The following is a 72,089-nucleotide window of genomic DNA, read 5'->3' as shown; positions in this document are numbered from 1 at the left end:
GTTGACACTTCGGCTGCCCATAGTCCGGAATATCCGTCTCCCAAGGAGAGCACCAAGAGGAGTCTGGGATTGTCCGGCACACCGCCGGACACACTGATGGGTCTTCTGGAGCGAGCGGCCGTCTCAGAGACACATTGTGCCTTAATGGGTACGGTGGCTGAGAGGGTTTCATCCGCCAAGAGCGGTTTGAATGAAGCTTTTACGAGTTTGCTGAGAGGCTTTGAGGTACGCAAAAAATAATATATGTATTTTTGACGGTACCGCACATGCTAGATGTGCTCTGTATAGATAGTAGCCCCTGAGACTCTGTTTGCTATCCAAAGGTGGCGAACCGATCATAATCTCTGGTAATAATCGCGCTGCTTTATGTGCAGGCAGCTGAGGGTCCGGTGGCTGACCGGACTACTGATTTTGCCAAACTGAAGCGGCAGCTTGATGTGACCGATGCCGACATCGCGCTTGTTAACAAGCGGCTTGACGAGGCCCAGGGTATGTATGTTTTAACTTCTCAGCAAATATTTAAGAGGAGCATGATGCTAATATCTATAATATGTTGTGACTGCAGATGGAGCTGTTGCCGTAGAGTCCCTTCGGGCGGAGCTTGCCCGAGCCAAGGAGCAAGCCCGAGTAAGTGATGCAGCCGCTCTAAAGGCGGTCGAAGAGTTAAGAGCCGAACAGGTAGCGAAGAAAAGATAGCCCAGATGGCTGCCGAGCTGAAGGATGCCGCCGACCGCCATGAGCTCCTTGAAAAGGAAAACCAAGTGAAAGCAGCTGACCTAAAGAAGGCCCTGGAGGCAGCCAAGGAAACCCGCTCTGAAATGAGAGGGATAAGGGAGGAGCTTCGTGATGCCAGAGATATCACAGCTGGGAAGCCCTATTTGTTGCGGATGAAGTTCGAAGATCCGGAGTATGCCCCTCTAGATCAGTTGTGGAGCGCTGCGGACGCGTATGCGGACCTGGCAAAGAGTGCTGCTGATGCGACCGAATTTTACAAAGATCGAAAAGACCATAAGGTGGAAAGGTTATTCTGGTCGCAGTTCTATTGAATGAAAGGATGGCCGCATGGGCCGAGCTCCATAGGTTGTCCGGGCTTGCTATGAGGTCTGTCGTGGATCATCTTTGGCCACGGGGACCAAGGCCGGACAATTATTTTGGATTAGTGCAACAATTCCTTGGTGTTGTGTCGCATATCGATGCTGTGAAGAGGTCGGCATGCATAGAGGGTGTATGGATGGCTCTTGCCTGTGTTAAAACATACTGGGCAGGGATGGGAACCACCGCTATTGCAACCCGGGGTCCGACGGGAGGCCAGGACCCAGCCGAGCACTATTTTGAAGAAGTCCTAGAAGGCCCCTGTTTAATAGAGGCTCAGTGCTCAAAGAGTGCCATGTTCGAGTGACATGTATCTCCATTGTAAAAACAATGCTATTTTGATTATAAAGGTTGTGTTTATACTTTTTCCCGAAAGTATTATAGTGCCTCATGTGCGGCCGTTTATGTATGTATATAACCTGAAAGTTTGCAGCCGTCAGCTTCAGCCCCCACACACATAATGCGGGGGTGTTCGAGGAATCGCGTAGTCAAACTTAATCCAACATCTTGGTCCGTTAAGGAGGTGATAGCGCAGCGAACCAGGCAATCGGACTATATAGCTTTAACACTTTCACTTAGCCATAGGAGTTTGATGATGGGGCTACTATATAGCCCCTGGTACTTCCGCGTTCATCTGAATATGGTGCGCGTATGTACGTGACCGGGAAACCGGACCTTCGTTAATGCGGAGGAATCGGAAGATTCCGCTGAGTCATCGAGTGGTTGACCAATCTCACACTATATCATGATAGTCAGTTTTCAGCTTTCTCTACTGAGGTGCCCATCCAGATGAACTAGGGCACAATCGCAGTAGTTCTCCCGGTGCCACCTTAGCCAATAGAACGGAACGTAAGGTAGCAAAACACGGGAGCCGGGCAAACCCAACATTTGACCAAAGACATGATTCGGAGCTGATGCATATAAGGCCAAACTCGCGACGCCGAACACTCCCTAAGGTATTCGGACTTTACAACATATACTGGGTTGAATAACGCCCTCGATAATGAGCCATGTGTTTCTAGGTACATGCATTAGTCTGGCGTGACGAAGTCTCTAGAACGCCAGTATCCCTCCTAGTTGTGTTAAGTGTCCGGAGGGGAAGAAGCAACAAGAGACATTAAAAAAGGTTTACGTAGGGTCTTAATCTAAAGAGAAACCTTTGAGCGGGGCCCTGATGCACGTTTGTGCCTTTATCTCCGTTGTGCCTATTCTGGAAGGGTGTAGCACGATGATCGTCTGTAAAAAAGGGGAAAACCCGGGTGAAAGACTTCATGTGAATAGTTGGTTAATCTGAATGAACCATGAAAATTCAATATGCTATTGTATTAATAGGGTCGAGCCAAACTAAGGGCTTCTTTTTTTGCGAGCAGCCCCTAGCACCACTTATGGGGGTATCCCCAGCTCAGGTTTATCTAGGCTGTTATATCTGGTGGGGTGCAGGACTCGTCTAACCATGTTCGTGGTCTTGACGACCGTTTATTCTTGTAGTAGGGGCCGCTCAGTGTTCGGCTGCTAGAGCCGCCACCTATTCTTCCGCGCGTAAGGAACGCTCTGTATTTCCACTAACTGTGATGACACAACATGGACCGGGCATCTTAAGTTTAAGGTAGGCGTAGTGTCGTACTTCATTAAAACGAGCAAAGGTCGTTCTTCCGAGTAGTGCGTGATAGCCGCTTCGGAATGGAGCGATGTCGAAGGTTAGTTCCTTGCTTTTGAAGTTGTCGGGAGAACCGAATACAACCTGTAGTACTAGAGAGCCCGTACAGTGGGCCTCGACGCCTAGTATCACTCCTTTAAAGGTAGTGTTGCTTAGGCTGATTCTTGACGGGTCTATCTCCATTTTGCGTACAGTGTCCTGATATATCAGGTTTAGACTATTGTCGCCGTCCATAAGGACTCGGGTGAGATGGTATCCATCGATTATTGGGTCGAGCACCAAGGCAGCCGATCCTCCATGCCGGATACTAGTCGGATGGTCCCTGCGATCAAAGGTGATCGGGCAGGCCGACCAGGGATTGAATTTGGGGGCGACGGGCTCCACAGCGTATACGTCTCGAAGTGCGAGTTTGCGCCTACTCTCTGGAATGTGAGTTGCGTAAATCATATTCATTGTTTTGACTTCTGGTGGGAATTTTTTCTGTCCTCCAGTGTTCGGCTGGCGAGGCTCATCCTCGTCTTCACTTGGCGTCTCCCTCCCCTTGTGTTTGGCATTTAGCTTGCCAACCTGCTTGAAAACCCAACACTCTCTGTGGGTGTGATTTGCAGGTTTTTCGGGGGTGCCGTGAATTTGACATAATTTGTCTAGAATCTTGTTTAGGCTGGACGGTCCATCTCTGCTGCCTTTAAATGGCTTCTTCTGTTGACCAGGTCGAGAGCCCCTGAATCCGGCGTTGACTGTCGTGTTCGCTGGGCTGTCATCATTGTTTCGGCACTTGTTTTTGTTGCATCGCGGCTTCCCGTTGCCAGCCCTGACTTCGGATGTGCCTGGGTCACTGGTGCCGCTACGGGCCAGCCAACTGTCCTCTCCCGCGCAAAATCAGGTCATAAGGCTTGTTAAGGCTGCCATTGTCCTCGGCTTTTCCTGGCCGAGGTGTCTGGCAAGCCATTTGTCCTGGATACTGTGTTTGAAGGCCGCTAAGGCTTCGGCATCCGGGCAATCAACGATTTGATTCTTCTTAGTAAGAAATCTGTTCCAGAGTTTTTGGGCTGACTCTCTGGGCTGTTGAACTATGTGACTTAGGTCGTCTGCGTCCGGAGGTCGGACATAGGTCCCTTGAAAATTGGCCCTAAAAGCATCCTCAAGTTCTTCCCAACTTCCAATTGAGTTTTCAGGAAGGATTTTCAACCAGTGCCGAGTTGGTCCTTTCAATTTGAGGGGTAGGTATTTAATGGCGTGGAGATCATCTCTGCAAGCCATGTGGATATGAAGGATAAAGTCCTCAATCCAGACCCTAGAGTCTGTCGTTCCGTCGTATGCCTCTATATTCACGGGTTTAAATCCTTCCAGAAATTCATGGTCCAGCACCTCATCGGTGAAGCACAGGGGGTGTGCGGCACACTTGCATTTGGATGTGTCATGGCATACTGTCGACGGTTGTTGTGTTCGGTGCTGGTTCCTAGCTGGTATTCGATCAATGTGATCGTTTTGATAGCTCTAATCCTGTCCTGAAGCGCGCTTCCTAGATCCACAGATGGACCTGGCCATACCGGACTTTTTGTCCAGGAGCTCACGTAAATCGTGTGCTGACTTGTGTGCGGCATCATTAGCCGTCTTGTCACGGCCATGGGGTGGTCGGTCTGGCTGATCGGTAGTTTTTGGCTGAATGGGCTCTATGGCCTCGTCATCGAATTCGGGCAGCAGCTTGTGCTTTGGATAGCTCTTTGTGTGACGATCGCCGCTGTATTTTTCTTCTGTGTCGAGCACTTTATTCCACCTGCGGTTGAGAGTATCCTGTGTGGCCTTAAGCCTTTGCTTCTGCTTCTTTAGGCTCCTGGCGATGGCAATAAGCCTTCTGTGGAGGTTCTCTTGTTCCAAGAGTTTTTCTGGGATAATGAGTGCATCATCGTCCGGACTGTTCTCCTCTCCGGAGGCGGGTTGGTGAATTTTACCCACGAGATCGACGTCATCTGACGTCGGCTCCGGACTGTGTTCATCGTCCCCTGGCTCATCCTGCTCCATCGCTGGGTCCATGTGTTGGGGAACGTAGTAATTTCAAAAAAAATCCTACGCACATGCAAGATCATGGTGATGCATAGCAACGAGAGGGGAGAGTGTGTCCACGTACCCTCGTAGACTGAAAGTGTAAGCGTTAGCACAACACGGTTGACGTAGTCGTACGTCTTCATGATCCAACCGATCAAGTACCGAATGCACGACACCTCCGACTTCTGCACACGTTCAACTCGATGACATCCCTCAAACTCCGATCCAGCCGAGCTTTGAGGGAGAGTTCCCTCAGCACGACGGCGTGGTGACGATGATGATGTTTTACCGATGCAAGGCTTCACCTAAGCACCGCTACGATATTATCGAGGTGGATTATCATGGAGGGGGACACCGCACATGGCTAAGAGATCCAAGGGATCAATTGTTGTGTCTATGGGGTGCCCCCTGACCCCGTATATAAAGGAGCAAGGGAGGAGGAGGCCGGCCCGAGGAGGGGCGCGCCAAGGGAGTAGGATTCCTACTCCTAGTAGGAGTAGGTTTCCTCCTTTCCTAGTCCAACTGGGAGAAGGGGGGAAGGAGGGGAAGGGAGAAGGAAGGGAGAGGGGGGCGCACCCCAAACCCCTTGTCCAATTCGGACTGGGCTTGGGAGGGGCGCGCGCCACCTCCTCGCTGCTGCTTCTCCTTCCCACTAAGGCCCATTAAGGCCCAATACTCTTCCCCGTATTCCCGTAACTCCCCGGTACTCCGAAAAATACCCGAATCACTCGGAACCTTTCCGAAGTACGAATATAGTCGTCCAATATATCGATCTTTACGTCTCGACCATTTCGAGACTCCTCGTCATGTCCCCGATCTCATCCGAGACTCCGAAGTACCATCGGTACATAAAAACACATAAACTCATAATATAACCGATCGAACTTTAAGCGTGCGGACCCTACGGGTTCGAGAACTATGTAGACATGACCGAGACACGTCTCCGGTCAATAACCAATAGCGGGACCTAGATGATCATATTGGCTCCCACATATTCTACGAAGATCTTTATCGGTCAAACAGCATAACAATATACGTTGTTCCCTTTGTCATCGGTATGTTACTTGCCCGAGATTCGATCGTCGTTATCTCAATACCTAGTTCAATCTCGTTATCGGCAAGTCTCTTTACTCGTTACGTAATGCATCATCCCGTAACTAACTCATTAGTTACATTGCTTGCAAGGCTTATAGTGATGTGCATTACCGAGAGGGCCCAGAGATACCTCTCCGACAATCTGAGTGACAAATCCTAATCTCGAAATATGTCAACTCAACAAGTACCTTCGGAGACACCTGTAGAGCACCTTTATAATCACCCAGTTACGTTGTGACGTTTGGTAGCACATAAAGTGTTCCTCCGGTAAGCGGGAGTTACATAATCTCATAGTCGTAGGAACATGTATAAGTCATGAAGAAAGCAATAGCAACATACTAAACGATCAAGTGCTAAGCTAACGAAATGGGTCAAGTCAATCACATCATCCTTCCAATGATGTGATCCCACTGATCAAATGATAACTCATATCCATGGTTAGGAAACTCAACTATCTTTGATCAATGAGCTAGTCAAGTAGAGGCATACTAGTGATACCATGTTTGTCTATGTATTCACACATGTATTATGTTTCCGGTTAATACAATTCTAGCATGAATAATAAACATTTATCATGAAATAAGGAAATAATTAATAACTTTATTATTGCCTCTAGGGCATGTTTCCTTCAGTCTCCCACTTGCACTAGAGTCAATAATCTAGTTCACATCACTATGTGATTTAACACCAATATTCACATATGTATGTGATTAACACCCATAGTTCACATCGCCATGTGATTAACACCCGAAGGGTTTACTAGAGTCAATAATCTAGTTCACATCGCTATGTGATTAACAACCAAGAGTACTAAGGTGTGATCATATTTTGCTTGTGAGAGAATTTTAGTCAACGGGTCTGTCACATTCAGAACCGTATGTATTTTGCAAATATTCTATGTCTACGATGCTCTGCACGGAGCTACTCTAGCTAATTGCTCTCACTTTCAATATGTATCCAGATTGAGACTTAGAGTCATCTGGATCGATGTAAAAGCTTGCATCATTGTAACTCTTTACGACGAGCTCTTTTATCACTTCCATTATCGAGAAATATTTCCTTAGTCCTCACTAAGGATATTCTTGACCGTTGTCCAGTGTTCTACTCCTAGATCAAAATTGTACTCCCTTGCCAAACTCGGAGCAAGGTATACAATAGGTCTGGTACACAGCATAGCATATTTTATAGAACCTATGGCTGAGGCATAGGGAATGATTTTTCATTCTCTTTCTTTTTTTCTGCCATGTTCGGGTTGTGAGTCTTACTCAACTTCACACCTTGCAACACAGGCAAGAACTCCTTCTTTCACTATTCCATTTTGAACTACTTCAAAATCTTATCAAGGTATGAATTCATTGAAAAATCTTATCAAGCGTCATGATCTATCTCTAGAGATCTTTATGCTCAATATGTAAGCAGCTTCACCGAGGTCTTTCTTTGAAAAACTCCTTTCAAAATACTCCTTTATGCTTTCCAGAAAATTCTACATTATTTCCGATCAACAATATGTCATTCACATATACTTTATTAGAAAGGATGTAGTACTCCCACTCACTTTCCTGTAAATATAGGCTTCACCACAAGTCTATATAGAACTATATGCTTTGATAAACTCATCAAAGCGTATATTCCAACTCCGAGATGCTTGCACCAGTCCATGGATGGATCACTAGAGCTTGCACACTTTGTTAGCACCTTTAGGATTGACAAAAACCTTCTGGTTGCATCGTATATAACTCTTCTTTAATAAATACATTAAGGAATGCAGTTTTGACATCATTTGCCAAATTTCATAAAATGTGGCAATTACTAACATGATTCAGACAGACTTAAGCATCGATACGAGTGAGAAAATCTCATCATATTCAACATCTTGAACTTGTTGAAAACATTTTTTGCGACAAGTCGAGCTTTGTAGATAGTAACACTACTATCAGCGTCTGTCTTCCTCTTGACGATCCATTTATACAATATGGCTTGCCGATCATCGGGCAACTCCACCAAAGTCCACACTTTGTTCTCATACATGGATCCCATCTTAGATTTCATGGCCTCAATCCATTTCGCGGAATCTGGGCTCATCATCGCTTCCTCATAGTTCGTAGGTTTCATCATGGTCTAGTAACATGACTTCCAGAACAGGATTACCGTACCACTCTGGTGCGAACTGTACTTTGGAAGACCTACGAGGTTCTGTAGTAACTTAATCTGAAGTTTCATGATCATCATCATTAGCTTCCTCACTAATTGGTGTGGGAATCACTAGAACTGATTTCTATGATGAATTACTTTCCAATTCGGGAGAAGGTACAATTACCTTATCAAGCTCTACTTTCCTCCCACTCACTTCTTTCGAGAGAAACTCCTTCTCTAGAAAGGATCCATCTTAGCAACGAATATCTTGCCTTCGGATCTGTGATAGAAGGTGTACCCAACAGTTTCCTTTGGGTATTCTCTGAAGACGCATTTCTCCGATTTGGGTTCGAGCTTATCAGGTTGAAACTTTTTCACATAAGCATCACAACTCCAAACTTTAAGAAACGACAGCTTAGGTTTATTGCTAAACCATAGTTCATACGGTGTCATCTCAACGGATTTTTGATGGTGCCCTATTTAAAGTGAATGCAGTTGTCTCTAATGCATAATCCCAAAACGATTGTGGTAAATCGTTAAGATACATCATAGATCGCACCATATCCAATAAAATGCGGTTATGATGTTCGGACACACCGTTACACTATGGTGTTCCAGGTGGCATGAGTTTGTGAAACTATTCCAGATTATTTTAACTGAAGGCCAAATTCGTAACTCAAATATTCAACTCCACAATCAGATCGCAGAAACTTTATTTTCTTGTTACGATGATTTTCCACTTCACTCTGAAATTCTTTGAACCTTTCAACTATTTTAGACTTAGGTTTCATCAAGTAGATATACCCATATCTGCTCAAATCATCTCTGAAGGTCAGAAAATAACGATACCCACCACGAGCCTTAATACTCATTGTTCTGCATACATCAGTATGTATTTTTTCAACAAGTCAGTAGCTCGTTCCATTGTTCTGTAGAACGGAGTTTTAGTCATCTTGCCCAAAAGGCACGGTTCGCAAGCATCAAATGATTCATAACCAAGTGATTCCGAAAATCCATCTTTACGGAGTTTCCTCATGCGCTTTACACCGATATGACCCAAATGGCACTGCCACAAATAAGTTGCACTATCATTATTAACTTTGCATCTTTTGGCATCAATATTATTAATATGTGTATCACTATGATCAAGATCCAACAAACTATTTTCATTGGGAGTATGACCATTGAAGGTTTTATTCATGTAAACAGAACAACAATTATTCTCTGACTTTAAATGAATAACCATATTGCAATAAACAGGATCAAATCATATTCATGCTCAACGCAAACGCCAAATAACATTTATTTAGGTTTAACACTAATCCCGAAAGTATAGGGAGTGTGTGAGGATGATCATATCAATCTTGGAACTACTTCCAACACTCATCGTCACTTCCCCTCAACTAGTCTCTGTTTATTATGTAACTCCTGTTTCGAGTTACTAATCTTAGCTAGCGAACAAGTATCAAATACTCAGGGGCTACTATAAACACTAGCAAGGCACACATCAATAACATGTATATCAAATATACCCTTGTTCACTTTGCCATCCTTCTGATCCACCAAATATTCAGGGTATTTCCGCTTCCAGTGACCATTTCCTTGGCAGTGTAAGCACTCAGTTTTAGGCTTTGGTCCAGCTTTGGGCATCTTCGCGGGAGTGACAACTTGCTTGTCATTCTACTTGAAGTTCCCTTTCTTTCCCTTTGCCCATTTCTTGAAACTAGTGGTCTCGTCAATCATCAACACTTGATGCTCTTTCTTGATTTCTACCTTCGTTGATTTCAACATCGCGAAGAGCTCGGGAATCGTTTTCATCATCCTTTGCATACTATAGTTCATCACGAAGTTCTACTAACTTGGTGATGGTGACTAGAGAATTCTGTCAATCACTATCTTATCTGGAAGATTAACTCCCACTTGATTCAAGCGATTGTAGTACCCAGACAATCTGAGCACATGCTCACTAGTTGAGCAATTCTCCTCCATCTTTTAGCTATAGAACTTGTTGGAGACTTCATATCTCTCAACTCGGGTATTTGCTTGAAATATTAACTTCAACTCCTGGAACATCTCATATGGCCCATGACGTTCAAAACGTCTTTGAAGTCCCGATTCTAAGCCGTTAAGCATGGTGCACTAAACTATCAAGTAGTCATCATACTGAGCTAGCCAAACATTCGTAATGTCTGCATCTACTCCTGCAATAGGTCCGTCACTTAGCGGTGCATCAAGGACATAATTCTTCTATGCAGCAATGAGGACAATCCTCAGATCACGGATCCAATCCGCATCATTGCTACTAACATCTTTCAACACAGTTTTCTCTAGGAACATATCAAAATAAACATATGAAAGCAACAACATGAGCTATTGATCTACAACATAATTTGCAAAATACTACCAGGACTAAGTTCATAATAAATTTAAGTTCAATTCATCATATTACTTAAGAACTCCCACTTAGATAGACATCTCTCTAATCATCTAAGTGATCGCGTGATCCAAATCAACTAAACCATAACCGATCATCACGTGAAATGGAGTAGTTTTCAATGGTGAACATCACTATGTTGATCATATCTACTATATGATTCACGCTCGACCTTTCAGTCTCAGTGTTCCGAGGCCATATCTGCATATGCTAGGCTCGTCAAGTTTAACCTGAGTATCATGCGTGTGCAAAACTGGCTTGCACCCGTTGTAGATGGACGTAGATCTTATCACACCCGATCATCATGTGGTGTCTGGGCACGACGAACTTTGGCAACGATGCATACTTAGGGAGAACACTTTTATCTTGAAATTTAGTGAGTGATCATCTTATAATGCTACCGTCAATCAAAGCAAGATAAGATGCATAAAAGATAAACATCACATGCAATCAATATAAGTGATATGATATGGCCATCATCATCTTGTGCTTGTGATCTCCATCTCCGAAGCACCATCATGATCACCATCGCCACCGGCGCGACACCTTGATCTCCATCGTAGCATCGTTGTCGTCTTGCCGACTATTGCTTCTACGAATATCGCTACCGCTTAGTGATAAAGTAAAGCAATTACAGGGCGATTGCATTGCATACAATAAAGCGACAACCATATGGCTCCTGCCAGTTGCCGATAACTCGGTTACAGTACATGATCATCTCATACAATAAAATATAGCATCATGCCTTGACCATATCACATCACAACATGCCCTGCAAAAACAAGTTAGATGTCCTCTACTTTGTTGTTGCAAGTTTTACGTGGCTGCTACGGGCTGAGCAAGAACCGTTCTTACCTATGCATCAAAACCACAACGATAGTTCGTCAAGTTAGTGTTGTTTTAACCTTCTCAAGGACCGGGCGTAGCCACACTCGGTTCAACTAAAGTTGGAGAAACTGACACCCGCCAGCCACTTGTGTGCAAAGCACGTTGGTAGAACCAGTCTCGCGTAAGCGTACGCGTAATGTCGGTCCGGACCACTTCATCCAACAATACCGTCAAACCAAAGTATGACATGCTGGTAAGCAGTATGACTTGTATCGCCCATAAATCACTTGTGTTCTACTCATGCATATAACATCTACGCATAAAACCTAGCTCTGATACCACTGTTGGGAACGTAGTAATTTCAAAAAAAAAATCATACGCACACGCAAGATCATGGTGATGCATAGCAACAAGAGGGGAGAGTGTGTCCACGTACCCTCGTAGACCGAAAGCACAACGCGGTTGATGTAGTCGTACGTCTTCACCATCCAACCAAGCAAGTACCGAATGCACGGCACCTCTAAGTTATGCACACGTTCAACTTGATGACGTCCCTCGAACTTCGATCCAACCGAGCTTTGAGGGAGAGTTCCATCAGCACGACGGCGTGGTGACGATGATGATGTTCTACCAACGCAGTGCTACGGCTAAGCACCGCTATGATATTATCGAGGTGGATTGTCGTGGAGGGGGGCACCACACACGGCTAAGAGATCCAAGGGATCAATTGTTGTGTCTATGGGGTGCCCGTTGCCCCCTTATATAAAGGAGCAAGGGAGGAGGAGGCCGGCCCTAGGAGGGGCGCTCCAAGGGAGTAGGATTCCTACTCCTAGTAGGAGTAGGTTTCCTCCTTTCCTAGTCCAACTAGGAGAAGGAGGGAAAGGAGGGGAAGGGAGAAGGAAGGGAGAGGGGGGCCGCGCCCCAAACCCCTTGTCCAATTCGGACTGGGCTTGGGAGGGGCGCGCGCCACATGCTGCCTGCTGCCTCTCCTTCCCACTAAGGCCCATTAAGGCCCAATACTCTTCCGCGTATTCCCGTAACTCCCCGGTACTCCGAAAATACCCGAATCACTCGGAACCTTTCCAAAGTACGAATATAGTCATCCAATATATCGATCTTTACGTCTCGACCATTTAGAGACTCCTCGTCATGTCCCCGATCTCATATGTGACTCCAAACTACCTTCGGTACATCAAAACACATAAACTCATAATATAACTGTCATCGAACTTTAAGCATGCGGACCCTACGGGTTCGAGAACTATGTAGACATGACCGAGACACGTCTCCGGTCAATAACCAATAGCGGAACCTGGATGCTCATATTGGCTCCCACATATTCTACGAAGATCTTTATCGGTTAAACCGCATAACAACATACATTGTTCCCTTTGTCATCGGTATGTTACTTGCCCGAGATTCGGTCGACGGTATCCCAATACCTAGTTCAATCTCATTACCGACAATTCTCTTTACTAGTTACATAATGCATCATCATGTAACTAACTCATTAGTTACATTGCTTGCAAGGCTTATAGTGATGTGCATTACCGAGAGGGCCCAGAGGTACCTCTCCGACAATCGAAGTGACAAATCCTAATCTCGAAATACGTCAACTCAACAAGTACCTTCGGAGACACCTGTAGAGCACCTTTATAATCACCTAGTTACGTTGTGACGTTTGGTAGCACACAAAGTGTTCCTCCGGTAAGCAGGAGTTACATAATCTCATAGTCATAGGAACATGTATAAGTCATGAAGAAAGCAATAGCAACATACTAAACGATCAAGTGCTAAGCTAACGAAATGGGTCAAGTCAATCACATCATTCTTCTAATGACGTGATCCCACTGATCAAATGATAACTCATATCCATGGTTAGGAAACTCAACCATCTTTGATCAATGAGCTAGTCAAGTAGAGGCATACTAGTGACACCATGTTTGTCTATGTATTCACACATGTATTATGTTTCCGGTTAATACAATTCTACCATGAATAATAAACATTTATCATGAAATAAGGAAATAAATAATAACTTTATTATTGCCTCTAGGGAATATTTCCTTCACCATGGGGTCATCGTTTCCTTTGGAGTCAACCGGGGTATTATTATTTCTTGCGTTGTTGTGGGTGTTTTTATTGTGGCGGGATTTAGAGCGGCACCTACGGCGCCCCTTTGGTGGCTTATTGAGGGGATTATCCTTTGTTGCATTGTAATCATCACCTTGTTTTGGTGTGTCCACCATATATATATCATATGATGAGGTGGCAGTCCAGCGCCCAGTGGCGGTGGTTCCTGTTCTTCTCCTGCATCGTCGTAAATACCGTCAACATCTTCGGAGTCGAAATCGAGCATGTCGGTTAGGTCATCGACAGTGGCTATTAAGTGGGTGGTAGATGGGGGACGAATTTCTTCATCGTCCGCTTCCCACTCAAGCCGGACATAGTTCGGCCAAGAGTCTCCCGACAAGGAAAGACACCTTAATGAATTTAGCACATTACCCAAGGGCGAGTGCTGAAAAATATCTGTGGAGGTGAACTCCATGACTAGTGCCCAATCAGATTCGATACGCACGGTCGTACGCGGTTCGGATCCTGTAGCCGGAGACGAGTCCGAGGGTCCGAGGATACCATCCTCACAGGAGGTGGCTTCAGTGTTCGGCTCCAACGCCGATGAGTGTTCGGCCTCCGTGGCCGGGTCTATCCACCCGTCCTCGGAGGAAGCGATCCGCTCCGGATTGATTCCCGGGGCCGCCACAGGTACGATCTCCCGAACACTGTCTGATGGCAGATCTAAGTCATGCTCGTCATGACTATTCGGCGTACCTGACATGGGCTCGAATCCCTTGAAGATCAAGTCTCCGCGGATATCAGCAATATAGTTCAAGCATCCAAACCTGACCTGATAGCCAGGGCCGTAGCTATCGATCTGCTCCAGGTGGCCAAGCGAGTTGGCCCGTAGTACGAAGCCGCCGAATACGAAGATCTGTCCGGGAAGGAAAACCTTCCCCTGGACTGCGTCGTTGAAGATGATTGAAGGAGCCATCAAGCCTTATCGCGATGACACAGTGGAACTCTCAATGAAAGCACCAATGTCGGTGTCAAAACCGGCGGATCTCGGGTAGGGGGTCCCGAACTGTGCGTCTAAGGCTAATGGTAACAGGAGGCAGGGGACACGATGTTTTACCTAGGTTCGGGCCCTCTCGATGGAGGTAATACCCTACTTCCTGCTTGATTGATCTTGATGATATGAGTATTACAAGAGTTGATCTACCACAAGATCGTAGAGGCTAAACCCTAGAAGCTAGCCTATGATTATGATTGTTGTTCTACGAACTAAACCCTCCGGTTTATATAGACACCGGAGGGGGCTAGGGTTACACAGAGTCAGTTACAGAGAAGGAGATCTACATATCTGAATTTCCAAGCTTGCCTTTCACGCAAAGGAGAGTCCCATCCGGACACGGGACGAATTCTTCAATCTTGTATCTTCATAGTCCAACAGTCCGACCAAAGTATATAGTCCGGCTGTCCGAGGACCCCTTAATCCAGGACTCCCACACCCCCCCCCCTCATGTCGAAGTTATCGGGAAGGGGGTATATCGACCCCCTCCCCTCTTGTTGAATTCCCGAGAGAGTTAGGAACCGGAGGGGGACTCCTCCCCCCTCGTGTCTAAATAGTTTTTACTCCCTCTCTCCCATGAAACATTCATCGAACAAACTTAATATGAGTTTTAACAGAAAACATTCATCGAACAAAATTACAACAGAAAAAAATTACCAAGTTTTCATATACTACAAAAAAAATTCTGTTGACATATTCTTTGCATATTCGACAATAATATCATACACTTAAAAATCATCATCATCTACTACAAAAAAAGTTGACATATTCTTTGCATATTCGACAATAATATCACTAAAAAAATTCTATGGAGTTAACATTAAAAATTCTAACTTTTGCATATTCCTAGAACCCTCGAACTCTCGACCCTCGACCCTCGAACCCTCGACCATAGAACCCTCGACCCTTGAACCCTCGAACCCTGGAAACCCTCGAACCCTCGACAACCCCCTCCCCCTCCTTATGTCGAAGTTATCGTGGAGGGGGTATATCGACCCCCCTCCTCATGTCGAAGTTATCGGGGAGGTGGTATATCGACAATGACATACCCGATAAAAAGTAAGAAGAGGAAGAAGAAGAAAAAAAGAGGAGAAGAAGAAAGGAATAGAGAGAGGAGAAGATCAAAGAAAAAAAAGAAGAAAAAAAGAGGAGAAGAAGAAAGGAATAGAGGTGAAGAAGAAAAAAATAGAAATTACTCTATTTTTTCTTCTTCTCTTCTATTCCTTTCTTCTTCTCCTCTTTTTTTTCTTTTTTTCTCTTCTTATTTATTTTTCCTCTTCTTCTCCTTTCTTCCTCTCCTTCTTCCTCTTCTTATTTTCCTTTTTTCCTCTTATTCTTTTTCTTCTAAATATGAATTGACAAAAAAATACATATATATGACAAAAAATACATATACATACACACACATACACACATTTATACACATACACACATATATATACACATATACATATAAATTGACAAAAAATACATATATATGACAAAAAAATAAAAAAATTGCAAGCCAAGGGCGGCGGCGCAGGGAAGGGGCGACGCGCGGCGGCCGCGCAGGGCAGGGGCGGCGCGCGGCGGCAGCATAGGGCAGGGGCGCGGCGGCAGTGCGCGGCGGTGACGGCGGCCAGTACAGGGAGGAGGAGGAGGGGATCAGGGCGGCGCTCACAGCGGGCCCGGATGCGGTGACAGCGACGAGGAGCAGGGCATCGGCGCCGGGGCGAAGGGCGTGGTGTCGGGGTGCAGGGCGACGACGATGAGGTGCGGGCGGTGACGGCGACCGCAGGGCGGCGATGGCGAGCATGGGAAGCCTGGCGGCGTCGATGAGCTCGGCATCGTCGGGGTCAAATGCGTGATGAAACAGAAAATTTTCACAAGTGTTGCTTATATACACTGAGCATTGGTCCCGGTTCGTGGCACCAACCGGGACCAATGCCCCCTTCAGTCCCAGTTGGTGCCACCAACCGGGACCAAAGGCCTCTTTCGGGACCAAAGGCCTCTTTTCAGCAGCCCAAAGGGCGGGAAGCAGAGGGCTTTGGTCCCGGTTGGTGGCACCAACCGGGACTAAAGGGGGGCATTGGTACCGGTTCGTAGCACCAACCGGGACCAATGCACCCCTTCAGTCCCGGTTGGTTCCACCAACCGGGACCAATGGGCCTTGCACAACGGCGTGGTGGTGGGAGTTTAGTCCCACCTTGCTAGCTGAGAGAGAGTCGCACATGTTTATAAGGTGCGGTGCACCAACCCTCTTGAGCTCCTCTCTAAAGCAGGCTTTCGGGCCTAATCTGTCTCTATGTAACTGTGGGCCTACTCGGCCTACTACTAGCCTGAATCATGTCCCATTGTTGGGTTTCTAGTCGTATTCAGGCCGTGGTGGCCCTTTAGGTGGCACTTTTTTTATTTTTTTTGTTTTATTTTTTGCTTTGTTTATTTTATTTTGTTTCTACTTACAACAAAATACTTGCTATTATTCAGTGATTCTTTTTGCTTTTAGGTAATAAAAATTATAAACTTTATGTTAGTGCCATTTGTTTTCTAATTTGAATAGTTTAAATTTGAATTTTTGGATATTTGTGTGAATCACTAGTTTTTGAATAGCTTTACTATAAAAATAGATTTTTTTAGTGATTTTTTCTGCTATTTAATATTACTGTGTCTTATCATTATATTCAAAAAATATTTTGTTATTTTACTTTCTAACAAAAAATTCTTTATGATAATTCTTTTTGCTATTAAAGTTTCTAACAAAAAATTTCTTTATGAAAATTCTTTTTTCTTTTAATGTTTTGAACAAAAAATACTTTGATAATTTTAGTTGCATAAATTTTATATAATTTTAGTTTCAATAATACTAGAGGTTTTATAAAAGTTAATTTTGTTTTTTACTTATTTATTAAAGTTTATTCTGTTTCTACTTATTTATTTTCTTTTCTTTTTTCTTCTTTTATTTATTTTATGAAAATTCTTTCTTTTTTGCTTTATTTATTTTATTTTGTTTCTACTTACTATTGCTATTTTAATTTATCTTTATTATAGTTCATTTATTTTACTTTATTAAAGTTTATTTTGTTCTACTTATTTATTAAAGTTTTTTCTATTTGTACTTATTTATTTTATTTTGTTTCTACTTATTTATTTTCTTTTCTGTTTTGGCTTTTTTATTTATTTTATGAAAATTCTTCTTGCTTTTAATTTTTTACACACAAAAGCCCTCTCCCCTGGCTGGTTCATTGGTCCCGGTTCGTGGCTTGATCGGTCCTAGAGACCTTCCTTTGGTCCCAGTTTAGGCCACCAACCAAGACCAATGGTGGTGGGCCAGGAGCGAGGCCCATTGGTCCCGGTTTGTGCCACCAACCGGGACCAAAGGGGTCAGACGAACCGGGACCAATGGCCCCATGAGGCCCAACAGGCCCCCTGGCCTCACAAACCGGGACCAATGGGCCCATGGGTACCGGTTCGTGACCGAACCGGGACTAATGGGCTTATCTGGCCCGAACGTATGCCCCGTTTTCTACTAGTGTAAATATGATTTGTGAGTAGTTACTTTTGACATGGGAGAAGTCTTGTTATAACTAATCATGTGAATTTGGTATTCCTTCGGTATTTTAATGATATGTATGTTGTTGCTTCCTTTAATGGTGTCATGTGAACATCGACTACATGACACTGAAGGAAATATGCCCTAGAGGCAATAATAAAGTTGTTATTTATATTTCCTTATATCATGATAAATGTTTATTATTCATGCTAGAATTGTATTAACCGGAAACTTAGTACATGTGTGAATACATAGACAAAACAAAGTGTCCCTAGTATGCCTCTACTTGACTAGCTCGTTAATCAAAGATGGTTATGTTTCCTGACCATAGACATGTGTTGTCATTTGATGAACGGGATCACGTCATTAGAGAATGATGTGATGGACAAGACCCATCGATTAGCTTAGCATAATGATCGATAAGTTTTATTGATATTGCTTTCTTCATGACTTATACATGTTCCTCTGACTATGAGATTATGCAACTCCCAAATACCGGAGGAACACCTTATGTGCTATCAAACTTCACAACGTAACTGGGTGATTATAAAGATGCTCTACAGGTGTCTCTGAATGTGTTTGTTGGGTTGGCATAGATCGAGATTAGGATTTGTCACTCCTTGTATCGGAGAGGTATCTCTGGGCCCTCTCGGTAATGCTCATCGCCTTGCAAGCAATGTGACTAATGAGTTAGTTGCGGGATGAAGCATTACGGAATGAGTAAAGCGACTTGCCGGTAACGATATTGAACTTGGTATGAAGATACCGACAATCGAATCTCGGGCAAGTAACATACCGATGACAAAGGGAACAACATATGTTGTTGTGCGGTTTGACCGATAAAGATCTTCATAGAATATGTAGGAGCCAATATGAGCATCCGGGTTCCGCTATTGGTTATTGATTGGAGATGTGTCTCGATCATGTCTACATAGTTCTCAAACCCGTAGGGTCCGCACGCTTAACGTTCGATGAGGATTTGTATTATGAGTTATGTGTTTTGGTGACTGAAGTTTGTTCGGAGTCCCGGATGAGATCACGGACATGATGAGGAGTCTCGAAATGGTCGAGAGGTAAAGATTGATATATTGGAAGGTGGTATTCGGACACCGGAAGGGTTTCGGGGTGTATCGGATACAAAACGGAGTACCGGAAGGGTTACCGGAACCCCCTGGTGGAAGATATGGGCCATATGGGCCATGGGAGGGAGGTTAACTAGCCCACAAGGGGTTGGTGCGCCCCCCACAAGGGAGGAGGCCGAATTGGACTAGGGAAAGGGGGCGCCACCCCCTTCCTTCTCCTACTCCCTCTCCTTCCCCCTTTCCACCTCCGTAAGAAGGGAAAAGGGGGGGCGAATGCTACTAGGAGTGGGGTCCTAGTAGGACTCCCCCCTCCCTTGGCGCGCCCCTGGTGGCCGGCCTCCTCCTCCCTCCTTTGTATACGAGGGCAGGGGGCACCCCAAAGGCACAACATTGTCTTAGCCATGTGCGGTGCCCCCCTCCACCGTTTACTCCTTCGATAGTATCATCGTAGTGCTTAGGCAAAGCCCTGTGCGGATCACATCATCAACACCGTCACCATGCTGTCGTGCTGACAAAACTCTCCCTCGACCCTCTGCTGGATCAAGAGTTCGATGGACGTCATCGAGACTAAACATGTGCTGAACTTGGAGGTGCCGTATGTTCGGTACTTGGATCGGTTGGATCGTGAAGACGTTCGACTACATCAACCGCGTTAACTAACGCTTCCGCTTTCGGTCTACGAGGGTACGTGGACACACTCTCCCCCTCTTGTTTCTATGCATCTCCTAGATAGATCTTGCATGATCGTAGGAATTTTTTTAAAATTGCATGCTATGTTCCCCAACAGTGGTATCAGAGCCAAGTCTTTGCGTAGATGATATGCACGAGTAGAACACAAAGAGTTGTGGGCGGTGATCGTCATACTACTTACCACAAATGTCTTATTTTGATCCGGCGGTATTGTTGGATGAAGTAGCCCGGACCAACCTTACATGACCACGTTCATGAGACCGGTTCCACCGACAGACATGCAACTAGTTTTGCATAAAGGTGGCTGGTGGGTGTCTATTTCTCCAACTTTAGTTGAATCGAATTTGACCGTGGCTGGTCCTTGTTGAAGGTTAAAACAGCAAACTTGATAAATCACCATTGTGGTTTTGTGCCATAGGTAAGAACGGTTCTTGCTAGAAGCCCGTAGCAGCCACGTAAATCTTGCAACAACAAAGTAGATGACGTCGAACTTGTTTTTGCAGGGCATGTTGTGATTTGATATGGTCAAGACATGATGTGATATACGTTGTTGTATGAGATGATCATGTTTTGTAAAAGTTATCGACAACTAGCAGGAGCCTTATGGTTGTCGCTTTATTGTATGAAATGCTAACGCCATGTAATTGCTTTACTTTATCACTAAGTGTTAGCAATAGTTGTAGATACAATAGTTGGCGAGATGACCACGATGTTATGATGGAGATCAAGGTGTCGAGCCGGTGATGATGGAGATCATGATGATGCTTTGGAGATGGAGATCAAAAGCACAAGCTGATGATGGCCATATCATGTCACATATTTTGATTGCATGTGATGTTTTTCTTTATGCATCTTATTTTGCTTAGTACAGCGGTAGCGTTATGAGATGATCCCTTAACTCAATTTCAAGGTATAAGTGTTCTCCCCGAGTATGCACCGTTGCGACAGTTATTCGTGCGGAGACACCACGTGATGATCGGGTGTGATAGGCTCTACGTTCACATACAATGGATGCAAGACAGTTTTGCACATGCGAAATACTCAGGTTGAACTTGACGAGCCTAGCATGTACAAACATGGCCTCGGAACACTAGAGACCAAAAGGTCGAACGTGAATCATATAGTAGATATGATCAACATAGAGATGTTCACCATTAATGACTACTCCATCTCATGTGATAATCGTACATGGTTTAGTTGATTTGGATCACTTATCATTTAGATGACTTGAGGAATGTCTATCTAAGTGGGAGTTCTTTAGTAATATGATTAATTGAACTTTAATTTATCTTGAACTTAGTCCTGATAGTATTTTGCAAATTATGTCGTAGATCAAAAGCTCGCGTTGTAGCTTCCCTATGTTTTTTATATGTTCCTAGAGAAAACTAAGTTGAAAGATGATAGTAGCAATGATGCGGACTGGATCCGTGATCTGAGGTTTATCCTCATTGCTGCACAAAAGAATTATGTCCTTGATGCACCGCTAGGTGACAGGCCTATTGCAGGAGTAGATGCAGACGTTATGAACGTTTGGTTAGCTCAATATGATGACTACTTGATAGTTTAGTGCACCACGCTTTACGGCTTAGAACCGAGACTTCAAAAACGTTTTGAACACCACAGAGCATATGAGATGTTCCAAAGAGTTGAAATTGGTATTTCGGACTCATGCCCATGTTGAGAGGTATGAGACCTCAGACAAGTACTTCGCCTAAAAGATGGAGGAGAATTGCTCAGTTAGCGAGCTTGTGCTTGGAATGCCTGGGTACTACAATCGCTAGAATCAAGTGGGAGTTAATCTTCCAGATAAGATAAGTGATTGACAAAGTTCTCTAGTCACCATCACCAAGTTAATGGAACTTCGTGATGAACTATAGTATGCAAGGGATGACGAAAATGATGCATGAGCTCTTCGTGATGCTGAAATCAACGAAGGTAGAAATCAAGAAAGAGCATCAAGTGTTGATGATTAACAAGACCACTAGTTTCAAGAAAAGGGCAAAGGAAAAGAAATAGAACTTCAAGTAGAATGGCAAGCAAGTTGTTACTCCCGGGAAGAAGCCCAAAACTGGACTCAAGCCTGAAACTGAGTGCTTCTACTGCAAAGTAAATGGTCACTAGAAGTGGAACAACCCCAAATATTTGGTGGATAAGAAGGATCGCAAAGTGAACAAAGGTATATTTGATATACATGTTATTGATGTGTACCTTACTAGTGCACGTAGTAACCCCTGGGTATTTGATACTTGTTCAGTTGCTAAGATTAGTAACTCGAAACAGGAGTTGCAGAATAAATAGAGACTAGTTGAGGGTGAAGTGACGATGTATGTTGGAAGTGGATCCAAGATTGATATGATCATCATCGCACACCCCCTATACTTTCGGGATTAGAGTTGAACCTAAATAAATGTTATTTGGTGTTTTCGTTAAAGCATGAATATGATTAGACCATGTTCATTGCAATACGGTTATTCATTTAAGACAGAGAATAATTGGTATTCTATTTGCATGAATAAAACCTTCTATGGTCATACACCCAATGTTGATGGTTTATTGAATCTCGATCGTAGTGATACACATATTCATAATATTGATGCCAAAAGATACAAAGTTGATAATCATAGTGCAACATACATGTGGCACTGCCATTTAGGTCATATTGGTGTAAAGCGCATGAAGAAACTCCATGCTGATGGGCTTTTGAAATCACTTGATTATGAATCATTTGATACTTGCGAACCATGCCTTATGGGCAACATAAATAAAACTCCGTTCTCCGGAACAACGGGACGAGCTAATGACTTATTGGAAATAATACATACCGATGTATGCGGTCCGATGAGTGTTGAGGCTCGTGGTAGGTATCATTATTTTCTGACCTTCACAGATGATTTGAGCAGATATGGGTATATCTACTTAATGAAACACAAGTCTGAAACATTTGAAAAGTTCAAAGAATTTTAGAGTGAAGTGGAGAATCATTGTAACAAGAAAATAAAGTTTCTACTATCTGATCGTGGAGGTGAATATTTGAGTTACGAGTTTGGCCTTCAATTAAAAACAATGTGGAATAGTTTTACAGCTCACGCCACCTGGAACACCACAGCGTAATGGTGTGTCCGAACGTCGTAACCGTACTTTATTAGATATGGTGTGATATATGATGTCTCTGACAGATTTACCACTATCGTTTTGGGATTATGCATTAGAGACAGCTGCATTCACGTTAAACGGGGCACCATCAAAATCCGTTGAGACGACACCGTATGAACTACGGTTTGGCAACAAACCTAAGCCGTCGTTTCTTAAAGTTTGGGGCTGCGATGCTTATGTGAAAAAAGCTTCAACCTGATAAGCTCGAGCCCAAATTAGAGAAATGTGTCTTCATAGGATACCCAAAAGAAACTGTTGGGTACACCTTCTATCATAGATCCGAAGGCAAGATATTCGTTGCTAAGAATGGATCCTTTCTAGAGAAGGAGTTTCTCTCGAAAGAAGTGAGTGGGAGGAAAGTAGAACTTGATGAGGTAATTGTACCTTCTCCGAATTGAAAAGTAGTTCATCACAGAAAGCAGTTCCAGTGATTCCTACACCAATTAGTGAAGAAGCTAATGATGATGATCATGAAACTTTAGATCAAGTTACTACCGAACCTCGTAGGTCAACCAGAGTATGGTCCGCACCAGAGTGGTACGGTAATCCTATTCTGGAAGTCATGTTACTAGACCATGATGAACCTACGAACTATGAGGAAGCGAGGATGAGCCCAGATTCCGCGAAATGGCTTGGGGCCATGAAATCTGAGATGGGATCCATGTATGAGAATAAAGTGTGGACTTTGGTGGACTTGCCCGATGATGGGCAAGCCATAGAAAATAAATGGATCTTCAAGAGGAAGACGGACACTGATAGTGGTGTTACTATCTACAAAGCTTGACTTGTCGCAAAAGGTTTTTGACAAGTTCAAGGTGTTGAATACAATGAGATTTTCTCAACTGTAGCGATGCTTAAATCCATCTGAATCATGTTAGCAGTTGCCATATTTTATGAAATCTAGAAAATGGATGTCAAAACTGCATTCCTTAAATGGTTATTTCTTAAAGAAGAGTTGTATATGATGCAACCAAAAGGTTTTGTCGATCCTAAAGGTACTAACAAGGTGTGCAAGCTCCAGCGATCCATCTATGGACTGGTGCAAGCCTCTCGGAGTTAGAATATACGCTTTGATGAGTTGATCAAAGCATATAGTTTTATATAGACTTGCGGTGAAGCCTGTATTTACAAGAAAGTGAGTGGGAGGCCTACAACCTTTCTGATAATTATATGTGAATGACATATTGTTCATCAGAAATGATGTAGAATTTTCTAGAAAGCATAAAGGAGAGTTTGAAAGGAGATTTTCAAAGAAAGACCTCGGTGAAGCTGCTTACATATTGGGCATCAAGATCTATAGAGATAGATCAAGACGCTTGGTAAGAATTTTTCAATGAGTACATACCTTGACAAGTTTTTGAAAGTGTTCAAAATGGATCAGTCAAAGAAGGAGTTCTTGCCTATATTACAAGGTGTAAAGTTGAGTAAGACTCAAAGCCCGACCACAGCAGAAGATAGAAAGAGAATGAAAGTCTGTGTGCCTTGCTATGAGTTTGGCAAGGGGGTACGATAGTGATCCAGGAGTGGATCACTGTATAGCGGTCAAAGTTATCCTTAGTTACCTGAGAGGACTAAGGAAGTATTTCTCGGTTATGGAGGTGATAAAGAGTTCGTCGTAAAGAGTTACGTCGATGTAAGCTTTACACCAATCCAGATGACTCTGAGTCTCAATCTGGATACATATTGAGAGTGGGAGCAATTAGCTAGAGTAGCTCCATGCAGAGCATTGTAGACATAGAAAATTTGCAAAATACATATGGCTCTGAATTTAGCAGACCCATTGACTAAACTTCTCTCGCAAGCAAAACAAGATCACACCTTAGTACTGGGTGTTAATCACATAGCGATGTGAACTAGATTATTGACTCTAGTAAACCCTTTGGTTGTTGGTCACATGGCAATGTGAACTATGGGTGTTAATCACATACAGATGTGAACTATTGGTGGTAAATCACATGGTGACGTGAACTAGATTATTGACTCTAGTGCAAGTGGGAGACTGAAGGAAATATGCCCTATAGGCAATAATAAAGTTGTTATTTATATTTCCTTATATCATGATAAATATTTATTATTCATGCTAGAATTGTATTAACCGGAAACTTAGTACATGTGTGAATACATAGACAAAACAAACTGTCCCTAGTATGCCTCTACTTGACTAGCTCGTTAATCAAAGATGGTTATGTTTCCTGACCATAGACATGTGTTTTCATTTGATGAACGGGGTCACATCATTAGAGAATGATGTGATGGACAAGACCCATCCGTTAGCTTAGCATAATGATCGATAAGTTTTATTGATGTTGCTTTCTTCATGACTTATACATGTTCCTCTGACTATGAGATTATGCAACTCCCAAATACCGGAGAAACACCTTGTGTGCTATAAAATGTCACAACGTAACTGGGTGATTATAAAGATGATCTACAGGTGTCTCCGAATGTGTTTGTTGGGTTGGCATAGATCGAGATTAGGATTTGTCACTCCATGTATCGGAGAGGTATCTCTGGGCCCTCTCGGTAATGCTCATCACTATATGCCTTGCAAGCAATGTGACTAATGAGTTAGTTGCGGGATGAAGCATTACAGAACGAGTAAAGATACTTGCTGGTAATGATATTGAACTAGGTATGAAGATACCGACGATCGAATCTCGGGCAAGTAACATACCGATGACAAAGGGAACAACATATGTTGTTGTGAGGTTTGACCGATAAAGATCTTTGTAGAATATGTAGGAGCCAATATGAGCATCCCTGTTTCGCTATTGGTTATTGATCGGAGATGTGTCTCAATCATGTCTACATAGTTCTCAAACCCGTAGGGTCCGCACGTTTAACATTCGATGACGATTTGTATTATGAGTTATGTGTTTTGGTGACCGAAGTTTGTTCGGAGTTCCGGATGAGATCACGGACATGACGAGGAGTCTCGAAATGGTCGAGAGGTAAAGATTGATATATTGGAAGGTGGTATTCGGACATCGGAAGGGTTTCAGAGTGTATCGTGTACAAATCGGAGTACCGGAAAGGTTAACGGGACCCCTCGGTGGAATATATGGGCCATATGGGCCATGGGAGGGAGGCTAACCAGCCCACAAGGGGCTGGTGCGCCCCCCACAAGGGAGGAGGCCAAATTGGACTAGGGAAAGGGGGCGCCACCCCCCTTTCCTTCTCCTACTCCCTCTCCTTCCCCCTTTCCACCTCCCTAAGAAGGAAAAAAAGAGGGGGAGGGGGCGAAGCCTACTAGGAGTGGAGTCCTAGTAGGACTCCCCCCTCCCTTGGCGCGCCCTTGGTGGCTGGCCTCCTCCTCCCTCCTTTATATACGAGGGCAGGGGGCACCCCAAAGGCACAACATTGTCTTAGCCGTATGCGGTGCCCCCCTCCACCGTTTACTCCTCTGATAGTATCATCGTAGTGCTTAGGCGAAGCCCTACGCGGATCACATCATCAACACCATCACCACGCCGTTGTGCTGACGAAACTCTCCCTCGACCCTCTGCTGGATCAAGAGTTCGAGGGACGTCATCGAAACTGAACGTGTGTTGAACTCGGAGGTGTCGTACGTTCGGTACTTGGATCGGTTGGATCGTGAAGACGTTCGACTACATCAACCGCGTTAACTAACGCTTCCGCTTTCGGTCTATGAGGGTACGTGGACACACTCTCCCCCTCTTGTTGCTATGCATCTCCTAGATAAATCTTGTGTGATCGTAGGAACTTTTTTGAAATTGCATGCTACGTTCCCCAACAGACACTTCATCATATTTGGGCCTAAGGGAAGGCATTGTGAAGTAATAAGTAGATGATGGGTTGCTAAAATGACAACAGCTTAAACCCTAGTTTATGCGTTATTTCGTAAGGGGCTGATTTGGATCCATATGTTTCATGTTATGGTTAGATTTATCTTAATACTTCTTTTGTAGTTGCGGATGCTTGTGAGAGGGGGTAATCATAAGTGGGAGGCTTGTTTAAGTAAGAGCGGCACGCAAGCACAGATCTACCCACATATCAAATTATCAAAGTAGCGAACGCGAATAAATAAACATGATGAAAGTAACTAGATGATAATTCTCATGTGTCCTCGAGAATGCTTTGCTTATTATAAGAGGCCTTCCAGCTTGTCTTTTGCTATAAAAAGGATTGGGCCACTTTGTTGCACCTCTATTACCGTTGCTACTTGTTGCTCGTTACAAATTACCTTGCTATCAAACTATCTGTTACCGATATTTCAGTGCTTGCAGAGAATACCTTGATGAAAATCGCTTGTCATTTCCTTCTGCTTCTTGTTGGGTTCGACACTCTTACTTATCGAAAGGACTACGATTGATCCCCTATACTTGTGGGTCATCAACCCGACACCAACCCTGGGTGACTTATGCAAAACATAACTGAGCAGAGGAGAGCATGACCAGACATTCATTCCCGTGGTGAAAAAAGTGCATGCATTTGAAATTAATGATGTTTCCTCATACTAGCAACTTGTTTAATACTTGCAGCATGTAGTCGCAATGACACTGTAGTACTTCCTTCACATTCCTTCCTTGCATGCATGTGGACGTATTAATGACCCCGGTTAATAAAAAAAGTTGGTTTGCGAAGCAGTCATTAAATTTTACCTTGGTGCCTGTAATTTAAGTTTGTGGCCTTGTATAAGGGAATGGAGGGAGTATCATATTTGAATTTAATATGTGTGCAGATATGTAGTTGAAATGTAGTATTTAAACTAATACTAAAAAGATTTGGCAAAAGTTATTAGGGAGTTAAGTTTAAAGGATCAGTTAGAAGCCGCATTTTTAGAGGAGCAAATATACTACTATGAAGGATACTCAAACGTTTGCCCCTCTAAATTATATGGGGTCGTCTAAATTAGGGATCGGTTAGGGATGCTCTTATGTGCTCAACACCGTTGCACATTTACAATCCGCACTAGCATTGATGTGTTACAACGCGGTTTGGGAATCGATGATACAGATCCTGCAATAGATCAATTTTTCATTGGGTTTATCTTAAATTAAACACAGGTTTCTTTATTACTTAGGCAACTGACAAATAACTATAGCTAAGTTGAATATAAAAACCATCTGAATTTGGCATTGGGATTTTCACAAGTTTTAAGTGACAGGTAAAAATTACTGTATGTATCTGAATACAGACTGAAGAATTCAAGTCTGCCGAAGATAGTCACTTATGCAGAGCGTAAGTTTGAATGAAAATAAAAGTTTGATGAGATGTGAAATCCTGCATTGCCACCATTGTGATGCAGTGAACAGATAGCTGAAAGCCTGTATTGCACATGATTTGCATATAAATCGCCACATCGCTGCCCATTCATTCGTCCTCCTGCCGCATTAGCCTTAAGAGACAGGTCATGACCGGTACGAAATGCAGGTTTCAGCAGTGAACCTCTTGGCAGCGCGCAGGCTTGTGTATTCATAGCGACTCACTTACAGTCTTCCACTGTACCGAGCCATATGCAAAAACATAACCAACGCAACAAAGCAAGCAAATGGCTTAAACAGATACAAATGCAACCACAGACCGACAAAGATAACAGTTAAGTGAAAAGCAGTCAAGCGTACGATGATCGCATCTCAACAAAAATGCCTGCTGCTCTTGACATTTATCACATGTCACAGGCTCTATATCAGTTTTACTCAGCCTCACTGTTACAGCTCAAGGAATGCACTATCACAACATTAGGCGATGGGGGGCAAAAAAAATTAAGGGAGAGAAAACGGGAAAATAGCTCGCTCTCTGTGTAAGGCTTTACAGGTATCAACTCTCAACGAATGATCGTATGCACTTTCTTTCTCCATCGACCTTGCGGTCTCCAAACAACTGAAAGTTCCCGCTGATGACAAGAATGCGGGTGCTGTTAGCTCCTTTATCCAATTGAAGGACTCACTCAACTCCGGCCTTGGCCCCTATCCTGTAAAACAATTTCAGATTCAGTAACTTGCATGTGTGACATGATGCACAGGCAATTAAATTGTACTCCCTCCGTTCCTAAACATTTGTCTTTTCTAGAGATTTCAACAAGTGACTACATACGGAGCAAAATGGGTGAATTTACACTCTAAAATATGTCTATATACATCTGTATGTGGTAGTCCATTTGAAATCTCTAAAAAGACAAATATTTAGGAACGGAGGGAGTAACAGCATGCCTGGCTGAGTAGATACTTAGCAAGGCAAATGCTTAATCATGGATTTGACTGCTTATTTTGAGTAACTTAGGTTGTTTTCAAAATTGCATGAAAGAAGCTTACAAGCATAAATGATCCGGCTGGTTTTGTAGGCTCCCAAAATCTTGAATTGGCTGCAAGATCCAAGGGAAATGCAGCCTCTTCCAGACACAAATCCATTTACTAATACAGATGCCGAGAAGGACTATGGACAATTCAAAACAAATCGAGGAGAGAAAGAATACTGCATGGCGATCTTTCACATGAGTAATGACTCTAACCAGTCCGAGATGTATTCGTAGGCCACAAATGTCACTGCACCAGCAGGAGCCGATTTCACCACCGATGGGAAAAGCCCTTTATAGAGGCCTCCAAACCCCTCCTTAACAACTATCTCTGTTAGGGCATGGTACATGCCCTTGTATGTGCTGCTCTCAATCCGCGCCCCATACCTAGGATGACGTTTTAATCCTTCAATCTGCAAAATGTTGGAAGAAATATTAGCTCCAAAATATACAAAGGGCTCGGCATTGTCTCACAATCATACCCAAGTGATTCATAGGCACATCTAAATAGGCTAGTACTGAACTGGAACAGAGTGTCCACCACAAAATAGACATGCACATTACCTGGAATCTCTTCTTAACAACATCAAGTGGGTGACATGCAGCTTTTGAAAATGTTCCAGCTGCGAATCCACAAAGAAATAGCTGGAAGCTTGATGCCGAGTCATCCTCCTCAATTCCATATCTGTATCTATTCCATGACTATATGGGAAAAAATGGCGGTCAGGGAAGCATGGCGTAACCAAAATTCAGAGACACATACTAATCAAAGTTGAGAACAAAAATCAAGTGTAATTTTCTTATGAAGAAACAAGCTTGTCTTGAATAAATTGTTACAACACCAGTAGTTTCTTGTTACCTATATGAGCATGCTATATACTTTATGTTTCATAAAAAATGCATTTCTTGGTACCTCAATATCCCATATTCTAGAAGGATAACAAACTAAGGAAAGAGTACAACATCTAATACGATCATATGATAAAACTCGCAGCTGAGATCATCTATAGATCATCTCAAAATCATTGGAGGGTACATGTAAAACTGTGAGTTTAGCTTTGTTACCATCATTGAACGTTTGAAAGTGTCGTATGAACCAAACTGCAAGCCAGCATATGGTATAATTTCAACAAGAGTTGGAGTTAAACCAGCATACAGCCCTCGAACACCACGAGTTTGAACTATATCAACAAGTGCAGACCGCATATTGGGGTAAACCTAGAGAGAAAAATAAAACTTTGTGTGAATCAACAAGAAAGCATCATGATAGAATTGTCAACTCAAGAGTATCCATCAAGCAGTTGGCTTACAATGATTGTGCAAAAAATCAATCACAGGGAATAAGTGCATAGTAATATAATGTGTGCACTTGATTTGTATTCACATGTGCATCTCAAAATACAAAATTATAGAACACACACAGCTGCAAAAAACATTTAAGAGCAAGATCACGCACAGTCCAAAAAAGACAAGGAGTGTACTTGTATTTTGTATATTGAAGTTATAAGATTTATTGTATTCCATATTGTGAATACATTTATGAATGAAAACAGCTCATATTATGAATTAACAATATCGGTTTCTATTTTAGAATCACATAAACAAATCAACATTGTACACTGAGCCTAGCTCGGTTGGTGGGAGGTGTGGGTATACACTCCCAACTCAGGTTGCAGTCCTCTCTACTTCAGAATTGGGTGATATTTCTTCTCAAGGAAAGAATAATAATATCTTTGCTCCTAGGTGTTCTCATTTAATAATTTATCAATGTTCTATCAAGTTCTATACAGAAGATAAATTCTCTGTTCAAGGCTACCTTGAAGACTTGAACTGTTGCTAACACAAAATGATTTGCCATGTACTCCCTCCGTCCCAAAATAAGTGACTCAACTTTGTACTAACTTTGTACTAAAGCTAGTACAAAGTTGAGCCACTTATTTTGGGACGGAGGGAGTATAACTTAACAACAATTTTTTTGTGCAGATTGTTGACACTTGATGGAACACAAAACTAAAAAAAGATCAGAAAAGAAAATAAGAAAAAAAATGAAGCCTGGGCTTCATGACAAAACCAAAAAAGGTGCAAGGGGAAGTCCGTTGTGTTCAAAATGAAACTGAATCAAACTCTACTGTAAAACAAAAGGATTCAACTTAATGCAATCTAACAATGATATATCCATATTATGAGTAAAGTGAGTACTAACTATCGGCATGGAAGTAAAGTACAGAAGTACTACAAATCACTGCAAGTACTCAATGTAAAGAAAGATGACCAGGGATCTAACTACAATTTTGCAAAACCAAACTAGTGGCACCATAAGTTTGCAACTAAGTTTAAATGTTCACACTCCAAGGAAACAAACAGTTCCAGAAATCACAAATAAGATCAGATTTACCTTCGGTTCACCCTGTGAGGCAAGAATAGTTCTGAGAAGGTCAAATGGATATGACCCTACAGTTGCTGCACTTCCTGCGATAGCCCCACTTACGTAAGATAAGTAAGGACTTAAGTGCAGATGATCCTCTGCGAAGAAACAATAGACCAGATAAGTACTAAAGAGATGTGAAAAATCATATTAAAGCTTCAGTTCTGAAACATGGATTTGAACATTTATCATTGCACTGAGATGAGAATCCCAAATAGCAATATAATTCTGGGAGTATCAAATTTCATAATGTATCAATTGTATAAATTAAAAGTTTGGGTAAAAAACTATTATCTACTGCAAGCACTTACAAGGTTCTAGGATGACATTTGTAATCGATTTTAAAATATAGACTGAAAACCAAGCTGAAAGGGCATACCTGTTCTCGATGAACCTGATGCAAATGTTTTTAGCTTGTGTAGAACTGTGAATTGTATAGCAGTATACGGCATATACATAAACAAGGCTGGAACATTTCCTCTCCAGAATCCCTGAAACATCAGCATCTTGCACAGTAAGAGCATATTTCACGGAATTGTTTTAGATGGACTATTTAAATCAAACATAGAGCATGCATAAACCCAAGGTAGATAAACCAAAAGAAGTGCCGGGGGTGAAAAAGAAGCAAAGTAGATATCAGAATAGAAATCTAGGGAATAAACACTTCCCAAAAAAGGCAGCAACCAATGACATCACCTCATAAGTAAAAGCAATATTAACACTACATGTCAGCCATTTGATATATTCGTGGAGAACTGATGGATTGAAGATTCTTCACAAGCAGCCAGACAACATTTCGGGCGCCCCACCTCAGGAGACGTGAAGCAATTCAGCAATGATGAGGTCTTCTGAGCGTCACTGAGCCACGGTTGCACGTCGTCAAGAGAGAGAGAGAGAGAGAGAGAGAGAGAGGGAGGGAGGGAGAGAGAGACTTCTGCGCCTCGCTGAGCCACGGCTGCACGTCGTCTCGAGAGAGAGACAGGAGAGTACATGGCAGTTGGGACGTACAGGTAGACTAGTAAAAAACTCATGTGGCACCAGAAACGCCACATCGGCCCGGACATACAGGCCCAGGTAATCAGATTCACTGTCAAAACGCTCTCAGCCCAGGAACAGTGTTATTTCATGACCCAGCCCCCAAAACGGTATTTCTTTGTTACCGCTTTCCTGAATGTGGTCGTTTTTTGTAATTTACTCGTTAAATTAAGACCCCACCAAGAATTGGACCAGTCCACTAAATACTGATCATAGCAGTTAGCATTGTTCTATACCGACTATAGCATTGGACTCCCTTCCCCAAGCATAATTTACAACTAAGAACTAACATGACTGTAACCCTCAATTCTAGGCCCATGTTCAGCCTGGTAAGATTCACAGAACAAACCTCACAGACAAATATTAAGGCTGAGATTTAGCATGAGAAAACAAGTTAATGATCACTGTCCATGGACAAGTTTCTCTAAATAAAGCATGAGCTGAGTGTTTGAAGAAAAGCAGATACCGGCAAACCTTCCTCTCGCAGAATATCTTTAGTTGCTTGCATAAGTCCAGTGTACTTGGAAGGTCCATAGACATCCCTCCGAAGTACACCCCATTTTGCCGTCGGCTCTAATTGAACCTGAAAAAGCCATTGAAGAGCATATCAGTAACCAAAATATGATTATAGATTGCTACAGTTAGGCTGCACCCAACGCAGTTATGAGTGCTTCAATACAACGGTCAAGATTTAGAAAAGAAGTCATCAATCTAGTGAAGAAAACACGTCGGAAAATACTATTCTGCTGTATAAAGAGCGTAATCAGTAGGTATCCAACTAAAATAGATTCCACCATATTGCAATGGTCTGACAAATAAGACCCCTAAAACAAAATCAACCAAAACTCCCACAAAATGATCATCTGAGTTTATGTAACAGTGTTCAAACCAAAAATGGTGATGTAACACGAAACATTTGCAAACGAATAGGCAGCTCTGTGTGGAATCAAGGGTGAACAAACCACAAATAGGACGGTAATAAGAAGTGGTATTAAGAAGGTACATAACAGGAGGCAGCTCTTCAGCATCCCAAAGTGTTAAGGGAGCTGCCAGAATGCTACATTATCCCTCCAAGGAAATCCTTACGAGTATGGAGTGTCAGCGTTAGGTAAGCTCGTCATAAGTCGGTTTACCGAAGTGATGCTCCAGAAATACCGATTCTCGCAGTCACATCATAATTCAACAGCAGCTCTGACACATCAAACTGAGCACTAAAGGATTCAAACAGTGACCCGTTCCTTCAAGCAGTACCAAATGGACCAAATGCACCCGCAAAATTCCCCAAACCAGGCAGCTCCCCCACGCCCGTCGCGAATCCACGCAGACGCGGACACCCGGGGCCTACTGAAGCCCCTCGGCCCCGATTTCCCGGAGACAAACAAATGCACGCGTGAAGACGCGGAGACAGCCGCATCCATCCAGCGCACGCGCAATCCACACGGCTTCCTCATACCCGAAACCACGGAAATTCTCCCAAACATCCCCAGCCTGGCGGCCCGACGAATTCGAGGCTACCGGCTCCCGAATTGAGCGACGGGGAAGCAACCGAAATTGGAGGGTGGGTTCAAGGGGGAGGGGGAGGGGACCTGGAACCGGATTTTGATGACGTCGAGGGGGGAGGTGACGGTGCGGGAGATGCCCCCGGAGATGGCGCCCGCGAGCGTGTCGACCAGCGCCCGCCGCGTCTGCGACGGCTCCTCCGCCGCGCCCGCGCCCGCGCCCATGGCGACGGCGGCGCGCAGAGGGACGAGGGGGCGGGCCTGGGCAGGGGCGGCTTCCGGATTCTGGCTTCTGGGAAGGAGGCGGCCAGGCCAGGTCTGTCGCCTCTCTCCCTTTTGGCTCTTCGGACGGTGGTGGGCGGGCGGGCGAGCGGGCCAGGTTTCCGTTTCCGTTTCCTCTCGGCCGAAGGCGGTATCTTTGTACTGATCCATAAATCGCGCTCTTTTCTTTTCAGTTTCCACATTTCTGACCCCCTTTTGGCTCGAGCTTATGTCAATCAGTGGTCTCTAATTTTGACCCCAGCCGAGCCTTGTCGTTGAAGTAAGGCGTCCATATTATTTATATGCGGGGTACGTAGGGCGTCTATATACATATTATCAGTTTGTCTAATTCACATCTAGATGTTTTCTAAGACTGTCACATCTAACCTCCCACAAATAACACAGCAATAAAAAACAACAAAATAAACTGGGACAAAAAAAATCGACCACAAACATAATGGACATCAGGTTAGAAGTGACGTAACCATGTCACATCTAGATGTGTCCTAAACAGACCCATATATTATTCCCTACCCTTCTTTTTAGAGGTTTAAATACATACGTACTACATGTGCATGTATATACACATATTTTAAAGAGTAGATTCACTAATTTTGTTCCTACAGAAAAAAAAAACACTCACTTTGTTTTGTATGTATTCCCTCCGTCTCATAATATAAGAGCGTTTTTGACACTACACTAGTGTAAAAAACGCTCTTATATTATGAAACAGATGGAGTTGTATATATTAAAATATTTAAAAGACTTATATTTAGGAACGGAAAGAATATTACTATTATTGTTGACTTTTGGTCCCTTTCAATCAAAATTCTGATGCAGAATCTCTCACCGTCGTCCCTTTAGTGAAATTTGATTGGTCGTGGGGTGTGACAACAGACGCATTGCACTCTCTCTCTGATTGGTCATGCTAGAAAAGAAAAAGGTTTATATTCACTGTTTAATAGAGAAAAAGGAGTTTCCGCAAAAAAAATAGAGAAAAAGGAGTGTGCCTTATCCCCCTCCAAAAAGGAAGTGCGTCGGTATTATCTCTGTTGTTGAGTGCGGAGTGCCACCTTCCCACATAAAACGGCTCAAGCAAACGCTCGTTTTTCCTTTTTCTTTTTTTTTCTTGATGAGGAGGATTACATCAGGCAAATGCTCGTGAGAGGCAGACGACGGGGCGTGGACCTCGTGTATGACGGAAGCGTCGTGGACCTCGTGGTCTCGTTCGTGCGATTTTTCAATTCTTTTGAGGGAGGATGCATGAGATGAGATATTCTGGAGGCGACGTGTGTGCCTGCCTGGCTGCGGATGCTGGTGCTGGGCGATGGCGCTCGCGTCGCGTGCCAAACTTCCAAGGGGATGGGGCCGCATGGTCCAAAACATAATATAGGTACGTGTCACTCTCCGGCAGGTCCACCGATTTGCGCTGCTACATACTGTACACCGGAACCTCGGCGACATCTGCCGCGGCTTGCACGTGGTTTGCCAAATTCGGGCGTTTCATCGGGTTGCTTTAGCCGACTTTTCTGCTCAACGAACGGACGTTATTATAGTGCCCAACGCTCGATCTTCAGCCGCGCACCGTCGAATGTGCCGTCGTTTCTTGCTTGTTGCCGCACCCACCTCCCCCGGTGAATGGTCATGGACCTCGTGTATGATGGGTCGTGAACCTCGGCAACATCTACCACGCATCGTTTTTTGAGGGTGTACTGATGTAGACATCATTTTTACACGTATTACCTTATAATAATCCCTAAAATAAAACTTATTGCACATCTAGACGTGTTTTAGCAAAACTGTAATAAATATCATTTCTACACGTATCGTGCATATATAAATCAAGGAAAAAGTCCAAAACAAACCTTAAACTTGTAGACCAAAGCTAAATCAAACCCTGAACTTTAAATTCCTGAAATTAGTACACTGAATTATCTAATCCCGGTCTATTTTAAACCTTAAGTGCCTTCCCAAACAGGGATCATCCAGAACCCGGGATGGTTGGCTGCGGCCAGACTGGGCCGGCCGATCAGGCAGGGCAAAGCATGTTTTTTTTTGCAACATTTTTTCCGAACCGTGCCACATAAAAACGTTGAAAAAGAAGAGAATTGTGAATCGAACTTCCGACCAGACGCTAGTACAGTTCTCCTGCTAGCCACTCTAACTAATTGCCGTTGCTGAGACAAGTAAAGCGTGAAAATATTTAAACCAATGCAGCGTGGAGATTTGAAAAAAAAATTCTACAATTGTCTGAAACATTTTCTTGAAAATTTTAAACAATTTCGCAATCCAAATATTCTTGAAATAAAAAACCAATTTTTTAAATACAATTTTTCCAAAAAAAATGACATTTTTTTTATTACGAGCAGTTTTAGAAAGACATGACTTTTCTAAACATGAACCATTTTTTAAAAGCCCCGAACATTCTTTAAAGTGTGAACCCTTTTTGGCAAAAAAAGGAAAAATTGTTGAAAACACAAACAATTTTGAAACCTGAAAAAAATACGATTCCTTCCCCATTATTAAGTTTTTTAGAAAATGTTCACATTCTAAAATATTATTCAGGATCCAAAATTTGTTCCGATTTTTTAAAAATATGATTATGTTTAAAAAAATTCATGCTTTCCAAAATTGTCTCAATTCAAAAAAATCAGGTTTAAAATTGTTACTGATTTGAAAAAAAAATCACGTTTAAATGGTTCATGCATAAATATATTCAGGGATTTCAAAATGGTCACGTTTGAAAATGTGTTTGTGTTTTAAAAAAATCATAATTCCAAAATTTGTTTACACTTTTGCAAAACATGTTCGGAATTTTAAAAAACTGTATTTTGCTTTTAAGAATATCCGGATTTCAAAATCGTTGATTATTTTAAAGAAAATGTTTTCAAAAATTTTAAATGTTTTCGAATCTCGATGCTAATTACTCTGATTAAATATGTCCGCTCCTTTCACTTGTCACTAACGGTAATTAGGTGGAGAGGTTACGCCGTGAGTTTAGTAGCGCCGGATCTCAGGTTCGATTCCCCACTTGTATTTTTCTTTGACCAGCTGCCACGTCGACAATCCCTCCGGAAAAACGCACAAGGTTTAATTTAGACCGGGATTATATAGTTCGGTGTGCTGATTTCAAGGATTTGAAGTTCGGGGTTTGATTTAGCTTTGATCTACAAGTTCAAGGTTTATTTTGGACTTTTTCCATAAATCAAAAATATCAAACAAGATAGCGGATATCTCACGTGACATGCCCACTAGTACATACTCCCTCCGTCCCATAATATAAGAGCGTTTTTTACATTAGACCGACAAAAACGGTCTTATTATTATGGGACAGAGGAGTGAGTAGATGACAACAATTCTTTCTTCGAAAATAATGACAAATAAGATTTTGTATTGACAACATCCTTGTATCTTCCTAAACGTGTATATAATACATCATTTATAATCTTAAGAGTAAGTATCTTCTGAAAAATTCTTAGATGGTTTCTTAATTAATCTACTAATAAACTGGGAGTCCAAATTCGTTATGCTCAATCTAGAATTATACATCATCTTCACTAAAAAAAAGATGTTTTGAACAAGAATCTAGAATTATGCTCAATCTAGAATTCTTAGATGCAACATCGATGGAGGTGGGGGGGGGGGGCGTTCGCGTCAATGTCTTTAGCCGGCGAAACGGGCGCCAAATAGGATTTGGACGCTCGCTCAATCTTTGCCAGCCCGTTACATTCGGCGATTGACCATTTGACCTTTCACCACTAACTATTTTACCCCAATTGACCGTTGTTTTCAAAATTTTGGAAAAACTTCTCAAATACAGAAAGAAGTTCATAGGTTGATTTTTTTCACAAAATACAAAAGAAGTTCACAAATTTGAAAAATGTTCGTGAATACAAAAACAATTCACGAATTTTAAAAATGTTTGAAAATACAAAATTGTTCATAAACTTTAAAAATGTATTTTAACACGAAAACGTTCGTGGATATTGAAAGAAGTTCACGAATATGAAAAGTTCACATATTTGAAAAAACGAATCAAAAATATGAAAAAAAGTTCATTAATTGGAAAAATAATTCACGAATCAAGGTAAGTTCATGAATTTTAAAATGAAAAGTTAATGAATTTGAAAAGATCATGAATTTGAAAAAGTTCACAAGTTTGAATAAAAGTTCACAAATTAGGACAATAATTGCGAATTGAAGACAGGAAAATATTGATTAAAACAGAAAAGTTCACGAATCTGTTTTATTTATTGTGCATTTTATGTTTGTCTTAAATCAAACTATGTAAACTTTTGACCATAGTTATGGGAAAATATTAACATCTACAACGTCAAATTGATACCATTACATTCATTATTAAATATATTTTTATATCATAAATAATATTTTTAAGTAGTATATCATATATAATTGATATTGTAAATATTTATATTGTTTTTTATAAAAGTAGTGTGCGGACTAAATACAAAAAAGTGAGTATTTGAAGCCCGTTAGCAATGACTGAATTTTTTTTAAGCCCGTTAGCAGTGGCTGGTTAGCAAGAACATTGTTTTCTTGTAATTGGATCCTTACCAGTCCCACATATATTATTCTAAAAACAACAATCCAAACCATTAGTTGACTTATTTCGCCAACAAAAATATATACATGAGCTGACTTCCGCTTGAGTAGTGGACTAGCACCCAATGACACCCTGTCGTGCATCACAGCAACAATCAGTCTGGCACGAGCCACCAGGGATTAAGAGTAAAATTATCCACACCGCAAAAAAAAGTATAAGAGTAAATTATCCAACAAAACGAAATACAATGACAGGTTGTTTTAGGGAAACAGACAAAACGAATCAATCGGTGACATCAGAACTTCTGCACAACTTTATGGCATCTATGGAGGACCCTTGACCCCGCATATCAGCGACACTATGATGTCCTCCCTCTGTCCGAAAATACTTCTCATCAAAATGAATAAAAGGGGATGTATCTAGATGTATTTTAGTTCTAGATATATCTTTTTTGTCCATTTTGATGACAAGCAACGCCATGGTGTCGAGCTTCATCGAGGAGCTGTTGGTTGTTGTTGCCCGCAGATCTGGAGATCCGGCGAGGTTTAGTGCTCCTTGCGCGGTCGACAGGGGCGATGACGATGGCCGTGTGATGTGGTGATCATATCCTTGGGCCCTGTTGTCGTCATATGACGTTCCATACAATGGCGATGTGGGGCTGCTAAGGTATGTGGAACCTCAAATCTATTGGATTTTGCCGGCGGCAATGTCTCGACGTGGTCGAGACGTCTTAAGCAGGCACATGTAATGTTGTTCTATTGGTTAATCCTCTCTCGGACTGTTGGTCCTTTACTCCTTTTGGATCGAAGGTGCAGACTTCCCGCCCGTCATCAATCTGTGACAGTGGCAAATCTACTACGGAGGCTTTAACAGGCTCAAGCGCTCCCCTCCAGCTTTGCAAAATTAGTTTTGCCACTTGTCTAAAGGCCCAACACAACAATTTGTCAATCCAGCTCAACATACATTCTCGTGACATAGACAACCCAGCCCACCCTCCATTTTCTTTGTAGATTCACCACTGATCTGTGCGCATGCCCAAGGGTACTTGCTGGCCAGGGGGGAGCGGTGGCGACGGCGGGGCGGTGAATTGGTCCCAGGTACATGTTTGTAATTTTGTATCTTTTTGAGGTGTGTGTTGTACCGCTGTTTAAACTCAACATATGCGCGTTTGTATGAGTGCTTGCATGTTTTTAAAAAAATCAACGTATGTATGAGGTCCTCTTCATCGCGGAAAAGAAAAACCTCTGCGAGGCACGCAGGAGGAAATCAAATCATAGCGCGTAAGACGTCTACTCTACTCGAGCGGTGCCCGGCGCGGCGAGCCACACCATGCAGCAGATGCAGGGCCCCAACCAAAGCCGAACGAATCCCTCCTTGCTTCCGTGTGCAGTAGTACTGCAGCGCAATGCGCGGAAAGCTACGGCGACGGAGCAGCCGCGTCGTGCCCGCGTCGAGAGGGAGGCCTTCTCTTTCTCTCTTTCCGGTCACACGCACTCACTTTTCCTTAGCCTGCAAGTGCAACTGCACAGGAAAGAGGAAACAGAAGGGAATACGAATCCTGACCTGCCGCCGCCGCCACTAATGACGGCCGAGATTCGTCGCGAGGCTGCGCCGCCCCACCCACACGGGCGCCGGTCACCCCGTCAACGCGCGTGCGTAGGCTCCACTTTTTTGGGAGAGACGATGGCCTACCCAAGGACGTCGTATCCGTTGAGCGGAGCCCCGCCCACGAGGCCGACGCGTGGGCCCCGCCCCACTAACCTGAACAGTACGACAAGTTCAATTCATTCACCCTCAACTGTGGGGACGGGCCGAAGATTCGTGACGCAACTGCCGCCGCCTAGAACACGCCCCTCGATGACACGTGGGCTCCACCGCACGCCGGGGACCACGCGTCATGCATGCCGCGCGCCCCCCGTGTCGCGAACGAACCACCTGAGAACGACGCGCATTCGCCATGGACCTACGGAAACCACACCGCACTCACTGACATGCGGGTTCGCGACCCGTCCTGCCCCACGCATCAGCCTTAGAGGCCAAGTATCCGCGTGGGAGAAGCACCCCCGCAACCTCCTCCGCTCCCTCCCCGCCATATAATACGCGCAGCCCTCTGCCCTCCCAACGATCCCATCACCAAGTCTTCGGATACATCCACAGCCAGATCTGCTCCCCCCCCCTCCTCTCCTCTCGATCCACAGAAACCGCGCAAGAAGCACCCGATCCCCCAAGGCAAATCGGCAGGAAGATCGCCGTCGTCGTCGCCATGGCGCAGAGGGCGCTGGAGCTGACCCTGATATCGGGCAAGGACCTCAAGGACGTGAACCTCTTCTCGGCCATGGAGGTGTACGCGGTCGTCTCGCTCTCCGGCGACCCGCGCTCCCGCCAGCGCGTCGCCACCGACCGCTCCGGCGGCCGCAACCCGACCTGGAACGCCACGGTCCGGTTCACCGTCCCCGCCAGCGCCGCGGGGTCCGTCCACGTGCTGCTCCGCGCCGAGCGCGCCCTCGGCGACCGCGACGTCGGCGAGGTCCACATCCCGCTCTCCGAGCTGCTCTCCGGCGCCCCGGATGGCCCTGTGCCCGTCAAGTTCGTCGCCTACCAGGTCCGCAAGATCGGGTCCGGGAAGCCCCAGGGGGTGCTCAACTTCTCGTACAAGCTCGGCGAGGTGACACAGGGCCAGGCCGGTGGCGCCTACGGTGGTGCGCAGGCCGCGTACGCCCAGCCTCCCCCGGCCGCCGCCTACCCGCCGCAGGGCGCGTATCCCCCGGCCGGCAAGGCTGACGCCTACGGGGCTCCGTCCGCGTACCCGCCGCAGTCCGCGTACCCGCAGGCTGCGAAGGCCGACGGAGCAGCAACCGCTGGTGCCTACCCACCTCCCTCCGGCTACCCACCTGCCGGAAAGACAGGCGAGCCATCCACCGCCTACCCCGCACCCGCCGGCTACCCACCCGCTGGTCCGTCAGGAAAGCCAGCGAAGGCAGGCGAGCCAGTGACGGCCTACCCAGCGGCCGCCGCGGGACCCAGCACCGGCGCTCCCTACGGCGCCCCGCCCCCGCAGTACGGCTACGGGTACCCACCGCAGCAGCCGACCGGGTACGGCTACCCGCCCCCGCCGCCGCAAGGAGGGTACGGCGGCTACGGCTACCCGCCGCAGCAGCCGGCCGGGTATGGGTACCAGCAGCAGGCCGTGAAGCCGCCGAAGAAGAGCGGCATGGGGATGGGCCTGGGCGCGGGGCTCCTCGGAGGCGCGCTCGGCGGGCTCCTCATCGGCGACATGATCTCCGACTCCGCCGGAGGGTATGACGCCGGCTACGACGCCGGGTTCGACGACGGCGGTGGCTTCGATTTCTAGATGGTTGGGAGGATAAGATATGCAGCAGCACAGTTCTTTTGTACGTCCTTGGTATTTCTTCAGTTCTTTTGTCTTCGGATTTTCTGCTCAAAATCGCCGGCGCCTCTGGGCGCTGCTAGTATGATATGGTAATGTAAATATGAGTTTTAACATGATATATTCTGTAAATTTCTGTCTCTGTTGGGCTCGAATCTCTGATAATTTGGCCGTATTGTCTTTGTGCTCATTCATTCGATTCGTTTGATCAAACTTTGCGTGTTGGAACTGTAATGTTCTAGTCTTGTGGTTGACGTGTTTGCGTTGGCGCGTTAATGTTGGATAACTTGGGCGTGACGGTGAATGAATTCCGGAGAGTCTGGTGTGTTCTTATTGACTCCTTTGCCGATCGGCTGGTGGAATTTTCCGCATCTTGTGAGGAAATTTCTGCTCTGGGTTAGTGGAAGAGTGGGTTCAGGAAAGAAACTTTCGGTTCGAAATAGTCGTAGATGGCAGTGTCGACACTCGGCACTGTATGCTGCGCCTTTCCATGCTAATGACACTGTTTGGTGGAGGCCAACTGCCAACATTGTGCTTATGACGGTGTCTGGTGCAGTCTTATTCGTGCAGACCAGAACTGATCTGGGCAATAATGTCATTAAGAAATGATCCCAGCAAGCTGTAGTACAGTTGCAGTCTTGCAGACCTCAACTGCTGGCCCTGTTCTTCGCAACAATGTCAAAAAATAATGATGTGAACAATCTCTCTGAGCTTCGCAACAAATCTCAAAAAGATCTGAACTGTCCATTCAGAAAAATGCTGCGAATATAGACAGACCTATTGGAGTTTCTGCAAAAAAGAAAGGATGCCGATAAGTGTCACACGTGTGGGCGTTAGGAAGACTGTCCACACATTTTGTGTGTTGTATAAGAAGAACAGCCCACACATTTACGTGTGGGCAAAACAAGTAATGTCCACACTTTTTTTTTCCTTCCGGTCCCTCTCACACGCGTGCGTGTGGACGAAGTAGATAACGCCCACACGCCTCATATGTCAGGCCTCGTACCTTCTGGTCCCGCACGCCACGCGTGAGTCACCGCGCGTCCGCACTTGCCATGGTCCAGACCCTTGTCCATTTTCATTTAACTGCAGTTGCCATGTCGCTGAACTACGGTTGCCATGTCGGACAACTGCAGTTGCCATGGTTGCTCAACTGCAGTTGCCATTGTTGGGGAACGTAGCAGAAATTCAAAATTTTCTACGCATCACCAAGATCAATCTATGAAGTAACCTAGCAACGAGGGGAAGGGGAGTGCATCTACATACCCTTGTAGATTGCTAAGCGAAAGCGTTCAAGAGAACGGGGTTGAAGGAGTCGTACTCGTCGTGATCCAAATCACCGAAGATCCTAGTGCCGAACGGACGGCACCTCCGCGTACACACGTGCAACCCGGTAACGTCTCCCATGCCTTGATCCAGCAAGGAGAGAGAGAGAGGTTGGGGAAGACTCCGTCCAGCAGCAGCACAACGGTGTGATGGTGATGGAGGAGCGTGGCACTCTAGCAGGGCTTCGCCAAGCACTACGAGAGACGAGGAGGGAGAGGGGTAGGGCTAGGAGAGGTGAAAACTCATGTCCCTGGCAGCCCCAAACCCCCCACTATTTATAGAAGAAGGGGAGGTGGCTGCGCCCCCATCTAGGGTTCCCACCCTAGGGGTGCGGCAGCCCTAGATGGGACTTGGAGGGGGCGGCCAAGAGGGGGAGAGACGGGGCGCGCCCTAGGGTGGGCCTTTAGGCCCATCTGTGCCTAGGGTTTCCCCTCTCCCCTCCTAGCTGCGCCTTGGGCCTTGGTGGGAGGCGCACCAGCCCACTCTGAGGCTGGTCCCTTTCCACTCTAGGCACATGCAAGCCTCCGGGGCTGGTGGCCCCTCCCGGTGAACCCCCGGAACCCTTTCGGTGGTCCCGGTACATTACCGGTAGCACCCGAAACTTTTCCGGTGATCAAAACAAGACTTTCCATATATAAATCTTTATCTCCGGACCATTCTGGAACTCCTCGTGACGTCCGGGATCTCATCCGGGACTCCAAACAACATTCGGTAACCACATATAAACTTCCCTTATAACCCTAGCGTCATCAAACCTTAAGTGTGTAGACCCTACGGGTTCGGGAATCATGCAGACATGACTGAGACAACTTTCCGGCCAATAACCAACAACGTGATCTAGATACCCATGTTGGGTCCCACATGTTTCACGATGATCTCATCGGATGAACCACGATGTCAAGGATTCAATCAATCCCTTATACAATTCCCTTTGTCTAGCGGGATAGTACTTGCCCGAGATTCGATCGTCGGTATCCCGATACCTTGTTCAATCTCGTTACCGGCAAGTCTCTTTACTCGTTCCGTAACACATCATCTCGCGATCAACTGCTTGATCACATTGTGCACATTATGATGATGTCTTACCGAGTGGGCCCAGAGATACCTCTCCGTCACACGGAGTGATAAATCTCAGTCTCGATTCGTGCCAACCCAACAGACACTTTCGGAGATACCTGTAGTGCACCTTTATAGTCACCCAGTTACGTTGTGACGTTTGGTACACCCAAAGCACTCCTACGGTATCCGGGAGTTACACAATCTCATGGTCTAAGGAAAAGATACTTGACATTTAGAAAAGCTTTAGCATACGAACTACACGATCTTGTGCTAGGCTTAGGATTGGGTTTTGTCCATCACATCATTCTCCCAATGATGTGATCCCGTTATCAATGACATCCAATATCCATGGCCAGGAAACCATGACCATCTGTTGATCAACGAGCTAGTCAACTAGAGGCTCACTAGGGACATGTTGTGGTCTATGTATTCACACATGCATTGTGGTTTCCGGTCAATACAATTATAGCATGAATAATAGACAATTATCATGAACAAGGAAATACAATAATAACTATTTTATTATTGCCTCTAGGGCATATTTCCAACAGTCTTCCACTTGCACTAGAGTCAATAATCTAGTTCACATCACTATGTGATTGTAATGAATCGACACCCGTGGGGTTTGATCATATCTCGCTTGTGAGAGAGGTTATTAGTCAACGGATCTGAACCTTTCAGATCCGTGTGTGCTTTGCAAATCTCTGTGTCATCTCCTAGATGCAGCTACCACGCTCTATTTGGAGCTATTCCAAACAATTGTTCTACTATACGAATCCGGTTTACTACTCAGAATAATCTGGATTAGTGTCAAAGTTTGCATCGGCGTAACCCTTTACGACGAATTCTTTTACCACCTCCATAATCGAGAAAATTCCTTAGTCCACTAGTTACTAAGGATAACTTTGACCGCTGTCCTGTGATCCATTCCTGGATCACTCTTGTACCCCTTGACTGACTCATGGCAAGGCGCACTTCAGGTGCGGTACACATCATAGCATACTATAGAGCCTGCGTCTAAAGCATAGGGGACGACCTTCGTCCTTTTCCTCTCTTCTGTCGTGGTCAGGTCTTGAGTCTTACTCAATACTCACACCTTATAACACAGCCAAGAACTCCTTCTTTGCTGATCTATTTTGAACTCTTTCAAAATCTAGTCATGGTATGTATTCATTTTGAAAGTACTATTAAGCATTTTTTGATCTATCCTTATAGATCTTGACGTTCAATGTTCAAGTAGCTTAATCCAGGTTTTTATTGAAAAACACTTTTCAAACAAGTCTATATGCTTTCCAGAAATTCTACATCATTTCCGGTCAACAATATGTCAACAACATATACTCATCAGAAATGCTATAGTGCTCCCACTCACTTCTTTGGAAATACAAGTTTCTCATAAACTTTGTATAAACCCAAAATCTTTGATCATCTCATCAAAGCATATATTCCAACTCCGAGATGCTTACTCCAGTCCTTAGAAGGATTGCTGGAGCTTTGCACACTTGTTAGCATCTTTCAGGATTGACAAAACCTTCTGGTTGTATCACATACAACCTTTCCTCAAGAATATCGTCGAGGAAACAATATTTTGACATCCTATCTGCAAGATTTCATAAATCATGCAGTAACTGCTAATATAATTCCAACAGACTCTTAGCATCGCTACGAGTGAGAAAGTCTCATTGTAGTCAACTCCTTGAACTTGTCGGAAAACATCTTAGCGACAAGTCGAGCTTTCTTAATGGTGACACTTACCATCATTGTCCGTCTTCCTTTTAAAATCCATCTGTACCCAACAGCCTTACAACCATCAAGTAGTTCTTCCAAAGTCTACACTTTGTTTTCATACATGGATCCTCTCTCGGATTTTATGGCCTCGAGCCATTTGTCGAAATCCGGGCCCACCATCGCTTCTCCATAGCTCGTAGGTTCATTGTTGTCTAGCAACATGACCTCTAAGACAGGATTGCGTACCACTCTGAAGTAGTACGCGTCCTTGTCGACCTACGAGGTTCGGTAGTGACTTGATCCGAAGCATCATGATCACTATCATCAGCTTCCACTTCAATTGGTGTAGGTGCCACATGAACAACTTCCTGTGCCCTGCTACACACTGGTTGAAGTGATGGTTCATTAACCTCATCAAGACCATCCTCCCACTCAATTCTTTCGAAAGAAACTTTTCCTCGAGAAAGGACCCGTTTCTAGAAACAATCACTTTTGCTTCCGGATCTGAATTAGGAGGTATACCCAACTGTTTTGGGTGTCCTATGAAGATGTATTTATCCTCTTTGGGTTCGAGCTTATCAGGATGAAACTTTTCACATAAGCATCGCATCCCCAAACTTTCAAGAAACGACAGCTTAGGTTTCTCTAAACTATAGTTCACACGGTGTCATCTCAACGGAATTACGTGGTGCCCTATTTAAAGTGAATGCGGTTGTCTCTAATGCCTAACCCATGAACGGTAGTGGTAATTCGATAAGAGACATCATGGTATGCCCCATATCCAATAGGGTGCATCTATGATGTTCGGACACACCATCACACTATGGTGTTCCAGGCGGTGTTAGTTGTGAAACAATTTCCACAATGTCTTAATTGTGTACCAAACTCGCAACTCAGATATTCATCTCTATGATCATATCATAGACATTTTTATCCTCTTGTCACGAAGATCTTCAACTTCACTCTGAAATTACTTGAACCTTTCAATAATTCAGACTTGTGTTTCATCAAGTAAATATCCTCAGCATCTACTCAAATTTCTGTGAAGTAAGAACACAACGATATCCACTGCGTGCCTCGACACTCATTGGACAGCACACATCAAAATGTATTACTTCCAACAAGTTGCTCTCTTGTTCCATCTTACTGAAAATGAGGCTTTTCAGTCATCTTGCCCATGTGGTATGATTTGCATGTCTCAAGTGATTCAAAATCAAGTGACTCCAAATGATCCATCTGCATGGAGTTTCTTCATGCATATATACCAATAGACATGGTTCATATGTCTCAAACTTTTCAAAAACGAGTGTGTCCAAAGATCCATAAGCATGGAGCTTCTTCATGCGTTTTATACCAATATGACTCAAATGGCAGTGCCACAAGCAGGTGGTACTATCATTACTATCTTATATCTTTTGGCATGAACATGTGTATCACTACGATCGAGATTCAATAAACCATTCATTTTAGGTGCAAGACCATTGAAGGTATTATTCAAATAAACAGAGTAACCATTATTCTCCTTAAATGAATAACTATATTGCGATAGACATAATCCAATCATGTCTATGCTCAACGCAAACACCAAATAACAATTATTTAGGTTTAATACTAATCTTGATGGTAGAGGGAGCGTGCGATGTTTGATCACATCGAACTTGGAAACACTTCCAACACATATCGTCAGCTCACCTTTAGCTAGTCTCCGTTTATTCCGTAGCTCTTCTATTTCGAGTTACTAACACTTGGCAACCGATCTGGTATCTTAATACCCTGGTGCTACCAGGAGTACTAGTAAAGTACACATTAACATAATGTATATCCAATATACTTCTATAGACCTTGCCAGCCTTCTCATCTACCAAGTATCTAGGGTAATTTTGCTCTAGTGACTGTTCCCCTTATCACAGAAGCACTTAGTTTCGGGTTTGGGTTCAACCTTGGGTTTCTTCACTAGAGCAGCAGCTGATTTGCCGTTTCATGAAGTATCCCTTCTTGCCCTTGCCCTTCTTGAAACTAGTGGTTTCACCAACCATCAACAATTGATGCTCCTTCTTGATTTCTACTTTCACGGTGTCAAACATCGCGAATACCTCAAGGATCATCATCTCTATCCCTGATATGTTATAGTTCATCATGAAGCTCTACCAGCTTTGTGGCAATGACTTTGGAGAAACATCACTATCTCATCTGGAAGATCAACTCCCACTCGATTCAAGTGATTGTTATACTCAGACAATCTGAGTACAAGCTCAACGATTGAGCTTTTCTCCCTTAGTTTGCAGGCTAAGAAAATCGTCGGAGGTCTTATACCTCTTGACGTGGGCACGAGCCTGAACTTCCAATTTCAGCCCTCGAAACATCTCATATGTTTCGTGACGTTTCGAAATCGTCTTTGGTGCCTCAACTCTAACCGTTTAACTGAACTATCACGTAGTTATCAAAACGTGTATGTCCGATGTTCGCAACATCCACAGACGACGTTTGGGATTCAGCACACTGAGTGGTGCATTAAGGACATAAGCTTTCTATTGTCCGCATAATCGCTACTGTCAACTTTCAACTATATTTTCTCTAGGAACATATCTAAACAGTGGAACTAAAGCGCGAGCTTACGACATAATTTGCAAAGATCTTTTGACTATGTTTAGGATAATTAAGTTCATCTTATGAACTCCCACTCAGATAGACATCCCTCTAGTCATCTAAATGATTACATGATCCGAGTCAACTAGGCCGTGTCCGATCATCATGTGAGACGGACTAGTCATCATCGGTGAACATCTTCATGTTGATCGTATCTACTAACGACTCATGCTCGACCTTTTGGTCTCTTGTGTTCCGAGGCCATGTCTGTACATGCTAGGCTCGTCAAGTTAACCTAAGTGTTTCACGTGTGTAAATCTGGCTTACACCCGTTGTATGTGAACGTAAGAATCTATCACACCCGATGATCATGTGGTGCTTCGAAACGATGAACTTTCGCAACGGTGCACAGTTAGGGGGAACACTTTCTTGAAATTTTAATGAGGGATCATCTTATTTACTACCGTCGTTCTAAGCAAATAAGATGTATAAACATGATAAACATCACATGCAATCAAATAGTGACATGATATGGCCAATATCATATTGCTCCTTTTGATCTCCATCTTCGGGGCTCCATGATCATCATCGTCACCGGCATGACACCATGATCTCCATCATCATGATCTCCATCATCGTGTCTCCATGAAGTTGTCTCGCCAACTTATTACTTCTACTACTATGGCTACCGGTTAGCAATAAAGTAAAGTAATTACATGGCGTTGTTCAATGACACACAGGTCATACAATAAATAAAGACAACTCCTATGGCTCCTGCCGGTTGTCATACTCATCGACATGCAAGTCGTGATTCCTATTACAAGAACATGATCAATCTCATACATCACATATCATTCATCACATTCTTCTTGGCCATATCACATCACATAGCATACCCTGCAAAAACAAGTTAGACGTCCTCTAATTGTTGTTTGCATGTTTTACATGGCTGCTATGGGTTTCTAGCAAGAACGTTTCTTACCTACGCAAAACCATAACGTGATATGTCAATTGCTATTTACCCTTCATAAGGACCCTTTTCATAAGGACCTAAAGTGGGAGAGACTGGCACCCGCTAGCCACCTTATGCACCAAGTGCATGTCAGTCGGTGGAACCTGTCTCACGTAAGAGTACGTGTAAGGTCGGTCCGGGCCGCTTCATCCCACAATGCCGTCGAAACAAGATTGGACTAGTAACGGTAAGCATATTGAACAAAATCAACGCCCACAACTACTTTGTGTTCTACTCGTGCAAAGAATCTACGCAATAGACCTAGCTTGATGCCACTGTTGGGGAACGTAGCAGAAATTCAAAATTTTCCTACGTGTCACCAAGATCTATCTATGGAGAAACCAGCAACGAGGGGAAGGAGAGTGCATCTACATACCCTTGTAGATCGCTAAGCGGAAGCGTTCAAGAGAACGGGGTTGAAGGAGTCGTACTCGTCGTGATCCAAATCACCGGAGATCCTAGTGCCGAACGGATGGCACCTCCGCGTTCAACACACGTACAGCCCGGTGACGTCTTCCATGCCTTGATCCAGCAAGGAGAGAGGGAGAGGTTGGGGAAGACTCCGTCCAGCAGCAGCACGACGGCGTGGTGGTGATGGAGGAGCGTGGCAATCCTGCAGGGCTTCGCCAAGCACCGCGGGAGAGGAGGAGAACTTGCGAGAGGGGAAGGGCTGCGCCAGAACTTGGGTGAAGCTCCCATGCGCCTCCCCACTATATATAGGGGTGGAGGGGGCTGGTTTCTTGCCCTCCAAGTCCATTGGGGTGTTGGCAAAGGTGGGAGGAAAGAAATCCCATCATTTCCTTCCCCACCGATTGTTATCCCCCTTTTTTAGGGATCTTGATCTTATCCCTTCGGGATATGATCTTATTCCTTCTAAGGGGGGGTCTTGGTGCGCCTTGACCAGGGGTGTGGGGCCTTGCCCCCACTACCCACGTTCATGTGGGTCCCCCCATGCAGGTGGGCCCCACTCCGGAACCTTCTAGAACCTTCCCGGTACAATACCGAAAAATCGCGAACATTTTCCGGTGGCCAAAATAGGACTTCCCATATATAAATATTTACCTCCGGACCATTCCGGAACTCCTCGTGACGTCCGGGATCTTATCCGGGACTCCGAACAACATTCCGTAACCACATACAAACTTCCTTTATAACCCTAGCGTCATCGAACCTTAAGTGTGTAGACCCTACGGGTTCGGGAACCATGCAGACATGACCGAGACATTCTCCGGTCAATAACCAACAGCGGGATCTGGATAACCATGTTGGCTCCCACATGTTCCACAATGATCTCATCGAATGAACCATGATGTCAAGGACTCAATCGATCCCGTATACAATTCCCTTTGTCTAACGGTATTGTACTTGCCCGAGATTCGATCGTCGGTATACCGATACCTTGTTCAATCTCGTTACCGGCAAGTCTCTTTACTCGTTCCATAACACATCATCCCGTGATCAACCCATTGGTCACATTGTGCACATTATGATGATGTCCTACCGAGTGGGCCCAGAGATACCTCTCCGTTTACACGGAGTGACAAATCCCAGTCTCGATTCGTGCCAACCCAACAGACACTTTCGGAGATACCTGTAGTGCACCTTTATAGCCACCCAGTTACGTTGTGACGTTTGGTACACCCAAAGCATTCCTACGGTATCCGGGAGTTGCACAATCTCATGGTCTAAGGAAAATATACTTGACATTAGAAAAGCTTTAGCATACGAACTACGATCTTTGTGCTAGGCTTAGGATTGGGTCTTGTCCATCACATCATTCTTCTAATGATGTGATCCCGTTATCAACGACATCTAATGTCCATGGTCAGGAAACCGTAACCATCTATTGATCAACGAGCTAGTCAAGTAGAGGCTTACTAGGGACATGGTGTTGTCTATGTACCCACAAATGTATCTGAGTTTCCTATCAATACAATTATAGCATGGATAATAAACGATTATCATGAACAAGGAAATATAATAATAACTAATTTATTATTGCCTCTAGGGCATATTTCCAACACACCAGCCCACTCTGGGGCTGGTCCCTTTCCACTATAGGCCCATGCAAGCCTCCGGGGCTGGTGGCCCCTCCCGGTGGACCCCCGAAACCCTTTCGGTGGTCCCGATACATTACCAGTAGCACCCGAAACTTTTCCGGTGACCAAAACAGGACTTCCCATATATAAATCTTTACCTACGGACCATTCCGGAACTCCTCGTGACGTCCGGGATCTCATCCGGGACTCCGAACAACATTCGGTAACCACATACAAACTTCCCTTATAACCCTAGCGTCATCGAACCTTAAGTGTGTAGACCCTACGGGTTCGGGAATCATGCAGACATGACCGAGACAACTTTCCGGCCAATAACGAACAGCGGGATCTGGATACCCATGTTGGCTCCCACATGTTCCACGATGATCTCATCGGATGAACCACGATGTCAAGGATTCAATCAATCCCGTATAGAATTCCCTTTGTCTAGCGGTATAGTACTTGCCCGAGATTCGATCATCGGTATCCCGATACCTTGTTCAATCTCGTTACCAGCAAGTCTCTTTACTCGTTCCGTAACACATCATCCCGCGATCAACTCCTTGATCACATTGTACACATTATGATGATGTCTTACCGAGTGGGCCCAGAGATACCTCTCCGTCACACGGAGTGACAAATCCCAGTCTCGATTCGTGCCAACCCAACAGACACTTTCGGAGATACCTGTAGTGCACCTTTATAATCACCCAGTTACGTTGTGATGTTTGGTACACCCAAAGCACTCCTACGGTATCCGGGAGTTACACAATCTCATGGTCTAAGGAAAAGATACTTGACATTTAGAAAAGCTTTAGCATATGAACTACACGATCTTGTGCTAGGCTTAGGATTGGGTCGTGTCCATCACATCATTCTCCTAATGATGTGATCCCATTATCAGTGACATCCAATGTCCATGGTTAGGAAACCATGACCATCTGTTGATCAACGAGCTAGTCAACTAGAGGCTCACTAGGGACATGTTATGGTCTATGTATTCACACATGTATTGCGGTTTCCGGTCAATACAATTATAGCATGAATAATAGACAATTATCATGAACAAGGAAATACAATAATAACCATTTTATTATTGCCTCCAGGGCATATTTCCAACAGTCATGTATGATCTGGTCTACTGTAGTTGCCATAATTTCAAAATTTTAGGAGTTGCCACATACTAACACTAGGCAGTTGAGAGAGTTTCCATGTGCTCACAAGCATGCTAGGGTAGTTACCATGTAAAAAGGAAGAGTTGCCATATGCTTACGTGCACGTTAGGGCAGTTGCCATGTATCATGCAAAAAACACATGGCAACTCGGTAAAGAGAGAGTTGCCATCTGCTTACGTGCACACTAGGCAGTTGCCGTGTACCCTGCAAAACACATGGCAACTCGGGTAAAAAGAGAGTTGTCACCTGCTTATAAAGCACACTAGGGCAGTTGCCATGTGCGCTGCAGAACATGTGGCAACTAGCAGCTTGGGTGTGGAAGAGGAGACGGGCATGTGGGCGAGATGGCAAATACCCACACAGTAGCCCTTATGCGTGCGTGGAAAGTGGCGTCTGGGCGAACTGCTGAACGCCCACACATCAGCCCCTCCCGTGTGGTGAAACGGCCGTGTGGGCGACCGGGTGAACGCCCACACACCAGACCAGTGCTACGTGGCACTAAAAACATGCCAAGATTCGTGCGCTCACAAACGGACGTGGATCCACGCGTGTGGGCGAGATGCAAAGCCCACACGTGTGGGCTTTAACATTTCCGAAAAAAAGACAGTCCTGTTAGGGTATCTCCATTTGTTCGTGCGTAATTTTGTTGGTAAAAAAGTGTGCATGTCGTCAACCAAATACAATTAGTTCAGTAGGTTGTGTCAATGTTGCTCACTGATATTTTTTAAGAAAACTAACATGGATGCCCTATGTTTTCATCTTAGGGCTTGTATAATGACCGTTGGTTAATTTACATGCAGCCTTGTTCTTCTTACTCTGCCGTCATACAATTAGTTCAGTATGTTTGTGTCAACGTTGCTCAATGATACTTCCGTCGTCTCATAATATAAGAGCGTTTTTTACACTAGACTAGTATCAGAAACATTTTTTATATTTTGAGACAGATAGAGTATTATTTAAGAAAACTAACATGGGTTTGCCCTATGTTTTCATCTTAGGGTTTGTACAATGACCGTTGGTTAATTTACATGTAACCTTGTTCTTCTTGCTCCGCCGTCATCAATACTACTAGTTCAGTAGGTTGTGTCAACGTTGCTCAATGATACTTTTTAAGAAAACTAAAATGGTTGCCCCATGTTTTCATCTTAGGGCTTGTACAATGACCATTGGTTAATTTAAGAAAGAGCATACAACCACTGATTCCACAAAAAGAAAGAAGAAGAAGAAAAAAGAAGGCAACAGAGGATACAAGATGCAACCGGACAACAACAGTCTTGACCACCCAAGAAGCTACGACATCGAGGACCCCGGAAACTTCAGGACATGCCCACGATACGCTCACGCTAATGGTGTGGCCCGCCGTCGGAGGAAGCGCACAACCGTCAACTCCCATACCGTTGCCGGCCATCCGAGAGCACGCTTGATCCCGGATGGACTAGGAGAGGATGGCAACACGCTACCACGCCGGCAAAGCAACTCCGATCAACGCCATCGACTCGGGCCACGCCACGAAGAACACCGAACATTGTCGAGCAGGACCAACTGAAGACCGGCAACCGACCACGCCAAAGCCGCGACCACCATGCACCCGTCCCAAAGGCGGCGTCTTCAAGAAGAAAGCGACGCCAAGACGTCGTCGCCGCCAAATCCAAGGGGATTCGGGTTTTCACCCGGGACCAAGAGAGGAGGAGCATGGGCTAGGACTCGATGCCGACCCCAAGAAGTAGAATAGTGATGGAGCGCCGCCGGCATCGTGGCCGCCGCAGCGCGCCAAGGGTCCCCCATCCATAGCCCACTCCGACCAACCACCAAACCAGGCACACGAGGTCACCGACAACCGAGTTGGCGTGGGCGGCCATAGAACGCAGAGGTCGCCGTCTTCAAATCGAGAACCGAGCTCACCGCCGACTTGCCGCCCACATGGCCAAGTCCAGTGCCCGGAAGCATCAGCAGTACCTCCCCCCGTCGCCAGGGAGGAGCGCCCTCGTCGGAGGAGGCCGCCGCCGCCGCACATGCGCCAACCAAACTGGAGGCCCCGCCGCCACACCACCTGCCCCGCCAGCCACCGGCCACGATAGGGAGGTCGCCCGTGGTCCAGGCCACACGCAGTCCCCGCCACCCGCCGGGTCGCCGGCGCCAGATCTGGCCGGATCCGACAGGTGCGGCACCACCAGAGGCCGCCGCGCCGCAAGAGGAGACCCCACGCGTGACGCCACCAACCACGCGCACCGCCGAACAGAGCCCCTGCCGCCGCACTGCTGCACCCCGCGCCAGCGCAGCGCCTCCACGCGCCCGGGGGAAGGCGTGAGGAGGGGAAACGAGGCCCCGCCGCCGCCGAGGCCAGCCGGGCTTCGCCCGCTGGCCCTTGCCGGCGGCGGCGAGGGGAGGAGGAGGGAGGGAGGGCGCGGAGAGCCGGCGGCTAGGGTTTCCCCCGCGTCGCTCGCGGGAGCGGCGACGGGGGATGGAGGGAAGGGGCTCCAATCTTTTCTTAATCATTGGTTAATTTACATGCAGTCTTGTTCTTCTTGCTCGGTCGTTCCACCTCCTACTGTTTCCTACCCTCCCCGCAACCCCTCCGCCTTGGCGCGTGCATTTGACGGCTGATTATAGGCCCTGCATGACCCAAGATTTAGGCCCAATCTTTCACTTCCAATGCTAATTTTTTAGTAGGAGCTTAAGTATTGATTTTTTTAGCAGTTCCCATGTTATTTGAGGAAATAGAGTAGTCTTATTCCCTACTTTTCCTTTTGACCTTTGATGTCTTCATTTTCTTTGTCGGCATATGAATCAATTTTATTGTGACATAACCATTAAACTTATACTATATACTACACAGTAGGGAGCAAACAATCATAGTAGAAAAGAGAGAGATATTCGTCCTTGAACGTTCTTTTTTCGACCAAAAACAGTAGGGAAACCCCTAATGTGAGTCTTTTTCATTTATAATTAGTAGTGGCAATGTACAATGGTGTAACATAGAGCATGTTACAAAGTTAGTAAGGAAAACTAGGGAATTATACATGTCTAGCAAAGGTCTCATGCCCGTAGTGGTGGAGACCAAGTGTTTTTTTACACTTGACAACATAAGTTTGAAAGTTGTAGTGTTTTTTCTTTTCTTTTTATTGGAAAGTCCAAGTAGAGAGTCGATGGGATTTCTATTCCACGTGTGGGTTGCTGGATACCGACAACATGCCCCCGCTGGGCGTTCGTAGGCCCGTCCACTATTCTTTCTTCCATCAGTTTTGGGAAGGTTTGCTTCTAGAATCTTCCTTCCAGCGATAGTTCCCTTTTTCTGATTTTATATGTTTCTCCCTTTTATTTTCCTTTATTTTGCAAATATTAAATTTCATTTAATATTTTTTGAAAGCCATTCATGAACATTCTTTGAATTTGTGAACATTTTTTTTCTGGATTTAGGAACATTTTTCCATATCCGAGATTTTTTTGAATCTATGAACATATTCAATATTTGTGACCATATATTTTAAAATCATGGAGATTTGTTGAAATTCAGGAATGTTTAAAAAATTTATGAACATTTTTTGAAAATTTATATTTTTCTAAACTAAGGAAATAATAAATCTTAAACATTTACGGAGCCAACATTTTTTGAAATTCGATTTTTTTTAGCTTGCAAGAGTTTTTTAAATTCATAGTTTTTAAATTCACAGATAGTTTTAAACATCTGCATTTTTTTGTGAATTAATGAACGTGTTTTGAAATCCACAAACGTCTAATGCTCTTACATATATTTTGCAATATATTTTAACAGAAACCATAGGAAACAACAAAATCGAGCCAAAAAACGGCTGGCAAAACTCTATAGTAGATTTTGTTTCTTCGTCAATCTAAAGATGATATGCCGGCTCAATGTTTCAAAGGTGCTCATAGGGTAGGGTGTACGTGCGTACATATGGGTAAGTGTATGTTCGTGTATACGAGCGACTTCGATTGTGTTGTGTTCAAAAAAAGATTCATCCTTTCAACTTTTGTTTTAGAGCGGTAGTAGATTTTTTTTCTTCTTCCGCGATACGCACCAGCTAGTAGAAAGAAAGAAAGTAGTGATGGGGGCCCATTGAACGAGTATGATGGAAGAGGCCGGTCCGGAGACGAGAGGCGACTCCGACCCGAGAAAGAGAGGCTCCTGGGTTGTTCGCCTCGATATATATACGCCAGCCGCCGCTTCCTCCTCAGAGAAACCCGGCTTTTCAGTTTTCACCCCCAATCCACCAAGAGCCGCCTCGGGTCGTTCACCGTCGGCAGCGCGGAGCCGGAGGAGGAGGCGTTCTCCATGGTCAGGAAACCAGAGGCGGCGATCCTCAAGGCCAAGGCCAAGGCCAAGTCCAAGGCGCACAAGGAGGAGGTGGTCCTCAAGGCCAGGGCGAAGGCGGAGGCGGAGGCGGCGGTCCGCAGGGCCAAGGCGGAGGCGGCGAAGGAGGCGGGGGTCGTCAAGGCCTGCTGCTGCGGCTCGGACGACGACGATGTGCCGTACGACAAGGTGTACCACGACTCGGACGCGGAGGAAGACCACGAGACGATCATGGCCAGGATTGTGGCGCGGTGGGACATCTTTATGAAGGAGGAGGAGGCTCGCTTCCCTGACCAGAAGTAGGACCCGAACAACAAGCACCAGGTCTGCCTCCCTGAGCAACGCACCGGCGACGCGTCGTCCCACTCGGATGATGAGCACGAGTACTACCTCCGCAAGTTTGGGATGATGAAGTAGGCTGGCCATGTTCTGGTGTGAGATTATTGCCGCGACATGATCTCCGACTCGGCCGGAGGCGACGACGCCGACGGTGGGTTCGATTTGTAGAGCGTCGGAGGGGATAAAGATGAAGCCAGAGTTCTTTGTAGTACGTCCTTGGTATTTCTTCAGTTCTTTTTTTTGCCGCGTTTCTGCTCAAAATACAAGGTTAATATTAATACAAGGTTTAACATGATATATTGCTAAACCTTTTGTCTCGATTGGACTCGAATCTCTGATAATTTGGCATCTTTGTGCTCATTCATTTGATCTAACTTTGCGTGTTGAAACTAGTAGTAATATTCTAGTCTTGTGGTTGACGTGTTTGCGTTGGCGTGTTAGAACATCTACAGCCGGGCATCCTAAATCCTTTTCAAACGCCCAGACGGACTGCCGGTCACACACTTAAAGAAATTTTGACCCAGCTGGATGCCTTAAACGGATCTCAAACGCCTGGATTGACCGGCACCCCTCATATCCAGTACAAATATTGGGCGGATATGGGGTGCCCGCCCGTCATGTTGGATCCTGCCCACACTGGTCCATCTCCTCATCTGCTCGGCGGCCCAAACCCTAGCCACTTCACTCCACTCCCCTCTGTCGCCCAAGCTCACCTCCAGCGGCGTCCGGCAGTCTCCAGCATGGCGGGCAGCGGATCCGAGTCCTTCACCTTCAGATCCGCCGACGGTGAGCTCATCTTGATGCCCCGAGGAAGAGATGGCCGTCCGGCTTGCGCTCCGCCGCTCCCGGGAGGAGGCATGTGCACGACAGCCCTCAGACTCCTTCCGTCGGAATCCATTCCGTCTGCCCAAATGGCGCATGGATCCGGCGCTAGGGCAGCCGTCGGTCCCTCACTGGAGGCGGTGCGGTCATCTGGCGTCCGAACACGGTGGCGAACACACAATCCCTCGGATGGCGCGCCAATTCCATGGACGTACTGTGGGTAGCGGGCACGGGAGGCGGCGACAGCCGACGCGGCGGTGGACGTTGGCGATGCGGAGTCGCATTCTCCGGCGCCCCGTATGTTGCACCAGTCCAGGCGCCGCAAACACGTCATGGTGGATGTCGTCGGCTCGTCCCAGGACGAATCCATCATCGATCTGACGCCCACTGGCACCCAATGGGTTACGGGCTCCGACGAGGAAGAGTAGGGCATGAGAGACGGCTGTATCATGAGCCGGCTCTTGTCCCATGCCTTACTCTACCTCGCCGGCGACCGGAGCAACACTAGGGAGCGTAGCTGGCCGCAGGACATCGCCACGACGTCCGGACGAGCTCCGCTTAAAGATCGCCACGTTGCATGTAATAATATGGATTTAAGATTTCTAATTTAAGATATCCGAATATGAATTTTTCATTATTTAAGGCTTGACCGGTCAGTGTCCGCGGACGCGTTTGAGGGCCCGGATTTGCCCATTACGTCTGTAGATGTTTTTAATGTTGGAAACTTGGCGCGACCGTGAATGAATTCTGGAGAGTCTGATGTGTTCTTATTGACTCCTTTATCGATCGGCCGGTGCAATTTTCCGCATCTTGGTGTGGAAAGAAACTTCCGGTTCGAAATAGTCGAGGATGGCAGTGTCGACACTCGACACTGTATGCTGCGCCTTTGCATGCTTTTTTTTTTGAAATAAGGCAAAAGACTTGCCATTTTCATTGATTAAGAAGAAGGTTTAGACATAAGCCGCAGGGCGGCAAAAACGAAAAGGTCTACTCTCGCGACATAACAATACTAAGCTGCTTCGCTCCTGCCGAAGTCCAAAGATGGGCCTCCTCCTTGATTTTCGCGATAACAATAGAGGTCGGAGCGGAGACATTCTGAAAAATTGTTGCGTTGCGCTCCTTCCAAATTTCCCATGAGACAAGCATCATCAAGGAGGCGGTGGCCTTCCTGTGGTCACCTCCCCCACTAACCGCCTTAAGCCACCAATCTTTAACTGAGTCTTCATGACGCCAAATCATTGGTGAGGAGTCAAGAATGCCAAGCCAAGTGCAAATTTCAGTCCAAATCCGGACAGTGAACCTACATTGGAATAGGAGGTGAGTAGCAGATTCTTGCACTTGCTTGCAGAGAGGGCACAAATTACAGCTTGGCCAACGTCGGCGCAACAAACGATCGGCTGTCCAAACATGATTTTGGAAGATCAACCAAGCAAAAAGTTTACACTTCGGAGGAGCCCACATCTTCCAGATTGTAGCATTCATTGGGCATAATTCTCCAAGCTTAATTCCTGCTTAATTCCTGCTCGTCCTCAAGCTTAATTTCTGCTCGTCCTCGAGTAGGTAAATGATAAAAACAGAATTTTTGATGTGGAATGCTACCTAGCATAATTCTCAATGTAATTTTCTTTATTGTGGCATGAATGTTCAGATTCAAATGATTCAAAATAAAAGTTCATATTGATAAAAGAAATAGTAACACTTCAAGCATACTAATCAAAGCAATCATGTCTTTTCAAAATAACATGGCTAAAGAAAGTTCATCCCTACAAAATCATATAGTTAGGCTATGCTTCATTTTCGTCACACAAAGATGTTCCCAAATTCTACACCCCCGATGACAAGCCAAGCAATTGTTTCGTACTTAAATAATCTCAAACTTTTTCAACCTTCACGCAATACATGAGTGTGAGCCATGGATATAGCACTATGGGTGGAATAGAATATGATGATGGGGATTGTGTGGAGAAGACAAAAAAAGGAGAAAGTCTCACATTGACGAGGATAATCAACGGGCTATGGAGCCCATCAATTGATGTCAACATAAGGAGTAGGGATTGCCATGCAACAGATGCACTAGAGCTATAAATGAATGCTCAACAAAAGAAAACTAGTGGGTGTGCATCCAACTTGCTTGCTCACGAAGACCTAGGGCATTTGAGGAAGCCCATCGTAGGAATATACAAGCCAAGTTCTATAATGAAAAATTCCCACTAGTATATGAAAATGACAACCTATGAGACTCACTATATGAAAAACATGGTGCTATTTTGAAGCACAAGATATGAGACGCACTACATGAAGAACATAGTGCTACTTTGAAGCACAAGTGTGGAAAAAGAGATAGTAACATTACCCCTTTTATTTATTTTCTTTTTGTTTTCCTTTTTTCTTTTTTTTTTCTTTTTTTGGGCCTTTCTTTTTTTCTTTCTTTTGGCCTTTCTTTTTTCTTCTTTTTTTCTTGGGCAATGCTCTAATAATGATGATCATCACACCTTTATTGATTACAACACATGAATTACAACTCGAAACTAGAACAAGATATGACTCTATATGAATGCCTCCGACGGTGTACCGGGATGGTGCAATGAATCAAGAGTGACATGTATAAAAAATTATGCATGGTGGCTTTGCCACAAATATGATGTCAACTACATGATCATGCAATGGCAATATGACAAAAGTAAAGTATGTCATGATGATAAACGGAACGGTGGAAAGTTGCATGGCAATATATCTCGGAATGGCTATGGAAATGCCATAATAGGTAGGTATGGTGGCTGTTTTGAGGAAGATATAAGGAGGTTTATGTGTGATAGAGCGTATCGTATCACGGGGTTTGGATGCACCGGTGAAGTTTGCACCAACTCTCAAGGTGAGAAAGGGCAATGCACGGTATCGAAGAGGCTAGCAAAGGTGGAAAGGTAAAAGTGCGTATGATCCATGGACTCAACATTAGTCAAAAGAACTCATATACTTATTGCAAAAATTTAGAAGTCATCAAAAATCAAGCACTACGCGCATGCTCCTAGAGGGATAGATTGGTAGGAAAAGACCATCGCTCGTCCCCGACCGCCACTCATAAGGATGCACAAGCCAGGTACACTTCACGTTTCAAATTTGTTACACAACTTTAACCATACGTGCATGCTACGGGACTTGCTAAATTCAACACAAGCATTCTTTAAATTCATAATCACCCAACTAGCATGACTTTAATATCACTACCTCCATATCTCAAAACAATTATCAAGTATCAAATTGATCATAGCATCCATTTCACTTCCTATGATAGTTTTTATTATACCCAACTTGGATGCCTACCATTCTAGGACCAATTTATAACCATAGCAAATACCATGCTGTTCTAAAAGACTCTCAAAATAATATAAGTGAAGCATGAGAGACTAGCTATTTCTAGAAAATTAAGCCACCGTCGTGCTCTAAAAGATATAAGTGAAGCACTAGAGCAAAAACTATCAAGCTCAAAAGATATAAGTGAAGCACATAGAGTATTCTAGCAAATTCAATCAAGTGGGCTTCTCCCAAAAGGTGTGTACAGCAAGGATGATTTTGGTAAACTAAAAAGCAAAGACTAATATAATACACGACGCTCCAAGCAAAACACATATCATGTGGCGAATAAAAATATAGCTCCAAGTAAAGTTACCAATGAACGAAGACGAAAGAGGGGATGCCCTCCCGGGGCATCCCCAAGATTAGGCTTTTGGCTTTTCTTGAATATCTTGGGGTGCCTTGGGCATCCCCAAGCTTAGGCTCTTGTCACTCCTTATTACATAGTCCATCAAAGCTTTACCCAAAACTTGAAAACTTCACAACACAAAACTCAACAGGAAATCTTATAAGCTCCGTTAGTGAAACAAAACAAAACCACCACATAAGGAACTGTAATGAACTCATTATTTATTTAATTTGGTGTTAAACCTACTGTATTCCAACTTCTCTATGGTTTATAAACTATTTTACTAGCCATAGATGCATCAAAATAAGCAAACAACACACGAAAAACAGAATCTATCAAAAACAGAACAGTCTGTAGCAATCTGTAACTAACGCAAACTTCTGGAACTTTAAAAATCCACTGAAATAGGAAGTACTGTACAATTTATCTATTGATCAGCATAAAAAAGAATCAACACAAAAGCATGTTTTTGTGATTTAACAAAACTAATTTCGTGCGTGCAAAGTTTCTGTTTTTCAGCAGAATCAAATTAACTATCATCATAGGTTATCCTATAGGTTCTACTTGGCACAAACACTAACATAAAAACACATATAAACAGAAGGTAGATGCAAAATTTATTACTAAATAGAAACAAAAACAAAAAACACAAATAAAATTGGGTTGCCTCCCAACTAGCGCTATCGTTTAACGCCCCTAGCTAGGCATAAGCGAAGATAGATCTAAGTGGTGCCATCTTTGGCACTAAATTCATAAGTAGCCCGCATGATAGATTCATGGTAATTTGACTTTCTTTCTTGGAAAGTGCTCCATGCCTTTATTTAATGGAAATTGGAATATAATATTCCCTTCCTTCATATCAATAATCGCGCCAATCGTTCTAAGGAAAGGTCTACCAAGAATAATAGGGCAAGAAAGATTGCAATCTATATCAAGAATGATAAAATCTACGGGCACCAAATTTCTATTTGCAACAATGAGAACATCATTGATCCTTCCCATTGGCTTTTTAATGGTGGAATCCGCAAGGTGCAAATTTAAAGAGCAATCATCAAGATCATGGAAACCTAGAATATCACATAAAGTTTTCGGAATCATGGAAACACTAGCACCCAAATCACACAAAGAAAAACACTCATGATCTTTAATTTTAATCTTTATAGTAGGTTCCCACTCATAATTAATTTTTCTAGGTATAGAAACTTCCAAATTAAGTTTTTCATCATAAGATTGCATCCAGGCATCAACAATATGTTTGGTAAAAGCTTTATTTTGACTATAAGCATGAGGAGAATTAACAATGGATTGCAACAAGGAAATACAACCTTCTAAAGAAAAATTATCATAATCAAATTCCTTGAAATCCGAGATAGTGGGTTCAATACTATTTAAAGTCATGACCTCTCCAATCCCACTTTTACCAAATTTAGCATCAAGATCTAAAAACTCCGAATTCTTGGGACACCTTCTAACTAAAGTTGACTCATCTCCAGTCCCATTATTATCAAGATTCATATTGCAAAACAAAGATCTAATAGGAGACACATCAATAACTTTAAGATCTTCATCATTATTTTCATTGAAACTAGAAGAACACGCATTTACAAAGCAATCTTTCTTAGCACGCAATCTAGCGGTTCTTTCCTTGCGCTCATCAATGGAAATTCTCATGGCTTTGAGAGACTCATTGATATCATGCTTAGGAGGAGTAGATCTAAGTTTAAGAGAATCAACATCAAGCGAAAGTCTATCAATGTTCCTAGCCAAATCATCAACTTTGAGAAATTATTCTTCAAGCAAAGCATTAAAATTCTTTTGAGAAATCATAAATTCTTTCACACTATTCTCAAAATCAGAGGGCATCTTATTAAAATTACCATAAGAATTATTGTAGGAATTTCCATAATTATTAGAGGAATTACTAGGGAACGGTCTAGGATTAAAGTTTCCTCTATAAGCATTGTTTCCATTCCTACCAACAAAGTTCACATCCATAGATTCATTATTATTCTCAATCAAAGTAGACAAAGGCATATCATTGGGATCAAGAGGAGTATTTCTAGTAGCAAACAACTTCATAAGTTCATCCATCGTTCCACTCAAAACATTGATTTCTTCTATAACATGCACTTTTTTACTAGAAGATCCTTCGATGTGCCATTGAGAATAATTAGCCATAATATTATCAAGAAGTTTTGTAGCATCTCCTAACATGATTTCCATAAACGTGCCTCCCGCGGACGAATCTAAAAGATTTCTAGAAGCAAAGTTCAAACCGGCATAAAATGTTTGTATGATCATCCATAAATTCAAACCATGAGTAGGGCAATTGCGAATCATCAATTTCATTCTTTCCCAAGGTTGGGCAACATGCTCATGATCAAGTTGTTTAAAATTCATAATCGTTCCTAAGAGTGATAATCTTAGCGGGAGGAAAATACTTAGAGATAAAAGCATCTTTGCACTTGTTCCAAGAATCAATACTATTTTTAGGCAAAGATGAAAACCAAACTTTAGCACGATCTCTGAGTGAAAATAGAAATAGCTTAAATTTAACAATATCATTATCCATATCTTTCTTCTTTTGCATATCACAGAAATCAACAAAGTTTTTTAGATGAGTAGCGACATCTTCACTAGGAAGGCCGGCGAATTGATCTTTCATAACAAGATTCAGCAAAGCAGTATTGATTTCACAAGACTCAACATCATTATTTGGAGCAATTGGAGTACTAAGGAAATCATTATTATTGGTATTGGAGAAATCACACAATTTGGTATTATCTTGCGCCATGGCAACAAGTAATCCAACACACAAGCAAACAGAAAAAGGCAAGCGAAAAAGAGAGGAGAGAGGTTGGGAAAGAGAGGGTAAATAAAACGGCAAGGGTGAAGTGGGGGAGAGGAAAACGAGAGGCAAATGGCAAATAATGTAAATGCGAGGGAGATGAGTTTGTGATGGGTACTTGGTATGTCTTGACTTGAGAGAAGACCTCCCCGGCAACGGCGCCAGAAATCCTTCTTGCTACGTATTGAGCTTGCGTTGGTTTTCCTTGAAGAGGAAAGGGTGATGCAGCAATAGTAGCGTAAGTATTTCCCTCAGTTTTTAAGAACCAAGGTATCAATCCATTAGGAGGCTCCTCAAAAGTCCCACGCACCTACACAAACAAACAAAGAACTCGCAACCAACGCAATAAAGGGGTTGTCAATCCCTTCATGGCCACTTGCAAAAGTGAGATCTGATAGAGATAGTATGATAAGATAAATATATTTTTGGTATTTTATAATATAGATGCAAAAAGTAAAGATGCAAATAAAAGTAGATTGAAAGCTTATATGATAAAAGATAGACCCGGGGGTCATAGGTTTCACTAGTGGCTTCTCTCAAGATAGCATAAGTATTACGGTGGGTGAACAAATTACTGTCGAGCAACTGATAGAAAAGTGAATAATTATGAGATTATCTAGGCATGATCATGTATATAGGCATCACGTCCGCGACAAGTAGACCGACTCCTGCCTGCATCTACTACTATTACTCCACACATCGACCGCTATCCAGCATGCATCTAGAGTATTAAGTTCATAAGAACATAATAATGCATTAAGAAAGATGACATGATGTAGAGGGATAAACTCAAGCAATATGATATAAACCCCATCTTTTATCCTCGATGGCAACAATACAATACATGCCTTGCAACCCTTTCTGTCATTGGGTAAGGACACCGCAAGATTGAACCAAACACTAAGCACTTCTCCCATGGCAAGAAAGTCAATCTAGTAGGCCAAACCAAACTGATAATTCGAAGAGACTTGCAAAGATAACTCAGTCATACATAAAAGAATTCAGAGAAGATTCAAATATTTCTCATAGATAAACCTGATAATAAACCTACAATTCATCAGATCTCGATAAACACACCGCAAAAAGAGTTTACATCAAATAGATCTCCACAAGAGAGGGGGAGAACATTGTATTGAGATCCAAAAAGAGAGAAGAAGCCATCTAGCTAATAACTATGGACCCGAAGGTCTGTGGTAAACTACTCACAACTCATCGGAGGGGCTATGGTGTTGATGTAGAAGCCCTCCGTGGTCGATTCCCCCTCCGGCGGAGCGCCAGCGAAGGCTCCAAGATGGGATCTCACGGATACAGAAGGTTATGGCGGTGGAAATTGTTTTTCATTGGTTTCATGGATGTTTTCGGGGTACGTAGGTATATATAGGAGGAAGAAGTACGTTGGTGGCTGCCTGTGGGGCCCAGGAGACAGGGGGCGCGCCCAGGAGGGGTGGGTGCACCCTCCTATCTCCTGGCCGCCTCGTTTGCTTCTTGACTTGTACTCCAAGTCCTCTGGATCATGTTCGTTCCAAAAATCACACCCCCGAAGGTTTCATTCCATTTGGAGTCCGTTTGATATTCCTTTCCTTCGAAATACTGAAATAGGCAAAAAAACAACAATACGGGCTGGGCCTTCGGTTAGTAGGTTAGTCCCAAAAATGATATAAATATGTAAAATAAAGCCCATAAACATCCAAAAGGGGTAATATAATAGCATGGAACAATCAAAAATTATAGATAGGTTGGAGACGTATCAATGGGCAAGATGACTAACACGCCGTTCTCCGGAACTATGGAGCGAGCAATAGATTTATTGGAAATCATACATACTGATGTATGTGGTCCGATGAATATTGAGGCTCGCGGCGGGTATCGTTATTTTCTCACCTTCACAAATGATCTGAGCTGATATGGGTATATCTACTTAATGAAACGTAAGTCTGAAACATTTGAAAAGTTCAAAGAATTTCAGAGTGAAGTTGAAAATCATCGTAACAAGAAAATAAAGTTTCTACGATCTGATCGTGGAGGAGAATATTTGAGTTATGAGTTTGGTCTACATTTGAAACAATGCGGAACAGTTTCGCAACTCACGCCACCCGGAACACCACAACGTAATGGTGTGTCTGAACATCGTAATCGTACTTTACTAGATATGGTGCGATCAATGATGTCTCTTACTATTTACTGCTATCGTTTTGGGGTTATGCTTTAGAGACGTCTGCATTCACATTAAATAGGGCACCACCAAAATCCGTTGAGACGACGCCTTATGAACTGTGGTTTGGCAAGAAACCAAAGTTGTCGTTTCTTAAAGTTTGGGGATGCAATGCTTATGTGAAAAAACTTCAACCTGATAAGCTCGAACCTAAATCGGAGAAATGTGTCTTCATAGGATACCCAAAGGAGACTATTGGGTACACCTTCTATCACAGATTCGAAGGCAATACTTTTGTTGGTAAATTTGGATCCTCTCTAGAGAAGGAGTTTCTCTCGAAAGAACTGAGTGGGAGGTGTTGGAAATATGCCCTAGAGGCAATAATAAATTAGTTATTATTATATTTCCTTGTTCATGATAATCGTTTATTATCCATGCTATAATTGTATTGAAAGGAAACTCAGATACATGTGTGGGTACATAGACAACACCATGTCCCTAGTAAGCCTCTAGTTGACTAGCTCGTTGATCAATACACGGTTATGGTTTCCTGACCATGGACATTGGATGTTGTTGATAACGGGATCACATCATTAGGAGAATGATGTGATGGACAAGACCCAATCCTAAGCCTAGCACAAAGATCATGTAGCTCGTATGCTAAAGCTTTTCTAATGTCAAGTATCATTTCCTTAGACCATGAGATTGTGCAACTCCCGGATACCGTAGGAGTGCTTTGGGTGCACCAAACGTCACAATGTAACTGGGTGGCTATAAAGGTGCACTACGGGTGTCTCCGAAAGTGTCTGTTGGGTTGGCATGAGTCGAGACTGGGATTTGTCACTCTGTGTAAACGAAGAGGTATCTCTGGGCCCACTTGGTAGGACATCATCATAATGTGCACAATGTGACCAAGGGGTTGAGCACGGGATGATGTGTTACAGAACGAGTAAAGATACTTGCCGGTAACGAGATTGAACAAGGTATCGGGATACCGACGATCGGATCTCGGGCAAGTACAATACCGCTAGACAAAGGGAATTGAATACTGGATCGATTGAGTCCTTGACATCGTGGTTCATCCGATGAGATCATCGTGGAACATGTGGGAGCCAACATGGGTATCCAGATCCCGCTGTTGGTTATTGACCGGAGAATGTCTCGGTCATGTCTGCATGGTTCCCGAACCCGTAGGGTCTACACACTTAAGGTCCGATGACGCTAGGGTTATAAAGGAAGTTTGTATGTGGTTACCGAATGTTGTTCGGAGTCCCGGATGAGATCCCGGACATCACGAGGAGTTCCAGAATGGTCCGGAGGTAAAGATTTATATATGGGAAGTCCTGTTTTGATCACTGGAAAAGTTTCAGGTTTTATCAGTAACGTACCGGGACCACCGGGAGGGTCCCGGGGGTCCACCAAGTGGGGCCACCATCTCCGGAGGGCAGCATGGGCCAAGTGTGGGAGGGGGCCAGCCCCAGGTGGGATGGTGCGCCCCCCACAAGGGCCCAAGGCGCCTAGGGTTTGGGGAGGGGGGGGGGTGCACCCACCTAACTTTGGGGGCAAGTTTCCCCTCTCCCCCCTTGGCCGCCCCCCCAGATGGGATCTTGGGCTGGCTGCCGCCCCTAGGGTGGAATCCTAGGTGGGGGCGCAGCCCCCCCTCTCCCCCTATATATAGTGGAGGCAAAGGGGCAGCCCAACACACGAAGTTCTTCTCCTGTTGGCGCAGCCCTACCTCTCTTTCTCCTCATATCTCGCGGTGCTTGGCGAAGCCCTGCAGGATTGCCACGCTCCTCCATCACCACCACGCCGTTGTGCTGCTACTGGATGGAGTCTTCCTCAACCTCTCCCTCTCTCCTTGCTGGATCAAGGCATGGGAGACGTCACCGGGCTGTACGTGTGTTGAACGCGGAGGTGCCGTCCGTTCGGCACTAGGATCTCCGGTGATTTGGATCACGACGAGTACGACTCCTTCAACCCCATTCTCTTGAACGCTTCCGCTTAGCGACCTACAAGGGTATGTAGATGCACTCTCCTTCCCCTCGTTGCTGGTTTCTCCATAGATAGATCTTGGTGACTCGTAGGAATTTTTTTTGAATTTCTGCTACGTTCCCCAACAGTGGCATCATGAGCTAGGTGTATGCGTAGATTCTTTGCATGAGTAGAACACAAAGTAGTTGTGGGCATTGATTTTATTCAACATGCTTACCGTTACTAGTCCAATCTTGATTCGGCGGCATTGTGGGATGAAGCGGCCCGGACCGACCCTACACGTACACTTACGTGAGACAGGTTCCACCGACTGACATGCACTTGTTTCATAAGGTGGATAGCGGGTGCCAATCTCTCCCACTTTAGTCGGATCGGATTCGATGAAAAGGGTCCTTATGAAGGGTAAATAGAAATTGAGATATCATGTTGTGGTTTTTGCGTATGTAAGAAACGTTCTTGCTAGAAAGCCATAGCAGCCACGTAAAACATGCAAACAACAATTAGAGGACGTCTAACTTGTTTTTGCAGGGTATGCTATGTGATGTGATATGGCCAAGAAGAATGTGATGAATGATATTTGATGTATGAGATTGATCATGTTCTTGTAATAGGAATCATGACTTGCATGTCGATGAGTATGACAACCGGCAGGAGCCATAGGAGTTGTCTTTATTTATTGTATGACCTGTGTCATTGAACAACGCCATGTAATTACTTTACTTTATTGCTAACCGGTAGCCATAGTAGTAGAAGTAATAAGTTGGCGAGACAACTTCATGGAGACACGATGATGGAGATCATGATGATGGAGATCATGATGATGGAGATCATGGTGTCATGCCGGTGACGATGATGATCATGGAGCCCTGAAGATGGAGATCAAAAGGAGCAAAATGATATTTGCCATATCATGTCACTTTTTGATTGCATGTGATGTTTATCATGTTTATGCATCTTATTTTCTTAGAACGGCGGTAGTAAATAAGATGATCCCTCATTAAAATTTCAAGAAAGTGTTCCCCCTAACTGTGCACCATTGCGAAAGTTCGTCGTTTCGAAGCACCACGTGATGATCGGGTGTGATAGATTCTAACGTTCACATACAACGGGTGTAAGCCAGATTTACACACGCGAAACACTTAGGTTGACTTGACGAGCCTAGCATGTACAGACATGGCCTCGAAACACAAGAGACCAAAAGGTCGAGCATGAGTCATATAGTAGATACGATCAACATGAAGATGTTCACTGATGATGACTAGTCCGTCTCACGTGATGATCGGACATGGCCTAGTTGACTCGGATCATGTAATCACTTAGATGACTAGAGGGATGTCTGTCTGAGTGGGAGTTCATAAGATGAACTTAATTATCCTGAACATAGTCAAAAGATTCTTTGCAAATTATGTCGTAGCTTACGCTTTAGTTCTACTGTTTTAGATACGTTCTTAGAGAAAATTTAGTTGAAAGTTGATAGTAGCAATCATGCGGACTGGGTCCGTGAACTGAGGATTGTCCTCGTTGTTTCGTAGAAGGCTGATGTCCTTAATGCACCGCTCGGTGTGCTGGACCTCGAACGTAGTCTGTGGATGTTGCGAACATCTGACATACACGTTTTGATAACTACGTGATAGTTCAGTTAAATGGTTTAGAGTAGAGGCACCAAAGATGTTTTCGAAACATAACAGAACATATGAGATGTTTCGAGGGCTGAAATTGGGATTTCAGGCTCGTGCCCACGTCAAGAGGTATGAGACCTCCGACGATTTTCTTAGCCTGCAAACTAAGGGAGAAAAGCTCAATCGTTGAGCTTGTGCTCAGATTGTCTGAGTACAACAATCACTTGAATCGAGTGGGAGTTGATCTTCCAGAGATAGTGATGTTTCTCCAAAGTCATTGCCACCAAGCTGCTAGAGCTTCGTGATGAACTATAACAAATCAGGGATAGATAAGATGATCCGTGAGATATTCGCGATGTTTGACACCGCGAAAGTAGGAATCAAGAAGGAGCATCAATTGTTGATGGTTAGTAAAACCACTAGTTTAAAAAGGGGAAAGGGAAAGGAGGGATACTTCATGAAACGGCAAATCAGCTACTGCTCTAGTGAAGAAACCCAAGGTTGAACTCAAACCCGAGACTAAGTGCTTCTGTAATAAGGGGAACAACCACTGGAGCAGAATCACCCTAGATACTTGGTAGATGAGAAGGCTGGCAAGGTCGATAGAAGTATATTGGATATACATTAAGTTAATGTGTACTTTACTAGTACTCCTAGTAGCACCAGGGTATTAGATACCGGTTCGGTTGCTAAGTGTTAGTAACTCGAAATAAAAGCTACGGAATAAACGGAGACTAGCTAAAGGTGAGCTGACGTATGTGTTGGAAGTGTTTCCAAGGTTGATGTGATCAAGCATCGCACGCTCCCTCTACCATCGAGATTGGTGTTAAACCTAAATAATTGTTATTTGGTGTTTGCGTTGAGCATAGACATGATTGGATTATGTCTATCGCAATACGGTTATTCATTTAAGGAGAATAATGGTTGCTCTGTTTATTTGAATAATACCTTCAATGGTCTTGCACCTAAAATGAATGGTTTATTGAATCTCGATCATAGTGATACAAATGTTCATGCCAAAAGATATAAGATAGTAATGATAGTACCACCTACTTGTGGCACTGCCATGTAAGTCATATTGGTATAAAA

General features: G+C 44.1%; 2 protein-coding genes across 4 annotated transcripts; one reads left to right on the top strand and one right to left on the bottom strand.

Moving 5' to 3' along the window:
* Positions 1-28,426: 28,426 nt before the first annotated feature.
* Positions 28,427-34,387, bottom strand: LOC119278361 (mitochondrial thiamine diphosphate carrier 2). Of its 3 annotated transcripts, none has more exons than XR_005137742.1 (8): positions 34,169-34,387; positions 33,049-33,165; positions 31,927-32,038; positions 31,518-31,645; positions 30,188-30,340; positions 29,687-29,824; positions 29,142-29,535; positions 28,427-28,801 (listed from the first exon to the last, which is right to left on the bottom strand). XR_005137742.1 is itself a non-coding variant. In XM_037559716.1 (8 exons), the coding sequence occupies exons 1-8, from the start codon at positions 34,304-34,306 to the stop codon at positions 28,774-28,776; spliced, it is 1,011 nt and encodes a 336-aa protein (XP_037415613.1). In that variant the 5' UTR covers positions 34,307-34,386; the 3' UTR covers positions 28,427-28,773. The 3 variants fall into 3 exon arrangements, 2 of the variants coding, with proteins under 2 accessions (XP_037415613.1, XP_037415614.1); XM_037559716.1 differs by having other exon boundaries at positions 29,339-29,535; positions 34,169-34,386; XM_037559717.1 differs by having other exon boundaries at positions 29,339-29,535; positions 33,057-33,165; positions 34,169-34,304.
* A 6,631-nt stretch (positions 34,388-41,018) lies between these two features.
* Positions 41,019-42,493, top strand: LOC119278360 (protein SRC2-like). Its single transcript, XM_037559715.1, has one exon. It carries the CDS (start codon positions 41,170-41,172, stop codon positions 42,256-42,258), a length of 1,089 nt encoding a protein of 362 aa, XP_037415612.1. The 5' UTR covers positions 41,019-41,169; the 3' UTR covers positions 42,259-42,493.
* Positions 42,494-72,089: the final 29,596 nt, after the last annotated feature.

Source organism: Triticum dicoccoides, chromosome 3B, assembly GCF_002162155.2.
Source record: "Triticum dicoccoides isolate Atlit2015 ecotype Zavitan chromosome 3B, WEW_v2.0, whole genome shotgun sequence".
NCBI lineage: Eukaryota > Viridiplantae > Streptophyta > Magnoliopsida > Poales > Poaceae > Triticum > Triticum dicoccoides.
This window is presented reverse-complemented; position numbering and strand designations above follow the sequence as displayed.

Coding starts and splice junctions, on each gene's coding strand:
- LOC119278361 (XM_037559716.1), bottom strand. CDS start 34,306: ATGGGCGCGGGCGCGGGCGCGGCGGAGGAGCCGTCGCAGACGCGGCGG. Junction 31,646..31,926: donor ATCAGGTTCATCGAGAACAG/GTATGCCCTTTC, acceptor GTTTCTTCGCAG/AGGATCATCTGCACTTAAGT. Junction 28,802..29,338: donor TACGAATACATCTCGGACTG/GTTAGAGTCATT, acceptor ATTGTTTTACAG/GATAGGGGCCAAGGCCGGAG.
- LOC119278360 (XM_037559715.1), top strand. CDS start 41,170: ATGGCGCAGAGGGCGCTGGAGCTGACCCTGATATCGGGCAAGGACCTC.